The 72,089-nt window shown below is 46.0% G+C and overlaps 1 protein-coding gene across 1 annotated transcript; it reads right to left on the bottom strand.

Annotated features, from left to right (window-relative positions):
• Window positions 1–36,418: 36,418 nt before the first annotated feature.
• On the bottom strand, window positions 36,419–39,615 carry LOC123068778 (galactinol--sucrose galactosyltransferase). Its single transcript, XM_044491431.1, has 2 exons — window positions 38,304–39,615; window positions 36,419–37,723 (listed from the first exon to the last, which is right to left on the bottom strand). Exons 1-2 carry the CDS (start codon window positions 39,522–39,524, stop codon window positions 36,596–36,598), a joined length of 2,349 nt encoding a protein of 782 aa, XP_044347366.1. The 5' UTR covers window positions 39,525–39,615; the 3' UTR covers window positions 36,419–36,595.
• Window positions 39,616–72,089: the final 32,474 nt, after the last annotated feature.

Raw genomic sequence — 72,089 nt, 5'->3', positions numbered from 1 at the left:
GAATCGGGCGGCGGGCCAGAAAAATTGGGCAACCTCCTGGAGCTCGAGCTGCCAAGATCGGAGGTTTCTCTGCCCCCGGGTCTCAGATCGGGTCAGGGTTTGGACTTAAATCCACCAACCCACCAGATACAAGCAATCTTTCCCACATCAGACAAGAGCCCCAAGAGACAGTACATCACTTCTGGGCCAGATTCCTCCTTGTAATGAAAAAGGTTAAGGACTGTCGCGAGGAAGACGCAATCTCATTCTTTTGCAAAAATTGCACGGACAAGGGAATCCTCAACGCCATAAGTCGCCGTGACATAATACACTTTGCTGACTTGGCGGCCATCGTACAAAAGTATTGTGCGATGGAAAGCGCCTGGAAAACCCAAACAAAATTCTGGGATCCTCCGGCTCTTGTTAAACCCTTCATCCGAACTAAAAGGGTAAACTCTCGCAAGTCACCCAATTCAATTACCAAAAAACCAAGGCCCTCTACAGGGTGTGGAACCGTATTGGAGGAATGGCTCAATGAGCCATGCAAAATTTATAGCACACCAGATACCATACCAACACATAGCCTTAGAGCATGTTGGATACTCCGGCAGGTAGCGAAGAGCGGCGAGGATCTCCTCATCAACCATACCGTAGAGCAACATCCCGCCGAACATAACAATACGGTACCGATAGTCTTCGAGACTTTCGCCTCAAATAATAGGCGTAAGCGAGCACTCCGCAGCCTCGCCGAAGTCTGCCACGTTGCAGCAATAAATCCATGGAACGACACGGCTATAACTTTCAATGCCAGTGACGAACCTCAATTCCGAACAGTTCGGGCACCAGCCGCTTTGGTCCTTAGTCCAATCGTGGATGGCTTCCGGCTTACTAAAGTGCTCATGGACGGCGGCAGCGGATTAAACCTCGTCTACAAGGAGACCCTCAACAAGATGGAAATAGACAAGAGCCGCATTGAGTGAAGCAGCACGACCTTCAGGGGAATCATCCCTAGTCGGGAGGCACAATGTGCGGGAAAAATCACACTAGATGTGGTATTCGGCACGCCGGAGAATTATAGGTACGAAGAAATCACATTCCAAGTGGCACCGTTCAGTAGCGGATACCACGCCCTTTTAGGGCGAGACGCATTCACGAGCTTTCAAGCTATACCCCACTACGGGTACATGAAGCTCAAAATGCCTGGGCCCAATGGAATCATCACTCTAGCTAGTGATCTGGACGTCGCACTCCGCGCCGAAAATAAAACTGCCGCGCTGGCTCTTGAGGCATTATCTGAAGCCCTTGCGGCCGAAGAACTAACCACACTGCGCGCCACAGTGGACAGGGACGACGTGATACTCGACAAATGACCCAAGTCCACCTCTTTCAAACTAGCGGACGAGACAGTCAAAGTCCAGGTCCACCCAACGGACCCTAAAAAAACAGATTCCATTGGGACACAGCTGAACCCCATAATAGACGTCGCATTGCGAGAGTTCTTGCGTGAGAATTGGAACATCTTTGCCTGGCATCCTTCAGACTTGCCAGGCATCCCACGCAGGCTGGCCGAACATAACCTAAACATACTGAAGGGATACAAGCCGGTCAAGCAGACTCTTCGGCGCTTCTCAGAACCTAAAAGAAAAGCCATGGGAGAAGAGCTAGCCAAGTTACTCGAGGCCGGATTCATCAGAGATATAAAACATCCGGATTGGCTAGCAAACCTAGTGATGGTACTAAAGAAGGACAAATCATGGCGCCTATGTGTCGATTTCAAGGACCTTAACAAGGCCTGCCCCAAGGATCCCTTCCCCCTTCCCCGCATTGATCAAATCATTGACGCTACCGCAGGACACGACTCATTGTGTTTCCTCGACGCATACTCCGGATACCATCAAATAAAGATGGCGGAGTCCAACCAAGCCGCAACGGCATTCATCACACCATATGGCCCCTTTTGTTTCAAGACCATGCCTTTCGGGCTCAAAAATGCCGGCGCAACCTATCAACGCATGATTCAGACATGCCTGGAAAAACAAATCGGCAAAACAGTGGAGGCATACGTGGACGATGTGGTCATCAAAACAAGACACATTGAATCTTTAATAGATGACTTGAGGCTTACGTTCGACAACCTCCAAACATATGACATCAAGGTCAACCGGGGAAAATGTGTTTTCGGCGTACCCGTCGGAAAGTTGCTAGGCTTCATCGTTTCCAATAGAGGAATTGAAGCAAATCCGGCAAAAATCCGAGCTCTGTCACAGTTGGCTACCCCAACAGACCTCAAGCAAATCCAGAAATTAACTGGATGTGTGGCTGCCTTAAGCCGCTTTATCTCCCGATTGGGAGAAAAGACACTACCTCTTTATCGCCTTCTTCGATGCACCGAACACTTCGAGTGGACGGATGCAGCCATGGCCGGACTGGAAGAAATAAAGGCCCTCTTGGCCAGCAATCCAACCCTGACTGCGCCAAATACTGGCGAACCCATGCTATTATATATAGCCGCAACACACCAGGTTATAAGCGCAGTGCTCGTCGTCGAACAAGAAACGGATGGACACAAGTTCCCGCTTCAAAAGTCGGTATACTACGTATCCACTTCCTCACTCCATGCAAGTCTCGGTACCCACATTATCAAAAGAGAGCACACGCGGTCTTCATGGCATCCCGGAAACTACGACACTACTTTCAAGAGTGCTCAATCACGATGGCCTCCGAAGTACCACTCAACGATATAATAAATAACCACGATGCCACGAGCCGGATTGCTAAATGGGCTATCAAGCTCCTCCCGTTCGACATAACATCTAAACCACGGTGAGCCATTAAGTCACAAGTACTGGCTGACTTCGTCGCCAAATGGACAGAATCCGAACTCCCTAAAGAGTACGGCGCATACTCCAACTGGATCATGCACTTCGACGGCTCAAAAATGCTGGCCGGATTGGGAGCGGGTGTTGTCCTGACATCCCCCACCAGAGATACGGTTCAGTATGTACTCCAAATACTATACACAGACTCCAACAATGCAGCCGAATACGAGGCTCTGTTGCATGATCTTCGGATGGCAGTCTCCATGGGCATCCAACACTTAGAAGTGTGCAGGGATTCGAACCTCACAATATCTCAGATAAATGGAGACTTTGATGCCAAGGATCCGAAAATGGTGGCCTACTGTAATGCCGTGCTTAAAATGTCAGCTCGGTTCAAGGGGCTCGAATTCCACCATGTGGTCCGAGAAAACAATCAAGCGGCGGATATCCTCGCCCGCATCAGTGCTAAATGCGACCCCGTCCCACCTAATATCTTCTTGGAAAGGCTGTTCAAGCCATCCGTGGTATGGGAAGGGGAGACCGGCAATACCAGTCCGGAACCGAATATAACCCCAGATACCGAACCATCTGATGTAATCGGAGGCTCTGCCACCGAAATAACACCTTCTGCCCACGTGATTATGGCTGTCATTGCCCCGTGGACAGAACCCTTCTTAGCCTACCTAAATAGGCAAGAACTCCCTGAGGACCAAAATGAAGCACGTTGCATTGTGCGGCGCTCTAAAGCCTACAAAGTCCACAAGGGAGAGCTTTATAAGAAAAGTGCCACCGGAGTGCTCCAGAGATGCATCTCCAAAGAGGAAGGGCGACAGCTCTTGGCCGAAATCCATGCCGAACTCGGCGGCCATCGCGCCGCAGCTCAGGCACTTGTAATCAAGGCCTTCCATACAATTTTTTACTGGCCAACAGCCCGAGCAGATGCACAGGACCTTGTCCAACATTGCGTCGGTTGCCAACTTTTTGCCAATCAGAGCCATATGCCCCCTACCTCTCTCCAAACAATCCCCATAACTTGGTACTTTGTGGTGTGGGGGCTTGATATGGTCGAACCCCTTAAAGGGGGAAGCCATAAGAAAAAATACTTATTGGTCATGGTGGACAAGTTCACCAAATGGATAGAAGCCAAACCAGTTAAATCGGCCGAATCCAGACCAGTGATAGACTTCATATCAGGGGTTGTGCATCGTTACGGTGTCCCCCACAGCATCATCACTGATAATGACTCAAATTTCACAGCCGATGAGGTGAAAACTTGGTGCGGAAATATAGGCATTAAGCTCGATTACACCTCTGTCTATCACCCCCAAACAAATGGTCAAGTCGAACGTGCAAATGGTCTTATCATGAGCGGCATCAAACCCAGACTAGTGCGATCCTTGAAGGAATCGGATACGCACTGGGTCGAGGAGCTCGAATCCGTACTATGGGGGCTGCAGACCACGCCAAATCGCACTACCGGATACACACCATTCTTTATGGTGTATGGCGCAGAGGCGGTATTGCTATGCGATATTATTCATGACTCACCTCGGGTGCGCATGTATGAAGAGAGAGAGGCCGAGCTCGATCGGCAGGACAATCTAGATGCCCTGGAGGAGGAGCGCGATGTAGCAAAAGCCCGTTCCACATTCTATCAGCAGCAGGCTCGAAGGTATCAAAGCAGAGAAGTGCAGGCTAAAACTTACAATATTGGCGAACTCGTTCTATGCTTACCGGAGAAGAAAAAGGACAATCTCAAGCCCAAATGGGAGGGTCCCTTAATCATTGATAAAGTTCTCACTGGAGGAGCGTACCGCCTGCGTGATGCATCGGATAATCGATTAGAGCCGAACCCATGGAATGCGGCCAGACTCCGAAGATTCTACGCCTAAGCGCCGGACTCTGTGTTTGTATCCTTACCTCCGCCCCTTTTATATTATTTCCTCTCTCTTTTTTCTTCTTTCTTTTTTTATATAGCTCTAGAAGGCCTAAAGTGTGACACGTTTACACAATTTTGCCGCGCTATGCGTGCTACTTATACCTGGGGGCTTCTTATACAGAAGCTTAATATAACTATTTTTCGGGCTTCATGCCCAGTGCACATTTGCAACTTCTCCGTATGTGCCCTTTTTTCGCCATTATATGCATCGATATGACTTAAGTTTTGGCCAAGCTGGGTTGCTTGGCTCTTGTGTTTATGCCCTACGTTCCCGTTAATTCGGCTAGGGCATAAGGGGAGCACCTCTGCGATTGTTACTGCTGGGTCAGCCGGATGTGTACCTCAGACTGGGTGAAGCCGAAAGCTAGCATTCTTAAGAGAATATTCGGTTGGTGAACAAAAGATGTTTTTTATCTATTACAACATAAACTCCCAGATGTTTTGTATCCTGCGTCTCTGTTCGCAGTTCAGACATGCACATTAATGCATGCGTACCCATGGAAAGGAACTCTTAATGGAACTATTCTCTCTGGAAGATGTTTCTTACTATCCATGTAATATAACGTAACTAGTTGTGTACTTGTCTGTTCAAGCACTTATGACCCCTATGCCTGGTTTCCACGTGTACCCCGGTTTTACATAACTGAGTGGGTATTCGGATACACTTCGGACTGTCAGGTCCGGAGGCTGAAGCGAAAAGGTCCACCAAGACAAATGATTTACAATCCGGCTTGGGACTACATACGTCCACTGAAGTACATAGTCACTTGGACTGGCTAAATTCTTCTTCTATACCATCCAACAGGCTGTCTAGCCTACAGTCCTGTTGGGAATACTTTGCGGCTAATTCTACTTGGTCATATACCAGACTTACTGGGATCTCTTTCCCATCTGGCCCTACAGGTCCGACCTCGACCATGTGGTTCGGGTCAGCCTTGGCGTATCGCGTCTTCACCACGGCCCAAGCTTCCCTTGCACCTTGTCGGCAGGCTGATATCTTCCATAATCAGAAGCGCCGCCGTGCTCCCTTGAGCAGCTCCACAAGCTCCCCCATGCCTCCTGGCAGGGAAGCAGATGGCCACAAGGCCTCGGCAATACCCTACATCACCTGCTGAACTCGTTCGTGCAGTTGCACAAGCTCTTGTAGAAGATCGCCTGCAGATCCGGGCATTTCCTCTTCAGGACGGTCTGTCAGCATACCTACAGACATAACTTTGTTAACTCGTTTCTTCGCTGAACTGTACAACGGTTCTTTTAAGCACTTACCATAAATGCCGCGTCGAAGCCTCCTATTCTCCTTCACGGAGTCAGCAAGCTGGGCCGGAACATCTGCTAATTCGACGCCCAGCTGGATATTGGCATCTTGGAGATCGTTTTCTCCCGCCTAACCTGTGTAAGCACACGCTCGCCAGCCTTTAGCTGTCTTCGAGCTTGCGGCTCATCCTCTCGTACGATCTTCAGATTCTCTCCGGGATTGTCTGTGGAATCTATTGTTTGATTTGTAAAGCATGCCGAATATTAACTGGTGTACGCACTTACATTCTCTTTGATTGAGACAAGTATTACCAGATGAGGCCTTCTTGGATTCCTCTATTTTGGCAACTGCGGCCCTCAGCTGGGCCTTGCATTCCTCTAGCTCTTGAGATAAATGGGTATTCTTCTCTACAAGAACCTATACATACAATGATCCTTAAATCAGTTGTGCCAACTGTTTCAAGTCTCAAGGGCTACTGATATACATACTTATCAAATTTTCTTACCCATATATCCTTTACATAGTGGTCCGTGGCTCTAGCGAGCCCGTCTTGAGCAGCTCGGATGTAGGCGTCTCCTGAGTTGAAGGCATTAAATGCCTCTTTGAAGAAACTAGCGTCGAGGAGTACGGCCCGTCAGCGCCGGTGATTCATGGCGCTCTCCACTTCGGAATTCGTAGCGGAGATCCTATCTGCATCCTCTGCAGGAGGATAATTCAGCGTTGTCCCCATGTTAGCCTCCGCCCTTGAGGCCGGTTCTGGTATCCGGCTGGTAGAGGCATGGTTGGCAGGGTCTCCGGACATAGTCCGGCGACTACCCTTTCTGCCAGGACACAATGGACGCTATTACATTTCAAAGACGATAATCACGGATCAAGTTTTAAATTATACCTCTGTGACGACGTCTCAATCCTAACCACCTTCCTCTTAAGCCTGCCCGGCTTGGGTGCCCTTTGCTGATGAGCCCCCGTGGGCTCGCCACGGCCTCCGATAGCCGTTTCTATATAGTACAATATATGTGCATGGGGTAAGGCATAAGGAAGGGATCCTTTTCGGAAGCTAGGATTTCTGTTTTACTTACATTTGACACAGGGAGCAGTCCAGGATAGTCGGCGATGATGGCCACCAAGGTGCCGTCACGGCTTGCCTGGTAAAATGTCCCGTCGACAAGCTCCACAGATATGTATGGATTTTCTTCAAGTCCGGGGTCGAGGGCCCGGTCAGGGTCCTCTAGCTGTGGAGAGGGGATGTGAATCTCCCTTACGGCCTTTTTCAGTTCCTGCTAGGAATTGGCAGGGTAAGTATTTATGATAAAGAATGCAGGAGTGAATGGAGTTGAGTAAAGGATAGCAGCTCACCCAGCTTGGGGGGTTGTACATAAAAAATCCATCCCGTGGCTTAATACGGAGGAACTCCTCTTCTTCTCCCTGGTATAAGTCGGACAGTATTTTCGCCAGAGCGGCGGCGGAGTCCGGACCTTTACGACCATAGCGGGTAGCATCGTCTTCTCCGTTGAAGTGCCACATGGGTTTCCCCCGATATTGAAGTGGCTGCACCCCCCGCATTATGCATATTGACATAACTTTGATTATTGTGAATTCTGATTTGGCCAGTGTTTTTATCCTGCCCATCAGGTAAAGGACTTCTCTATTATCTTCCTCCTGGGGGCTCCGGGGGCGCCAGCTTTGGCGTTTTTTCAGCGGAGCATTACTGAACTTAGGAAGGCCCGTCCGAATTGGGTCCGGAAGGGGAACGTCCTCTACATAAAACCACTCCGAGGGCCAGTCTTCGGATGCCTTCTTTGGAGTGTCGGACAAGTATCCGGTCTCGACGACGCGCCATATTTCGGCTCCGCCCACTTGATATATTGATCCCTCTTGATTACGAGGGACGAGGCAGAATAGCCTCTTCCATAGCTCGAAATGAGCCTCGCAGCCCAGAAATAGCTCGCAAAAGGCAACATAACCTGCGATGTGCAGTACGGAGGCAGGGGTAAAATTATGCAACTGGAGGCCATAGAACTCCAGGAGCCCGCGGAGGAATGGGTGGATTGGAAACCCGAGTCCCCTCAGCAAATAAGGGACAAGGCATACCCGCTCCCCCTCGGATGGGTTGGGAAAGCTCTCTGCTTGCTCCTCGCCATTATAGGTGGCTAGTCTGACTCAGACGGGGACCATGTATGAAGGCGGGAGAAACCCCTAGGTCTGCAACTCTACTAATCGGCTATGGGGAACAGAACACTTCTCCCAATCACCTGGCTTAGTGCTATGGGAGCAAGAGGAGGAGCTGCGACGGCCGACCATGATTGGATGGTTTCTTCCGGGCGCACTCTGATGAGATGCTTGCTGAGAGGAGGATGGTGTGATTCGTATCTAAGGATCCCCGTCTCTTTAAATAGACGATTTACTTACATGGTCAAGGTGGCAAATGTAAAAATGCCCCGACTTCTCGTATTCACTCGACACGTGGAGATAACCATTATTGAAGCACAGAAGCCGAGGAGTACAACGTTAATGGGAAGCCAGACACTACTCGCTACAACAGGTACTCTAGATTTGGAGAAGAACCCGCCTTGCAATGCCGAAGACAATTTTTGCTCGCCGGACTCATCGTCATTGAAGCCTGGTTCGGGGGCTACTAAGGGAGTCCTGGATTAGGGGGTCCTCGGACAGCCAGACTATATACTTTGGCCGGACTATTGGACTATGAAAATACAAGATTGAAGACTTCGTCCCATGTCCGGATGGGACTCTCCTTTGCGTGGAAGGCAAGCTTGGCAATTCGGATATGTAGATCTTCTTCTCTGTAACCGACTCTGTGTAACCCTAGCCCTCTCCGGTGTCTATATAAACCGAAAGGTTTAGTCCATAGGACACCAACAATCATAATCATAGGCTAGCTTCTAGGGTTTAGCCTCTACGATCTCGTGGTACATCAACTCTTGTAATACTCATATCATCAAGATCAATCAAGCAGGAAGTAGGGTATTACCTCCATCGAGAGGGCCCGAACCTGGGTAAACATCGTGCCCCCAGCCTCCTGTTACCATTAGCCTTAGACGCACAGTTCGGGACCCCCTACCCGAGATCCGCCATTTTTGACACCGACAGAGCCCGCTCCGCTCGGCCGTCATGGAGTCATCGGGCCGGAATACTACGTCACCGACGTTGACGCCATTGCGGCCGCCGTCGCCGAGCGGAGCATGCGCGAGAAGGCGGAGCGCCAGCGCCACGCCGAGGAGCTTGAAGCTCTCCAGTTGCGGGAGGCGGTCGCCGCCAACCTTGCCGCCAAGGAGAAGGCCGAGGAGTGGCACCGCATCCGCGCGGAGCAGACAGCTGTGTACATCGACCTGTGCAGCTCCGGCGAGGAGGATTGAGCGTCTGGCTTCTCCACGTCGTCGTCCATTTGCCGCGACCTCGCCGCCGTCGGATCTGACCCCTCTAGTACTACTTTAACTTAGTATGTACTATAACTATGCTTGTAGTTTGTTGATCATGTGATGAACTATGTTTGTGCAATTTCTCCCGTGAAAGTGTTTTTTTAAATTATGCAGGTTTAGATATGGGTTTTGTTCGGCCGCACTAGTTTTCGACCCGCAAACGCGATCTTCGTGGAACCGCAAACGCGTTTTGCGGGTCAATGATACGTCTCCAACGTATGTATAATTTTTGATTGTTCCATGCTATTATATTACCTATTTTGGATGTTTATGGGCTTTATTTTATACATTATTATCATTTTTGGGACTAACCTACTAACCGGAGGCCCAGCCCATATTGCTGTTTTTTTGCCTATTTCAGTATTTCGAAGAAAAGGAATATCAAATGGAGTCCAAACGGAATGAAACCTTCGGGAACGTGATTTTTGGAACGAACAAGATCCGAAGAGCTTGGAGTGCAAGTCAATAAATAGCCGGAGCCTCCACGAGATAGGAGGGCGCCCCCCTGTAGAGCGCGCCCCCTGTCTCGTGGGACCCTCGGGTGTCCACCGACGTACCTCTTCCTCCTATACATACCTATAGACCCCGAAAACATCCGGGGGCACCACGAAACACAATTTCCACCACCGTAACCTTCTGTATGCGCGAGATCCCATCTTGGAGCCTTCGCCGGCACTCTGCCGGAGGGGGAATCGACCACGGAGGGCCTCTACATCAACATCCTTGCCCCTCCTATGAGTTGTGAGTAGTTTACCATAGACCTACGGGTCCATAGTTATTAGCTAGATGGCTTCTTCTCTCTTTTTGGATCTCAATACAATGTTCTCCCCCTCTCTTGTGGAGATCTATTCGATGTAATCTCTTTTTGCGGTGTGTTTGTCGAGATCCGATGAATTGTGAGTTTATGATCAGATTTATCTATGGATATTAATTGAATCTTCTCTGAATTCTTTTATGTATGATTGAGTTATCTTTGCAAGTCTCTTCGAATTATCGGTTTGGTTTGGCCTACTAGATTGATCTTTCTTGCCATGGGAGAAGTGCTTAGCTTTGGGTTCAATCTTGCGGTGTTCTTACCCAGTGACAGAAAGGGTTGCAAGACACATATTGTATTGTTTCCATCGAGGATAACAAGATGGGGTTTATATCATATTGCATGAGTTTATCCCTACATCATATCATCTTGCTTAATGCGTTGCTCTATTCTTATGAACTTAATACTCTAGATGCATGCTAGATAGCGGTCGTTGTGTGGAGTAATAGTAGTAGATGCAGGCAGGAGTTGGTCTACTTGTTATGGATGTGATGCCTATATACATGATCATGCCTAGATAACCTCATAATTATTCACTTTTCTATCAATTGCTCGACAGTAATTTGTTCACTCACTGTAATACTTATGCTCTCGAGAGAAGCCTCTAGTGAAACCTATGGCCCTCGGGTCTATATCTTATCATATTTGCTTTCAATCTACTTTTATTTGCATCTTTACTTTTTGCATCTATATTATAAAATAGCAAAAATTTATTTATCTTATCATACTATCTCTATCAGATCTCACTTTCGCAAGTGGTCGTGAAGGGATTGACGACCCCTTTATTGCGTTGGTTGCGAGTTCTCAGTTTGTTTGTGTAGGCGCGTGGGACTTTGTAGGAGCCTCCTACTGGATTGATACCTTGGTTCTCAAAAACTAAGGGAAATACTTATGCTACGCTTGCTGCATCACCCTCTCCTCTTCGGGGAAAACCAACGCTAGCTCAAGACGTAGCAAGAAGGATTTATGGCGCCGTTGCCGGGGAGGTCTTCGCTCAAGTCAAGACATACCAAGTACTTATCACAAACCTATCTCCCTCGCATTTACGTTATTTGCCATTTGCCTCTCGTTTTCCTCTCCCCCACTTCACCCTTGCCATTTTATTCGCCCTCTCTTTCCTAATCTCCTCCTCTCTTTTCCGCTTGCCTTTTTCTGTTTGCTTGTGTGTTGGATTACTTGTTGCCATGGCGCAAGATAATACCAAATTGTGTGATTTCTCGAGTACCAATAATAATGATTTCCTTAGTACTCCGATTGCTCCTCTTAATGATGTTGAGTCTTGTGAAATCAATGCTGCTTTGCTGAATCTTGTTATGAAAGATCAATTCACCGGCCTTCCTAGTGAAGATGCCGCTACTCATCTAAACAATTTTGTTGATTTGTGTGATATGCAAAAGAAGAAAGATACGGATAACAATATTGTCAAATTGAAGTTATTTCCGTTTTCACTTAGAGATCGTGCTAAAGTTTGGTTTTCGTCTTTGCCTAAAAATAGTATTGATTCTTGGAACAAGTGTAAAGATGCTTTTATCTCTAAGTATTTTCCTCCCGCTAAGATCATCACTCTTAGGAACGACATTATGAATTTTAAACAACTTGATCATGAGCATGTTGCCTAATCTTGGGAAAGAATGAAATTGATGCTTCGCAATTGCCCTACTCATGGTTTGAATTTATGAATGATCATACAAAAATTTTATGCCGATTTGAACTTTGCTTCTAGAAATCTCTTAGATTCGGCCGCGGGAGGCACCTTTATGGAAATCACGTTAGGAGATGCTGCAAAACTTCTTTATAATATTATGGCTAATTAGTCTCAATGGAACACCGAAAGATCTTCTAGTAAAAAAGTGCATGCTATAGAAGAAATCAATGTTTTGAGTGGAAAGATGGATGAACTTATGAAGATGTTTGCTACTAAAAATACTCCTCTTGATCCTAATGATATGCCTTTGTCTTCCTTGATTGAGAATAATAATGAATATACGGATGTGAATTTTGTTGGTAGGAATAGTTTTGGAAACAATGCTTATAGAGGGAATTTTAATGCTAGACCGTTCCCTAGTAATTCCTCTAATAATTATGGAAATTCCTACAATAATTCTTATGGTAATTTTAATAAGATGCCCTCTGATTTTGAGAATAATGTGAAAGAATTTATGATTTCTCAAAAGAATTTTAATGCTTTTCTTGAAGAAAAATTGCTCAAAGTTGATGATTTGGCTAGGAACGTTGATAGACTTTCGCTTGATGTTGATTCTCTTAAACTTAGACCTTCTCCTCCTAAGCATGATATCAATTAGTCTCTCAAAGTGATGAGAATTTTCATTGACGAGTGCAAGGAAAGAACCGCTAGATTGCGTGCTAAGAAAGATAGCTTTATAAAAGCGTGTTCTTCTAGTTTCCGTGAAAATAATGATGAGGATCTTAAATTTATTGATGCGTCTCCTATTAGATCTATGTTTTGCAATATGAGTTTTGATGATTATGGGACTAATAATAAATTAACTTTGCCTAGAAGGCGTCCCAAGAATTCGGAGTCTTTAGATCTTAATGCTAAATTTGGTAAAAGAGATATTGGAGAATCCTCAACTTCTAATAATGTTGAACCTACTATCTCGGATTTCAAGGAATTTGATTATGGTAATTGCTCTTTACAATGTTGTATTTGAAGGAAATATGCCCTAGAGGCAATAATAAAGTTATTATTTATTTCCTCATATCATGATAAATGTTTATTATTCATGCTAGAATTGTATTAACCGGAAACATGATACATGTGTGAATACATAGACAAACATATAGTCACTAGTATGCCTCTACTTGACTAGCTCATTAATCAAAGATGGTTATGTTTCCTAACCATTGACATGTGTTGTCATTTGATTAATGGGATCACATCATTAGGAGAATGAGGTGATTGACATGACCCATCCCGTTAGCTTAGCACTTGATCGTTTAGTATTCTGCTATTGCTTCCTTCATGACTTATACATGTTCCTGTAACTATGAGAATTGTGTAACTCCCGTTTACCGGAGGAACACTTTGGGTACTACCAAACGTCACAACGTAACTGGGTGATTATAAAGGAGTACTACAGGTGTCTCCGAAGGTACATGTTGAGTTAGCATAATTCGAGATTAGGTTTTGTCACTCCGATTGTCGGAGAGGTATCTCTGGGCCCTCTCGGCAATGCTCATCACCTAAGCCTTGCAAGCATGTAACTAATGAGTTAGTTATAAGATGAAGTATTACAGAACGAGTAAAGAGACTTGTCGATAACGAGATTGAACTAGGTATTGGATACCGACGATCGAATCTCGGACAAGTAACATACCGATGACAAAGGGAACAACGTATGTTGTTATGCGGTTTGACCGATAAAGATCTTCGTAGAATATGTAGGAACCAATATGGGCATCCAGGTCCCGCTATTGGTTATTGACCAGAGGTGTGTCTCAGTCATGTCTACATCGTTCTCAAACCGTAGGGTCCGCACGCTTAAGGTTTCGATGATAGTTATATTATGAGTTTATGTATTTTGATGTACCGAAGGTTGTTCGGAGTCCCGGATATGATTACGGACATTACGAGGAGTCTCGAAATGGTCGAGACATAAAGATTGATATATTGGACGGATATATTTGGACACCGGAAAGGTTCCGGAGAAGTTTGGAGCCCCGGGAGGTTACCGGAACCCCCCGGGAGGTATATGGGCCTTATTGGGCCCATGTAGGAGGAAGAGAGAAGGAGCAAGGGAAGGGGGCGCGCCCCCCCAAGCCCAATCCGAATTGGGGAGAGGGGCCGGCCCCCCTTTCCTTTCTCCTTCCCCCTCTTCCTATTACTACTACTAGTACTACTTCCTAATACTAGTACTCTTTCCTTCCCCCTCCAAATAAGATAAGGAAAAGAGAGGGAAACCTACTTGGAGTAGGTTTCCCCCTCCTCATGGCGCGCCCCCTAGGGCCGGCCACCTCCTCCCTCCCTCCTTTATATACGGGGGTAGGAGGCACCCTAGAACACACAAGTTGATCATTGATCGTTCCTTAGCCGTGTGCGGTGCCCCCCTCCACGATATTACACCTTGGTCATATTGTAGCGGTGCTTAGGCGAAGCCCTGCAACAGGAGAACATCAAGATCGTCACCACGCCGTCGTGCTGACGGAACTCCCCCTCGGCGCCTCTGCTGGATCGGAGATCGAGGGTGCGTCATCGAGCTGTACGCGTGTCAAGAACTCGGAGGTGCCGGAGTAACGGTACTTGGATCGGTTGAACCGGAGGACGTACGACTACTTCCTCTACGTTGCGTCAACGCTTCCGCTTCGGTCTACGAGGATACGTAGACAACACTCTCCCCTCGTTGCTATATCATCACCATGATCTTGCATGTGCGTAGGAAAATTTTGAAATTACTACGTTCCCCAACAGTGGCATCCGAGCCTAGGTTTTATGCGTTGATGTTATATGCACGAGTAGAACACAAGTGAGTTGTGGAGGATATAAGTCATACTGCCTACCAGCATGTCATACTTTGGTTCAGCGGTATTGTGAGATAAAGCGGCCCGGACCGACATTACGCGTACGCTTACGCGAGACTGGTTTCACCGTTACGAGCACTCGTGCTTAAAGGTGGCTGGCGGGTGTCTGTCTCTCTCACTTTAGTTGAACCGAGTGTGGCTACGCCCGATCCTTGTGAAGGTTAAAACGGAGTCTATTTGACAAACTATCGTTGTGGTTTTGATGCGTAGGTGAGATTGGTTCTTGCTTAAGCCCGTAGCAGCCACGTAAAATTTGCAACAACAAAGTAGAGGACGTCTAACTTGTTTTTGCAGGGCATGTTGTGATGTGATATGGCCAAGACATGATGCTATATTTTATTGTATGAGATGAGCATGTTTTGTAACCGAAGTTATCGACAACTGGCAGGAGCCATATGGTTGTCGCTTTATTGTATGAAATGCAAACGCCCTGTAATTGCTTTACTTTATCACTAAGCGGTAGCGATAGTCGTAGAAGCAATAGATGGCGTAACGACAACGATGCTACGATGGAGATCAAGGTGTCGCGCCGGTGACGATGGTGATCACGACGGTGCTTCGAAGATGGAGATCACAAGCACAAGATGATGATGGCCATATCATATCACTTATATTGATTGCATGTGATGTTTATCCTTTATGCATCTTATCTTGCTTTGATTGACGGTAGCATTTTAAGATGATCTCTCACTAATTATCAAGAAGTGTTCTCCCTGAGTATGCACCGTTGCGAAAGTTCTTCGTGCTGAGACACCACGTGATGATCGGGTGTGATAGGCTCTACGTTCAAATACAACGGGTGCAAAACAGTTGCACACGCGGAATACTCAGGTTATACTTGACGAGCCTAGCATATACAGATATGGCCTCGGAACACGGGGACCGAAAGGTCGAGCGTGAATCATATAGTAGATATGATCAACATAGAGATGTTCACCATTGAAACTACTCCATCTCACGTGATGATCGGACATGGTTTAGTTGATTTGGATCACGTAATCACTTAGATGACTAGAGAGATGTCTGTCTAAGTGGGAGTTCTTTAGTAATATGATTAATCGAACTTAAATTTATCATGAACTTAGTACCTGATAGTATTTTGCTTGTCTATGTTTGTTTGTAGATAGATGGCTCGTGCTGTTGTTCCGTTGAATTTTAATACGTTCCTTGAGAAAGCAAAGTTGAAAGATGATGGTAGCAATTACACGGACTGGGTCCGTAACCTGAGGATTATCCTCATTGCTGCACAGAAGAGTTACGTCCTGGAAGCACCGCTGGGTGCCAGGCCTGCTGCTGATGCAACTGACGACGTTAAGAACGTCTAGCAGAGCAAAGCTGATGACTACTCTATAGTTCAGTGTGCCATGCTTTACGGCTTAGAACCGGGTCTTCAACGACGTTTTGAACGTCATGGGGCATATGAGATGTTCCAGGAGTTGAAGTTAATATTTCAAGCAAATGCCCGGATTGAGAGATATGAAGTCTCCAATAAGTTCTACAGCTGCAAGATGGAGGAGAACAGTTCTGTCAGTGAGCATATACTCAAAATGTCTGGGTATAATAATCACTTGATTCAACTGGGAGTTAATCTTCTGGATGATAGCGTCATTGACAGAATTCTCCAATCACTGCCACCAAGCTACAAGAGCTTTGTGATGAACTATAATATGCAAGGGATGAACAAGACTATTCCCGAGCTCTTCGCGATGCTGAAAGCCGCGGAGGTAGAAATCAAAAAGGAGCATCAAGTGTTGATGGTCAACAAGACCACTGGTTTCAAGAAAAGGGGCAAAGGGAAGAAGAAAGGGAACTTCAAAAGGAACGGCAAACAAGTTGATGCTCAAGTGAAGAAACCCAAGTCTGGACCTAAGCCTGAAACTGAGTGCTTCTACTGCAAGCAGACTGGACACTGGAAGCGGAACTGCCCCAAGTATTTGGCGGATAAGAAGGATGGCAAAGTGAACAAAGGTATATGTGATATACATGTTATTGATGTATACCTTACTAATGCTCGCAGTAGCACCTGGGTATTTGATACTGGTTCTGTTGCTAACATTTGCAACTCGAACAGGGACTACAGATTAAGCGAAGATTGGCTAAGGACGAGGTGACGATGCGCGTGGGAAATGGTTCCAAAGTCGATGTGATCGCGGTCGGCACGCTACCTCTACATCTACCATCGGGATTAGTTTTAGACCTGAATAATTGTTATTTGGTGCCTGCGTTGAGCATGAACATTATATCTGGATCTTGTTTAATGCGAGACGGTTATTCATTTAAATCAGAGAATAATGGTTGTTCTATTTATATGAGTAATATCTTTTATGGTCATGCACCCTTGAAGAGTGGTCTATTTTTATTAAATCTCGATAGTAGTGATACACATATTCATAATGTTGAAGCCAAAAGATGCAGAGTTGATAATGATAGTGCAACATATTTGTGGCACTGCCGTTTAGGTCATATCGGTGTAAAACGCATGAAGAAACTCCATACTGATGGACTTCTGGAATCACTTGATTATGAATCACTTGGTACTTGCGAACCGTGCCTCATGGGCAAGATGACCAAAACACCGTTCTCCGGATCTATGGAGAGAGCAACAGATTTGTTGGAAATCATACATACAGATGTATGTGGTCCGATGAATGTTGAGGCTCGTGGCGGATATCGTTATTTCCTCACCTTCACAGATGATTTGAGCAGATATGGGTATATCTACTTGATGAAGCACAAGTCTGAAACATTTGAAATGTTCAAAGAATTTCAGAGTGAAGTAGAAAATCATCGTAACAAGAAAATAAAGTTTCTACGATCTGATCGTGGAGGAGAATATTTGAGTTACGAGTTTGGTTTACATTTGAAACAATGTGGAATAGTTTCGCAACTCACGCCACCTGGAACACCACAGCGAAATGGTGTGTCCGAACGTCGTAATCGTACTTTACTTGATATGGTGCGATCTATGATGTCTCTTACCGATTTACCGCTATCGTTTTGGGGTTATGCTTTAGAGACGGACGCATTCACGTTAAATAGGGCACCATCAAAATCCGTTGAGACGACACCTTATGAACTGTGGTTTGGCAAGAAACCAAAGTTGTCGTTTCTCAAAGTTTGGGGCTGCGATGCTTATGTGAAGAAACTTCAACCAGATAAGCTCGAACCCAAATCGGAGAAATGTGTCTTCATAGGATACCCAAAGGAGACAATTGGGTACACCTTCTATCACAGATCTGAAGGCAAGATTTTCGTTGCTAAAATCGGATCCTTTCTAGAGAAGGAGTTTCTCTCGAAAGAAGTGAGTGGGAGGAAAGTAGAACTTGATGAGATAACTGTATCTACTCCCTTATTGGAAAGTAGTTCATCACAAGAACCGGTTCCTGTGACAACTACACCAATTAGTGAGGAAGCTAATGATATTGATCATGAAACTTCAGATCAAGTTTCGACTGAACCTCGTAGGTCTACCAGAGTAAGATCCGCACCAGAGTGGTACGGAAATCCTATTCTGGAAGTCATGTTACTAGACCATGATGAACCTACGAACTATGAGGAAGCGATGATAAGCCCAGATTCCGCAAAATGGCTAGAGGCCATGAAATCTGAGATAGGATCCATGTATGAAAACAAAGTATGGACTTTGGTTGACTTGCCCGATGATCGGCAAGCCATTGAGAATAAATGGATCTTTAAGAAGAAGACTGACGCTGATGGTAATGTTACTGTCTACAAAGCTCGACTTGTTGCAAAAGGTTTTCGACAAGTTCAAGGGGTTGACTACGATGAGACTTTCTCACCCGTAGTGATGCTTAAGTCTGTCCGAATCATGTTGGCTATTGCTGCATTTCATGATTATGAAATTTGGCAAATGGATGTCAAAACTGCATTCTTGAATGGATTTCTAGAAGAAGAGTTGTATATGATGCAACCTGAAGGTTTTGTTGATCCAAAAGGTGCTGACAAAGTGTGCAAGCTCCAACGTTCCATTTATGGACTGGTGCAAGCATCTCGGAGTTGGAATAAACGTTTTGATAGTGTGATCAAAGCATATGGTTTTATACAGACTTTTGGAGAAGCCTGTATTTACAAGAAAGTGAGTGGGAGCTCTGTAGCATTTCTAGTTTTATATGTTGATGACATATTATTAATTGGAAATGATATAGAATTTCTGGATAGCATAAAGGGATACTTGAATAAAAGTTTTTCTATGAAAGACCTCGGTGAAGCTGCTTACATATTGGGCATCAAGATCTATAGAGATAGATCAAGACGCTTAATAGGACTTTCACAAAGTACATACCTTGACAAAATTTTGAAAAAGTTCAAAATGGATCAGGCAAAGAAAGGATTCTTGCCTGTGCTACAAGGTGTGAAGTTGAGTCAAACTCAATGCCCGACCACAGCAGAAGATAGAGAGAAAATGAAAGATGTTCCCTATGCTTCAGCCATAGGCTCTATCATGTATGCAATGCTGTGTACCAGACCTGACGTATGCTTAGCAATAAGCTTGGCAGGTAGGTACCAAAGTAATCCAGGAGTGGATCACTGGACAGCGGTCAAGAACATCCTGAAATACCTGAAAAGGACTAAGGATATGTTTCTCGTATATGGAGGTGACAAAGAGCTAGTCGTAAATGGTTACGTCGATGCAAGCTTTGACACTGATCCGGACGATTCTAAATCGCAGACCGGATACGTGTTTTTATTTAACGGTGGAGCTGTAAGTTGGTGCAATTCTAAACAAAGCGTCGTGGCGGGATCTACATGTGAAGCGGAGTACATAGCTGCTTCTGAAGCAGCAAATGAAGGAGTCTGGATGAAGGAGTTCATTTCCGATCTAGGTGTCATACCTAGTGCATCGGGACCAATGAAGATCTTCTGTGACAATACTCGTGCAATTGCCTTGGCAAAGGAATCCAGATTTCACAAGAGGACCAAGCACATCAAGAGACGCTTCAATTCCATTCGGGACCAAGTCCAAGTGGGAGACATAGAGATTTGCAAGATACATACGGATCTGAATGTTGCAGACCCGTTGACTAAGCCTCTCTCACGAGCAAAACATGATCAGCACCAAGACTCCATGGGTGTTAGAATCATTACTATGTAATCTAGATTATTGACTCTAGTGCAAGTGGGAGACTGAAGGAAATATGCCCTAGAGGCAGTAATAAAGTTATTATTTATTTCCTCATATCATGATAAATGTTTATTATTCATGCTAGAATTGTATTAACCGGAAACATGATACATGTGTGAATACATAGACAAACATATAGTCACTAGTATGCCTCTACTTGACTAGCTCATTAATCAAAGATGGTTATGTTTCCTAACCATTGACATGTGTTGTCATTTGATTAATGGGATCACATCATTAGGAGAATGAGGTGATTGACATGACCCATCCCGTTAGCTTAGCACTTGATCGTTTAGTATTCTGCTATTGCTTCCTTCATGACTTATACATGTTCCTGTAACTATGAGAATTGTGTAACTCCCGTTTACCGGAGGAACACTTTGGGTACTACCAAACGTCACAACGTAACTGGGTGATTATAAAGGAGTACTACAGGTGTCTCCGAAGGTACATGTTGAGTTAGCATAATTCGAGATTAGGTTTTGTCACTCCGATTGTCGGAGAGGTATCTCTGGGCCCTCTCGGCAATGCTCATCACCTAAGCCTTGCAAGCATGTAACTAATGAGTTAGTTATAAGATGAAGTATTACAGAACGAGTAAAGAGACTTGTCGATAACGAGATTGAACTAGGTATTGGATACCGACGATCGAATCTCGGACAAGTAACATACCGATGACAAAGGGAACAACGTATGTTGTTATGCGGTTTGACCGATAAAGATCTTCGTAGAATATGTAGGAACCAATATGGGCATCTAGGTCCCGCTATTGGTTATTGACCAGAGGTGTGTCTCAGTCATGTCTACATCGTTCTCGAACCGTAGGGTCCGCACGCTTAAGGTTTCGATGACAGTTATATTATGAGTTTATGTATTTTGATGTACCGAAGGTTGTTTGGAGTCCCGGATATGATTACGGACATTACGAGGAGTCTCGAAATGGTCGAGACATAAAGATTGATATATTGGACGGATATATTTGGACACCGGAAAGGTTCCGGAGAAGTTTGGAGCCCCGGGAGGTTACCGGAACCCCCCGGGAGGTATATGGGCCTTATTGGGCCTATGTAGGAGGAAGAGAGAAGGAGCAAGGGAAGGGGGCGCCCCCCCCCAAGCCCAATCCGAATTGGGGAGAGGGGCCGGCCCCCCCTTTCCTTTCTCCTTCCCCCTCTTCCTATTACCACTACTAGTACTACTTCCTAATACTAGTACTCTTCCCTTCCCCCTCCAAATAAGATAAGGAAAAGAGAGGGAAACCTACTTGGAGTAGGTTTCCCCCTCCTCATGGCGCGCCCCCCCTAGGGCCGGCCACCTCCTCCCTCCCTCCTTTATATACGGGGGTAGGGGGGCACCCTAGAACACACAAGTTGATCATTGATCGTTCCTTAGCCGTGTGCGGTGCCCCCCTCCATGATATTACACCTCGGTCATATTGTAGCGGTGCTTAGGTGAAGCCCTGCAATAGGAGAACATCAAGATCGTCACCACGCCGTCGTGCTGACGGAACTCCCCCTCGGCGCCTCTGCTGGATCGGAGATCGAGGGTGCGTCATCGAGCTGTACGCGTGTCAAGAACTCGGAGGTGCCGGAGTAACGGTACTTGGATCGGTTGAACCGGAGGACGTACGACTACTTCCTCTACGTTGCGTCAACGCTTCCACTTCGGTCTACGAGGATACGTAGACAACACTCTCCCCTCGTTGCTATATCATCACCATGATCTTGCGTGTGCGTAGGAAAATTTTGAAATTACTACGTTCCCCAACAGTATTTCCTTGTTACAATCCATTGTTAATTCTCCTCATGCTTATAGTCAAAACAAAGCTTTTACCAAACATATTGTTGATGCCTTGATGCAATCTTATGATGAAAAACTTAATTTGGAAGTTTCTATACCTAGAAAACTTAATGATGAGTGGGAACCTACTATAAAAATTAGAATCAAAGATTTTGAGTGTTTTGCTTTGTGTGATTTGGGTGCTAGTGTTTCCACTATTCCGAAAACTTTATGTGATATTCTAGATTTTCATGATCTTGATGATTTCTCGTTAAATTTGCACCTTGCGGATTCCACCATTAAAAAGCCTATGGGAAGGATCAATGATGTTCTTATTGTTGCAAATAGAAATTTGGTGCCCGTAGATTTTATCGTTCTTGATATAGATTGCAATCTTTCTTGCCCTATTATCCTTGGTAGACCTTTCCTTACAATGATTGGTGCGATTATCGATATGAAAGAAGGGAACATTAGATTCCAATTTACCTTAAAGAAAGGCATGGAGCACTTTCCAATAAAGAAAGTCAAATTACCTTATGAATCTATCATGCGTGCTACTTATGAATCAAGTGCCAAAGATGGCACTCGTTAGATCTATCTTCACTTTTATGCCTAGCTAGGGGCGTTAAACGATAGCGCTAGTTGGGAGGCAACCCAATTTTCTTTACGTTATTTGTTTTTTTCTGTTTAGTGTTAAATTTTATTTCTACTTTCTGTTTAGATGTGTTTTTATCTTTTGTTTAGTGTTTGTGCCAAGTAGAACCTATAGGATAAACTATGATGATGCTTGATTTGGTTCTTCTGAAAAACAGAAACTTTGCGCTCACGAGAAAAAATTCAATAAATCACAGAAACGAGATTTTGCATTGATTCTTTTTTCTGCTGACCAATAAGAAAATTGTCCAGTACGTCCTATTTTTGTAGGATTTTTAGAGTTCCAGAAGTTTGCGTTAATTACAGATTGCTACAGACTGTTCTGTTTTTGACAGATTCTGTTTTTCGTGTGTTGTTTGCTTATCTCAATGCATCTATGGCTAGTAATTCAGTCTATGAACCATAAAGAAGTTGGAATACAGTAGGTTTAACACCAAAATAAATAAAGAATGAGTTCATTGCAGTACCTTATGTGGTGGTTTTGTTTTTTTTCACTAACAGAGCTTATAAGATTTCCTGTTGAGTTTTGTGTTGTGAAGTTTTCAAGTTTTGGGTAAAGCTTTTATGGACTATGGAATAAAGAGCGGCAAGAGCCTAAGCTTGGAGATGCCCAAGGCACCCCAAGATATTCAAGAATAACCAAAAGCCTAAGCTTGTGGATGCCCCGGGAAGGCATCCCCTTTTTCGTCTTCATTCATTGGTAACTTTACTTGGAGCTATATTTTTATTCACCACATGATGTGCGTTTTGCTTGGAGCGTCATGCATTATATTGGTCTTTGCTTGTTAGTTTACCACAATCATCCTTGCTGGAACACACCTTTTGGGAGAAGCCTATTTGATTAGAATTTGCTAGAATACTCTATGTGCTTCACTTATATCTTTTGAGCTTGATAGTTTTTGCTAGTGCTTCACTTATATCTTTTAGAGCATGGTGGTGGATTAATTTTGAAGAAATTGCTAGTCTCTCATGCTTCACTTATATTATTTTGAGAGTCTTTCAGAACAGCATGGTATTTTCTATGGTTATAATTTGGTCCTAGAATGATGAGCATCCAAGTTGGGTATAATAAAAACTATCATAGGATGTGAATTGGATGCTATGATCAATTTGATGCTTGATAATTATTTTGAGATATGGAGGTAGTGATATTAAAGTCATGCTAGTTGGGTGATTATGAATTTAAATAATGCTTGTGTTGAAGTTAGCAAGTCCCATAGCATGCACGTATGGTTAAAGTTGTGTAACAAATTTGAAACATGAAGTGTACCTGGCTTGTGCATCCTTATGAGTGGCGGTCGGGGACGAGCGATGGTCTTTTCCTACCAATCTATCCCCCTAGGAGCATGCGCGTAGTACTTGGTTTTTGATGACTTCTAAATTTTTGCAATAAGTATATGAGTTCTTTTGACTAATTTTGAGTCCATGGATTATACGCACTTTTACCTTCCCGCCATTGCTAGCCTCTTCGGTACCGTGCATTGCCCTTTCTCACCTTGAGAATTGGTGCAAACTTCGCCGGTGCATCCAAACCCCGTGATATGATACGCTCTATCACACATGAACCTCCTTATATCTTCCTCAAAACAGCCACCATACCTACCTATTATGGCATTTCCATAGCCATTCCGAGATATATTGCCATGCAACTTTCCACCATTCCGTTTATCATCATCATGACATACATTACTTTTGTCATATTGCCATTGCATGATCATGTAGATGACATTGTATTTGTGGCAAAGCCACCATGCATTATTTTTCATACATGTCACTCTTGATTCATTGCACCATCCTGGTACACCGCCGGAGGCATTCACATAGAGTCATATCTTGTTCTAGTTTCGAGTTGTAATTCATATATTGTAATCAATAGAAGTGTGATGATCATCATTTTTGGAGCATTGCCCAAAGAAAAAAAAGGCCAAAAGAAAAAAAGAAAGGCCCAAAAAAAGGAAAAAAAGAAAAAGAAAAAAAGAAAAAGAAAAAAAGAAAATAAATAAAAAGGGCAATGCTACTATCTCTTTTTCCACACTTGTGCTTCAAAGTAGCACCTTGTTATTCATGTAGTGAGTCTCATATATTGTGCTTCAAAGTAGCACCATGTTTTTCATATAGTGAGTCTCATATATTGTGCTTCAAAGTAGCACCATGTTTTTCATATAGTGAGTCTCATAAGTTGTCATTTTCATACTAGTGGGAATTTTTCATTATAGAACTTGGCTTATATATTCCTACGATGGGCTTCCTCAAATGCCCTAGGTCTTCATGAGCAAGCAAGTTGGATGCACACTGACTAGTTTTCTTTTGTTGAGCATCCATTTATAGCTCTAGTGCATCCGTTGCATGGCAATCCCTACTCCTCATGTTGACATCAATTAATGGGCATCTCCATAGCCCATTGATTATGTTGGGGAACGTTGCAGAAAATTAAAATTTTTCCTACGGTTTCACCAAGATCCATCTATGAGTTCATCTAAGCAACGAGTCAAGGGAGAGAGTTTGCATCTACATACCACTTGTAGATCGCGTGCGGAAGCTTGCAAGGTGATGATGTAGTCGTACTCGACGTGATTCAAATCACCGATGACCAGCGCCGAACGGACGGCACCTCCGCGTTCAACACACGTACGGGACGGGAGACGTCTCCTCCTTATTGATCCAGCAAGGGGGAAGGAGAGGTTGATGAAGATCCAGCAGCACGACGACATGGTGGTGGATGCAGGGCGTCACAGCAGCAGGGCTTCGCCGAGACTACGAGGGAGAGACGTAACGGGGGGAGGTGGAGGCGCCAGGGGCTGGTGTATGAAGTCCCTCCTCTCCCCCACTATATATAGGGGTGCCAGGGGGGCGCCGGCCCTAGTAGATGAGATCTACTAGGGGGGGCGGCGGCCTAGGGGAGGTTTCCCTCCCCCCCAAGGCACCTAGGGGTGCCTTCCACCACTAGGACTCCTCCTAGGGGGAAACCCTAGGCGCATGGGCCTATAGGGGCTGGTGCCCTTGGCCCATGATGGCCAAGGCGCACCCCCTACAGCCCATGTGGCCCCCCGGGACAGGTGGCCCCACCCGGTGGACCCCCGGGACCCTTCCGGTGGTCCCGGTACAATACCGATAACCCCGAAACTTGTCCCGATGCCCGAAATAGCACTTCCTATATATAATTATTTACCTCCGGACCATTCCGGAACTCCTCGTGACGTCCGGGATCTCATCCGGGACTCCGAACAACATTCGGGTTTCTGCATATACATATCTTCATAACCCTAGCGTCACCGAACCTTAAGTGTGTAGACCCTACGGGTTCGGGAGACATCCAGACATGACCGAGACGCTCTCAGTCAATAACCATCAGCGGGATCTGGATACCCATGATGGCTCCCACATGCTCCTCGATGTTGTCATCGGATGAACCACGATGTCGAGGATTCGATCAAACCCTGTATGCAATTCCCTTTGTCAATCGGTACGTTACTTGCCCGAGACTCGATCGTCGGTATCCCAATACCTTGTTCAGTCTCGTTACCGGCAAGTCACTTTACTCGTACCGTAATGCATGATCCCGTGTCCAACACCTTGGTCAAATTGAGCTCAATATGATGATGCATTACGGAGTGGGCCCAGAGATACCTCTCCGTCATACGGAGTGACAAATCCCAGTCTCGATCCGTGTCAACCCAACAGCTACTTTCGGAGATACCTGTAATGCACCTTTATAGTCACCCAGTTACGTTGTGACGTTTGATACACCCAAGGCACTCTTACGGTATCCGGGAGTTACACGATCTCATGGTCGAAGGAAGAGATACTTGACACTTGCAAAGCTCTAGCAAAACGAACTACACGATCTTTTATGCTATGCTTAGGATTGGGTCTTGTCCATCACATCATTCTCCTAATGATGTGATCCCGTTATCAACGACATCCAATGTCCATAGTCAGGAAATCATGACTATCTGTTGATCACAACGAGCTGGTCAACTAGAGGCTTACCAGGGACATAGTGTGGTCTAAGTATTTACACGTGTATTACGATTTCCGGATAATACAGTTATAGCATGAATAAAAGACAATTATCATGAACAATGAAATATAATAATACTTTTATTATTGCCTCTAGGGCATATTTCCAACAGTCTCCCACTTGCACTAGAGTCACCAATCTAGTTACATTGTGATGAATCGAACACCCATAGAGTTCTGGTGTTGATCATGTTTTGCACGCGAGAGAGGTTTAGTCAGCGGATCTGCGACATTCAGATCCGTGTGCACTTTGCAAATCTCTATGTCTCCATCTTGAACATTTTCACGAATGGAGTTGAAACGACGCTTGATGTGCCTGGTCTTCTTGTGAAACCTGGGCTCCTTTGCGAGGGCAATAGCTCCAGTGTTGTCACAGAAGAGTTTGATCGGCCCCGACGCATTGGGTATGACTCCTAGGTCGGTGATGAACTCCTTCACCCAAATCGCTTCATGTGCTGCCTCCGAGGCTGCCATGTACTCCGCTTCACACGTAGATCCCGCCACGACGCTCTGCTTGCAGCTGCACCAACTTACTGCTCCACCATTCAACATATACACGTATCCGGTTTGTGACTTAGAGTCATCCAGATCTGAGTCGAAGCTAGCGTCGATGTAACCCTTTACGACGAGCTCTTTGTCTCCTCCATAAACGAGAAACATGTCCTTTGTCCTTTTCAGGTACTTCAGGATATTCTTGACCGCTGTCCAGTGTTCCTTGCCGGGATTACTTTGGTATCTTGCTACCAAACTTACGGCAAGGTTTACATCGGGTCTGGTACACAGCATGGCATACATAATAGATCCTATGGCTGAAGCATAGGGGATGACACTCATCTCTTCTTTATCTTTTGCCGTGGTCGGTGACTGAGCTGAGCTCAGTCTCATACCTTGTAACATAGGCAAGAACCCCTTCTTGGACTGATCCATTCTGAATCTCTTCAAAATCTTATCAAGGTATGTGCTTTGTGAAAGACCTATGAGGCGTCTCGATCTATCTCTATAGATCTTGATGCCTAATATATAAGCAGCTTCTCCAAGGTCCTTCATTGAAAAACACTTATTCAAGTAGGCCTTAATGCTGTCCAGAAATTCTATATTATTTCCCATCAGGAGTATGTCATCTACATATGATATGAGAAATGCTACAGAGCTCCCACTCACTTTCTTGTAAACGCAGGCTTCTCCATAAGTCTGCATAAACCCAAACGCTTTGGTCATCTCATCAAAGCGAATGTTCCAACTCCGAGATGCTTGCACCAGTCCATAAATGGATCGCTGGAGCTTGCATACTTTGTTAGCGTTCCGAGGATCGACAAAACCTTCCGGCTGCATCATATACAGTTCTTCGTTAAGATGCCCGTTAAGGAATGCTGTTTTGACGTCCATCTGCCATATCTCATAATCATAGTATGCGGCAATTGCTAACATGATTCGGACGGACTTTAGCTTCGCTACGGGAGAGAATGTCTCGTCGTAGTCAATCCCTTGAACCTGTCGATAACCCTTAGCGACAAGTCGAGCTTTATAGATGGTAACATTACCATCCGCGTCCGTCTTCTTCTTAAAGATCCATTTGTTTTCTATCGCTCGCCGATCATCGGGCAAGTCTGTCAAAGTCCATACTTTGTTTTCATACATGGATTCTATCTCGGATTTCATGGCTTCAAGCCATTTGTTGGAATCCGGGCCCGCCATTGCTTCTTCATAGTTCGAAGGTTCATTGTTGTCTAACAACATGATTTCCAGGACAGGGTTGCCGTACCACTCTGGTGCGGAACGTGTCCTTGTGGACCTACGAAGTTCAGCAGTAACTCGATCCGAAGTCCCTTGATCATTATCATGGTTTTCTTCTTCAGTTGGTGTGGGCATCACAGGAACGGTTTCCTGTGCTGCGTCACTATCCCGCTCAAGAGGTAGTACTTCATCGAGTTCTACTTTCCTCCCACTTACTTCTTTCGAGAGAAACTCTTTTTCCAGAAAGCATCCGTTCTTGGCAACAAAGATCTTGCCTTCGGATCTTAAGTAGAAGGTATACCCTACAGTTTCCTTAGGGTATCCTATGAATACGCATTTTTCCGACTTGGGTTCGAGCTTTTCAGGTTGAAGTTTCTTGACATAAGCTTCGCATCCCCAAACTTTTAGAAACGATAGCTTAGGTTTCTTTCCAAACCATAATTCATACGGTGTCGTCTCAACGGATTTAGACGGTGCCCTATTTAAAGTGAATGTAGCTGTCTCTAGAGCGTATCCCCAAAATGATAGCGGTAAATCGGTAAGAGACATCATAGACCGCACCATATCCAATAGAGTGCGATTACGACATTCGGACACACCGTTTCGCTGAGGTGTTCCAGGCGGCGTGAGCTGTGAAACGATTCCACATTTCTTTAAGTGTGTACCAAAATCGTGACTTAAGTATTCTCCTCCACGATCTGATCGTAAGAATTTTATCTTTCGGTCACGTTGATTCTCCACCTCATTCTGAAATTCCTTGAACTTTTCAAAGGTCTCAGACTTGTGTTTCATTAAGTAGACATACCCATATCTACTCAAGTCATCTGTGAGAGTGAGAACATAACGATATCCTCCGCGAGCCTCAACGCTCATTGGACCGCACACATCGGTATGTATGATTTCCAACAAGTTGGTTGCTCGCTCCATTGTTCCGGAGAACGGAGTCTTGGTCATTTTGCCCAAGAGGCATGGTTCGCACGTGTCAAACGATTCATAATCAAGAGACTCTAAAAGTCCATCGGCATGGAGCTTCTTCATGCGCTTGACACCAATGTGACCAAGGCAGCAGTGCCACAAGTATGCGTGACTATCGTTATCAATTTTAAATCTTTTGGCATCTACACTATGAACATGTGTAATATTACGCTCGAGATTCATTAAGAATAAACCATTGACCATCGGAGCATGACCATAAAACATATCTCTCATATAAATCGAACAACCATTATTCTCAGACTTAAATGAGTAGCCATCTCGTATTAAACGAGATCCAGATACAATGTTCATGCTCAAACTTGGCACTAAATAACAATTATTAAGGTTCAAAACTAATCCCGTAGGTAAATGTAGAGGCAGCGTGCCGACGGCGATCACATCGACTCTGGAACCATTCCCGATGCGCATCGTCACCTCGTCCTTCGCCAGTCTCTGTTTATTCCGCAGCTCCTGCTGTGAGTTACAAATATGAGCAACGGCACCGGTATCAAATACCCAGGAGTTACTACGAGTACTGGTGAGGTACACATCAATCACATGTATATCAAATATACCTTTGGTGTTGCCGGCCTTCTTATCCGCTAAGTATTTGGGGCAGTTCCGCTTCCAGTGACCCTTCCCCTTGCAATAAAAGCACCCAGTCTCAGGCTTGGGTCCATTCTTTGACTTCTTCCCGGTAACTGGCTTACCAGGCGCGGCAACATCTTTGCCGTCTTTCTTGAAGTTCTTCTTACCCTTGCCCTTCTTGAACTTAGTGGTCTTATTGACCATCAACACTTGATGTTCTTTCTTGATTTCAGCCTCTGCTGACTTCAGCATCGAGAACACTTCAGGAATGGTCTTTTCCATTCCCTTCATGTTGTAGTTCATCACAAAGCTCTTGTAGCTTGGTGGGAGCGACTGGAGGATTCTGTCAATGACCGCCTCATCTGGGAGGTTAATGTTCAGCTGGGTCATACGGTTGTGCAACCCAGACATCTTCAGGATGTGCTCACTGACAGAACTGTTTTCCTCCATCTTACAACTGTAGAACTTGTCGGAGACATCATATCTCTCGACCCGGGCATGAGCTTGGAAAACTAGTTTCAGCTCTTCGAACATCTCATATGCTCCGTGATGCTCAAAACGCTTTTGGAGCCCCGGTTCTAAGCTGTAAAGCATGCCGCACTGAACGAGGGAGTAATCATCAGCGCGAGACTGCCAAGCATTCATAATGTCTTGGTTCTCTGGGATGGGAGCGTCACCTAGCGGTCCTTCTAGGACATATTGTTTCCTGGCAGCTATGAGGATGATCCTCAGGTTCCGGACCCAATCCGTATAGTTGCTGCCATCATCTTTCAGCTTGGTTTTCTCTAGGAACGCGTTGAAGTTCATGTTGACATTAGCGTTGGCCATTGATCTACAAGACATATTTGCAAAGGTTTTAGACTAAGTTCATGATAATAAAGTTCTAATCAAATTATGAACTCCCACTTAGATTAGACATCCCTTTAGTCATCTAAGTGTTACACGATCCGAGTCGACTAGCCCGTGTCCGATCATCACGTGAGACGGACTAGTCATCGTCGGTGAACATTTTCATGTTGATCGTATCTTCCATACGACTCGTGTTCGACCTTTCGGTCTCCGTGTTCCGAGGCCATGTCTGCACATGCTAGGCTCGTCAAGTTAACCCTAAGTGTTTTCGCTGTGTAAAACTGTCTTACACCCGTTGTATGTGAACGTAAGAATCCATCACACCCGATCATCACGTGGTGCTTAGAAACGACGAACTGTAGCAACGGTGCACAGTTAGGGGAGAACACTTCTTGAAATTTTATAAGGGATCATCTTATTTACTACCGTCGTCCTAAGTAAACAAGATGCATAATACATAATAAACATCACATGCAATTATATAGTTGTGACATGATATGGCCAATATCATATAGCTCCATTGATCTTCATCTTCGGGGCTCCATGATCATCTTGTCACCGGCTTGACACCATGATCTCCATCATCATGATCTCCATCATCGTGTCTTCATGAAGTTGTCACGCCAACGACTACTTCTACTTCTATGACTAACGTTTAGCAATAAAGTAAAGTAGTTTACATGACGTTATTCAATGACACACAGGTCATACAAAAAATAATGACAACTCCTATGGCTCCTGCCGGTTGTCATACTCATCGACATGCAAGTCGTGAATCCTATTACAAAGAACATGATCTCATACATCACAATTCATCATTCATCACAACTTCTGGCCATATCACATCACATGATCAATCGCTGCAAAAACAAGTTAGACGTCCTCTAATTGTTGTTGCATCTTTTACGTGGCTGCAATTGGGTTCTAGCAAGAATGTTTTCTTACCTACGAATCACCACAACGTGATTTTGTCAACTTCTATTTACCCTTCATAAGGGCCCTGTTCATCGATTCCGCTCCAACTAAGGTGGGAGAGACAGACACCCGCCAGCCACCTTATGCAACTTGTGCATGTCAGTCGGTGGAACCGGTCTCACGTAAGTGTACGTGTAAGGTTGGTCCGGGCCACTTCATCCCACAATACCGTTGAGCAAGAAAAGACTAGTAGAGGCAAGTAAGATGACAAAATCCACGCCCACAACAAAGTTGTGTTCTACTCGTGCAAAGAGAACTACGCATGGACCTAGCTCTGATACCACTGTTGGGGAACGTTGCAGAAAATTAAAATTTTTCCTACGGTTTCACCAAGATCCATCTATGAGTTCATCTAAGCAACGAGTCAAGGGAGAGAGTTTGCATCTACATACCACTTGTAGATCGCGTGCGGAAGCTTGCAAGGTGATGATGTAGTCGTACTCGACGTGATTCAAATCACCAATGACCAGCGCCGAACGGACGGCACCTCCGCGTTCAACACACGTACGGGACGGGAGACGTCTCCTCCTTCTTGATCCAGCAAGGGGGAAGGAGAGGTTGATGAAGATCCAGCAGCACGACGGCGTGGTGGTGGATGCAGGGCGTCACAGCAGCAGGGCTTCGCCGAGACTACGAGGGAGAGACGTAACGGGGGGAGGTGGAGGCGCCAGGGGCTGGTGTATGAAGTCCCTCCTCTCCCCCACTATATATAGGGGTGCCAGGGGGGGCGCCGGCCCTAGTAGATGAGATCTACTAGGGGGGGCGGCGGCCTAGGGGAGGTTTCCCTCCCCCCCAAGGCACCTAGGGGTGCCTTCCACCACTAGGACTCCTCCTAGGGGGAAACCCTAGGCGCATGGGCCTATAGGGGCTGGTGCCCTTGGCCCATGATGGCCAAGGCGCACCCCCTACAGCCCATGTGGCCCCCCGGGACAGGTGGCCCCACCCGGTGGACCCCCGGGACCCTTCCGGTGGTCCCGGTACAATACCGATAACCCCGAAACTTGTCCCGATGCCCGAAATAGCACTTCCTATATATAATTCTTTACCTCCGGACCATTCCGGAACTCCTCGTGACGTCCGGGATCTCATCCGGGACTCCGAACAACATTCGGGTTTCTGCATATACATATCTTCATAACCCTAGCGTCACCGAACCTTAAGTGTGTAGACCCTACGGGTTCGGGAGACATGCAGACATGACCGAGACGCTCTCAGTCAATAACCATCAGCGGGATCTGGATACCCATGATGGCTCCCACATGCTCCTCGATGTTGTCATCGGATGAACCACGATGTCGAGGATTCGATCAAACCCTGTATGCAATTCCCTTTGTCAATCGGTACGTTACTTGCCCGAGACTCGATCGTCGGTATCCCAATACCTTGTTCAGTCTCGTTACCGGCAAGTCACTTTACTCGTACCGTAATGCATGATCCCGTGTCCAACACCTTGGTCAAATTGAGCTCAATATGATGATGCATTACGGAGTGGGCCCAGAGATACCTCTCCGTCATACGGAGTGACAAATCCCAGTCTCGATCCGTGTCAACCCAACAGCTACTTTCGGAGATACCTGTAATGCACCTTTATAGTCACCCAGTTACGTTGTGACGTTTGATACACCCAAGGCACTCTTACGGTATCCGGGAGTTACACGATCTCATGGTCGAAGGAAGAGATACTTGACACTTGCAAAGCTCTAGCAAAACGAACTACACGATCTTTTATGCTATGCTTAGGATTGGGTCTTGTCCATCACATCATTCTCCTAATGATGTGATCCCGTTATCAACGACATCCAATGTCCATAGTCAGGAAACCATGACTATCTGTTGATCACAACGAGCTGGTCAACTAGAGGCCTACCAGGGACATAGTGTGGTCTAAGTATTCACACGTGTATTACGATTTCCGGATAATACAGTTATAGCATGAATAAAAGACAATTATCATGAACAATGAAATATAATAATACTTTTATTATTGCCTCTATGGCATATTTCCAATAGATTATCCTCGTAAATGTGAGATTTTTTCTTTTTTATCTTCTCCACACAATCCCCATCATCATATTCTATTCCACCCATAGTGCTATATCCATGGCTCACGCTCATGTATTGCGTGAAGGTTGAAAAAGTTTGAGATTATTTAAGTATGAAACAATTGCTTGGATTGTCATTGGGGGTATAGAAGTTGGGAACATCTTTGTGTGACGAAAATGAAGCATAGCCTAACTATATGATTTTGTAGGGATGAACTTTCTTTTGTCATGATATTTTGAGAAGACATGATTACTTTGATTAGTATGCTTGAAGTATTACTATTTCTTTTATCAATATAAACTTTTATTTTGTATTATTTGGATCTGAACATTCATGCCACATTAAAGAAAATTACATTGAGAATTATGCTAGGTAGCATTCCACATCAAAAATTCTCTTTTTATCATTTACCTACTCGAGGATGAGCAGGAATTAAGCTTGGGGATGCTTGATACGTCTCCAACGTATCTATAATTTTTGATTGTTCCAAGCTATTATATTACCTGTTTTGGATGTTTATGAGCTTTATTTTATACATTATTATCATTTTTGGGACTAACCTACTAACCGGAGGCCCAGCCCATATTGCTGTTTTTTTGCCTATTTCAGTATTTCGAAGAAAAGGAATATCAAACGGAGTCCAAACGGAATGAAACCTTCGGGAACGTGATTTTTGGAACGAACAAGATCCGGAGAGCTTGGGAGTGCAAGTCAAGAAACAGCCGGAGCCTCCACGAGATAGGAGGGCGCGCCCCCCTATCTCGTGGGACCCTCGGGCGTCCACCGACGTACCTCTTCCTCCTATATATACCTACGGACCCCGAAAACATCTGGGGGCACCACGAAACACAATTTCCACCACCGTAACCTTTTGTATCCGCGAGATCCCATCTTGGAGCCTTCGCCGGCACTCTGCCGGAGGGGGAATCGACCACAGAGGGCCTCTACATCAACATCCTTGCCCCTCTTATGAGTTGTGAGTAGTTTACCACAGACCTACAGGTCCATAGTTATTAGCTAGATGGCTTCTTCTCTCTTTTTGGATCTCAATACAATGTTCTCCCCCTCTCTTGTGGAGATCTATTCGATGTAATCTCTTTTTGCGGTGTGTTTGTCGAGATCCGATGAATTGTGAGTTTATGATCAGATTTATCTATGGATATTAATTGAATCTTCTCTGAATTCTTTTATGTATGATTGAGTTATCTTTGCAAGTCTCTTCGAATTATCGGTTTGGTTTGGCCTACTAGATTAATCTTTCTTGCCATGGGAGAAGTGCTTAGCTTTGGGTTCAATCTTGCGGTGTTCTTACCCAGTGATAGAAAGGGTTGCAAGACTTGTATTGTATTGTTGCCATCGAGGATAACAAGATGGGGTTTATATCATATTGCATGAGTTTATCCCTCTACATCATATCATCTTACTTAATGCGTTGCTCTGTTCTTATGAGCTTAATACTCTAGATGCATGCTGGATAGCGGTCGATGTGTGGAGTAATAGTAGTAGATGCAGGAAGGAGTCGGTCTACTTGTTATGGATGTGATGCCTATATACATGATCATGCCTAGATAACCTCATAATTATTCGCTTTTCTATCAATTGCTCGACAGTAATTTGTTCACTCACTGTAATACTTATGCTCTCGAGAGAAGCCTCTAGTGAAACCTATGGCCCCCGGGTCTATCTCTTATCATATTTGCTTTCAATCTACTTTTATTTGCATCTTTACTTTTTGCATCTATATTATAAAATACCAAAAATATATTTATCTTATCATACTATCTCTATCAGATCTCACTTTCGCAAGTGACCGTGAAGGGATTGACAACCCCTTTATTGCATTGGTTGCGAGTTCTCAGTTTGTTTGTGTAGGCGCGTGAGACTTTGGAGGAGCCTCCTACTAGATTGATACCTTGGTTCTCAAAAACCGAGGAAAATACTTACGCTACACTTGCTGCATCACCCTCTCCTCTTCGGGGAAAACCAACGCTAGCTCAAGACGTAGCAAAGACCATGCAACAGAGCCCCGTATTCGGCTGCATTGTTGGAGTATGTGTATAGTATTTAGAGTACGTATTGAACCGTGTCTCCGGTGGGGGATGTAAGGACAACACCTGCTCTCAAATCAACACCACCAAGGGAAAACGTCACCCACGCCATATGCGCGCCTGTGCTCGCCACCAGGCTGGCCGGCAGCCACTGTTTACCGGTGAGGCAGGATCTGTCGCTGCCCTTTCCTTTCCTCCCTCGTTTTCTTCTCCTCCCATACCCCTCATCCCTTTCCATCGTCGTGGTCGCTACTTGTTGTCCGCTACAAAGAGTTTTGGCAACAAGGCCTCCGTTGCAAAAGAAAAATTATAACAAGACCTTTGTTGCAAAAATAAAGGTACAAGACCTCTATTGCAAAAAAAAAAATTGCAACAAGGCCTCTGTTGCAGAAAAAAACAATTGTAACAAGACGTTTGTTGCAAAAAAAATAATATAACAAAACCTCTATTAATAAAAACTGCAACTTGACCTACCTTGAAAAAAATTCGCAACATGACATGTTGCAAAAATTTTCCGCAAACACCGATGACGCTCGGTAGCTCAATCTGCTGCGGATCTTTTCTGGCCGACGTGGGCGTCCGTTGAAATTTCAATGTTCGGTATTACTAAATTTACTTAGGTTTATTTTTTTTTCCGTTGAAATTCATACTCAGCTGTTTAAAACCACCAATTTTGTTCCAGAACCTACACTAATATTTCCAATTTGCATACCTCCTATTTTGCATGGCGCTGTTAGAGTATCTAGCAAAAACAAAGCGTAAGTGCAAGTACGTGGATGCTGAATAAGCAAAATCATAATATTCTATCAATTCAGAATAGATACTCAGTCGTAACAAAAACCAGAAATTTTATTGATTCAGTTTAGATAGATGAAATCCTCACGAGTAAAAAGGGTAAATCAAACCAAAAAACTAAAGATAAGAGCTGTACAAATTAGAAGCTCCACCTAAATAAAATTATTTGGACGCAAAACGTGCTAAGCTCCCGGTTGACAAGAGGCCGAGACGTCAATAGACATACTCGACACGAGACAGCTTGGACGACGAGCCGGACCACGGCACGGCCACTGTGACCACGCCGTCCTTGTACGCGAACTCGGCGTCCTCGCCCTCAACCTTGCACAGCCTGGGCTTCGCCGACGAGTAGGCCGCCATCTCCCCCGCGCCCTTGACAGCCACCTCCACGGTCACCTCGCCGTTGCCGCCCTCGCTGGACTCGAAGGCCTGCACCGCGCCGCCGGTGTTGAGCATGTTGGCGAGCCCGATGGGCGCGAACCGGATGTCCTTGTCCGGCGAGACGACCCGGACGGGCGCCACCACGAGGAGCTCGTAGTTGAACGGCTCGAGCGTGATCTCCACCGTCTCCTCCGGGAGCAGCAGCTCCAGCTTCTTGGCCTCGACGAAGAAGACGGCGAACTGCGCGGCGCCCTCGACGGCGACGGGGTGGGCGGTGCCCTGCTTCCACTCGACGTCGGCCGGGCCGGCGCGCGCGGTGACGGGGACGGAGCACTGCGACCAGCACTTGTTCCGGCGCGCCTCGGGGCTCCACCCGCCGCCCTGGCAGTTGAACGCGCCCAGCACGCCGGAGAACCTGTTGAGGTTCCAGATCTTGAGCATGGTCTTGCCGTCGTGGAGCGGGTCGAGGAAGAGGAGGTCGCGGGTGGGGAGCGCGTGGTGCTCGCAGCGGAGGATGGTGCCGTCCGGGAGAGCGAGGCGGCGGAGGAGCGCGAAGTCGTGGCTGCCGACGGAGTCGCTGACGTAGACGGGGCCGCCGGAGACGGCGCGGGAGACGGCGTGGAAGGCGGCGCAGGGGTGCGTGGACTGGAACATGTCCCAGTCCGGGTGGATGAAGCTGCCCATCCAGAGGGAGTTGTAGGCGCAGTGCACCATGTGGCAGCCCTGCAGCCAGAAGGTGCCGTTGGGGTCGCCGGAGGGGTCGGTGCACCAGAAGTCGTCGCCGACGCGGCCCAGCGCCACCGCCTCCGTGCCCAGCAGCATGAAGTCGTTGCAGTGCTCCATGCTGGCGATCACGCCGTTGCCGCCGAAGTGCCGGCGCACGGACTCCGTGAGCCCGCGGAAGTAGGCCTTGGCAAGCTCCACCCGCCCGCCGTACTCCTCGCACAGCATCTCCAGCAGCTGCACACGCACGGTCAGACAAAAAGTCAGCACAGTCAAGTTTATCCGTTATTCTTAAAAAAAAGTCGAAGTTCATCTTTTTTATTTGTTTCTGTCGGTGACAAGTCACATCAACAAGTAATTAGCAGTTTCTTGGCTGTTCTAATTACACGTATCAACATGGTGTCAAATGTCAAATACTTCTCTATCCTACCGTCCAGGTCAGGTCACTGGGTGTGTCAGTTGAACAAGATTGGATTTTGGTACTAATAAAAGCAGAAAAGGATAGCCTTCGAAATCGTCTACCGTTGTGGACCATTTGTGGCAGAGCTAATTCGCAATTTCATATATTTTCTACACGTTTTAGTTATTTTAGTTACACCGGAAAGCTCGAGAACCTCATCGCTCATCACGTGCACGGTGCACTCCACCGCTTATCTTCTCTACACTTCTACTACGAGATTAATTCAAATGCATGGAAGCAAAACATTATTGGCTACTAAAATGAATCAAGTACGAGCTGCTGACAAAATTCGGTGGTAATTTGACACGCTAATGATGCAAATGAAGGATGAAGCTGAAGTTTCTGAAAAAGACTCACATGTATGACGTCGACCTTGACGCCGTCGATGCCGGAGGCCTCGAGGTGGGAGTGGAGGCCCTCGTAGAGCTCGCGCGCGTGCTCCGGGTCGACGAGCCCGACGCCGTTGTTGACGATCTTGTCGACGGCGAGGTCCTCCATGGTGCGCTTGAGCCCCGGGGAGAGCTTGGGCGCGACGACCTTGGTCGGCGGCAGCCCCGGCGTGCCGGGCCGGAGCCCGCCCCAGTAGCCGCAAAGCGCGTGCCACACGTACACCTGCTCCACCGTCGGGAACGCGGCCTTCATCTCGCGCACGAACCCGCCGAGGCCGAGGCCGCCCTTGTAGTCCCTGAACTTGTGGTTCTCCTGGAACTTGATGAGCCGGCACGGCATCTGCTCGCCGGCGGCCGTGCGGTTCATGCCCTCGGCGCCGTCGGCGGGGTCGTCTTCGTCGTGGCAGATGGACTGCCAGCCGTCGTCGATGAGCACGAGCCCCGGCGGGCACCCGCCCTCCGCCAGCCCGCGCACGCCCTCCCACACCCCCTCTGGGTGCACCTTGAGGTAGAAGGCGTCCCAGGTGCACCACCCGAACTTGTCCACGATCGGCGGCGGCGTCTTCTCCTCCAGCAGCCGGAAGGTGCCGAGGTGGGCGCGCACCACCCTGGCCGCCTCCCTCACCAGCTCGAACGGATCGTCGCCGGCGTGCAGGTACACGGCGCTCCTGAACACGGACCCCTTCACGACAGAGGAGCCGCTCTCGAGGCAGAGCGCCACGTGGTCGTCCTCCCCGGACTGGAGGCTGGCGCGGAAGGCGCCGTCGACGATGGGGAGGAGGAGCACGTACGGTCGGTCGGCGGTGCGGTCCAGCACCATCATCTGGGTCTCGTTCTCCACGTCGCGGCCGGCGGTGCCCACCCAGTGCGTCGTCCACCACACCTTGAAGCGGAAGATGCTCATGAACCTCGTGTCAACCAGCTTGCCGACCGGCATCACATGGCGGCTCTCCGGCGCCGGGGCGTCGAAGCCGAGGAAGCTGCCGTCGGTGGCGCCGGCTACCTCGGCAGCGGACACGAGGACGGAGGCCGGGGTGAGGCGGATGTTGGCGGGGACGTCGAGGAGGGCCGGGTGGCCGTCGACGGCGAGGTCCTTGCCCTTGAGCGTGAAGCGCGGCGATTGCTTGAGGCCGTCCACGGCCACGTCGCCGAGCAGGTCGTCCGTCGCCTTGCTGAGGTTGGGAGCCATGGCCGGTCGGCGGTGCTCGGCTCGCTTGCGGTGGATGCTTGGGGTTTTGCTCTGCTTTCGTATGCTTGGCTTTGCTGTAAGCTCGTGTTGTGTGCTTTGGCGAATTGATCGGCGGCCAATTGGCGCTGGATTTATAGGGGATTTGGGTGCGGCCCACAAGGAAAGCTCTGCTCCCCCGAATGGAAATGTTATTTTGGCGGTGCGAAATTTTCCTTTTCTCTTAGCATTTCTAAACTGTAGCTCTCACCGGCCTAATAAAATCGCGAAGCTTCGCACGCTAATTCATCCATTCCCTTCCTTTTGTTTTTTTTTCCTTTGGATTTGGATTTGGATATTCATTTCTATATAATGGATAAGCAGGATAATGTACTATCCGTAGAATTAGAATCACGCGGCGATCGAGTTTCTGCGTGGTAATCATCTCTCCACGCAGAATACCCCGGAGGCACGTACTACGTTAAGGTACGAAAGCACGCACCAAACTGGAGCAGCTAATTTGGCCGGTGCAAGTCGGCCGATCCAAGAGTCAATCTTGACGATGTTTCAACCAAATCCGTTATGTTAACCGTGTCGACGACGAGCCCTACTGCGTACTGCCGCTTGCGGTGCAAGCAAATGGGTGAACGCCACGTACGTACGTCGTGGTTCACCAAGAACGATGAGTAGCGTGAGTTAACTGCCATGCTCCCGTTCGGTTAACTTTTGCGCCGACCTCGTCGACAGCGACCGGTACTTGCTGTTGCTGTACCACGTACCAGTCGGAGTAGCTGAGACCATGCGTGTGCGGCTGATTAATTTAAATCAGTCATACTCTAATTTTTTTAAACCAGTCATGATCGCACTGCTTCCGTCTAAGATATAGCGGGGCCCGGGTGGAGCCTGGACACTTGTGGGCTGTGGCGCGCGCCGGGGTGGCCGGTGCTGCGCGTGGATCCTGGTCGTCGCAGGATTCAAGCTGCGTGTGTGTTGCGTACGCTGGCCGTGGCCGGTGTCCTTTTTTTCTTTCTTGTTGACGCGCCGTGCCCGGTGTCTGTCCGGGACATATGGAGCATGGCCAATGGCGCCTTCTCCTCGCCAGCTCTTCCAGGTGTTCATTTTACCCTCGATCCTGAGCGCTATGCGCCAGCGTCCCAGACACTTGTTCGCTCTTCTCACGTCGCCGGTCGAGTTGAACGGGCCGGTGAAACTACCCTATCCACTCCGTTTTCAGCGGGATTGCGTTGGCGCTCTGCCGCGAGCCCAGAACGACTCGGCCGACAGCGCGACGGGCCGGTTTTCATTGGTGCGAAGCCACCGACCGGTGCCATGTACTGTACTTTTCCAGGCGCGTGGTACGTGATACGTCCCCATTGGTCTAGTTGCCTAGTGCTAGACCATGAAAAAAAAACCGGTTACTGGACCACGCATGGCTTGTTTAACCGTTGGTATTCGTCTGGACGAAGGTACGGGTTATTTGTGCTCTGGATGGGGTTGTTGCACCACGTACTAACTATAAACAGAGAGATTGTGAACGGTTTTCATAATTTTAAGTCGATGCCCAGAGCCGTGCGATGTCGCCGCCTCCATGTTGTGGCATTTGCATCGATAGAAACTAGACTTGAAAGCAGGAATGAGGTTCAACACACTTTGCATTAGCCATCTGAGGGCGTATATATACAGTTACAGGACGCCAGGGGCGAAATTGGGCCTGGGGCAACTGGGGCTATAGCCCCAGGCGTGGCCCAGCTAGTAGCTATAAATCCAGTCACAAATTTTATGATTTTTAGACTTATAAAGGCCCAGCCCCAGGCGTAAACCCCAGGCCTCCCAGGCCTCCCAGGCCATATACGTACAGGTATCTCAGCCCATCTCCATGATTTTTTACAGTTAAAAAGAATCGCAAAGTGCCCAGATCATCGATCGTCTTGCTCTCGCTCGATCAAAGAAGAAAAACCTCGTTTACAAGCTGCGCCGCCATCATCAAATTCCCAGAACAGATCGGACTTGCGTCATGGCGCTCTCGTTTCCAGCAGCGCCCTTCGCCCTCCTCTGGTGCTCCAATCGTTCAACTCCTACTCATTGCAGATCTGCAGTGCGTGCACAATCAGCTGGAAGTAATTTCTAGTTTGTATCATCTAATTTATGCGTTCCTAGTTCCTTTGTATCTGCCAAAGTCAATTAGTTGATGATGCTAAACTGTACTCCCTCCTAAAGAAATATAAGATCACTACTTTATTAATCTAAACGCTTTTGTATTGCTTTACAGTGGTTGTATTACTTTAGTCAATTTTGTTTCATGCATTGTTAACAGGAAAAGAATAGAAATCCAAGATGAGGCCCATATAATTAAATCTTCATTTAAAATAGCATCCAACCAGAAAACATTCAACAATAGCAGCACCAAGGAATCAACTAGAGAATCAATACAAGTTGGAGTTACTAATGGACAAGAAAATTAACCATGTATCCACCTAGTGCACTTCATTATAATGGTATATTATGTTTTCATTTTCAAAATTTATGCAATTGACTTAGTCTATGACTCGTGTCTTGATTTTTAATACTGAATTTTGTCTTTCTACTATTGCTGATGAAGAAATGATGGGTTCACATGAAGCAAGTTTTCACTAATAAGGTACCAACTTTTGCAATGACGCACTATGTTAAATGGGTTATTACATTCTTTTCTTTTATTGAATTTCTGCTCGTGCTAAACGCAAAGTATATATTATGAATCTGACATGCATTGGTATGTGTGGTATATTAGTATTAGGCGCTATTTGTAGCCATTTAATCTTAGCCCTAGGCTTTGAGAAATCCTGGCTCCGCCTCTGCAGGACGCCCACGAGGCCATATCGTGTGCCACTACTGCACGAACACAAACCCACTCACGCACTACCTAGCCCACGTACAGGCGCGGTGACCATGCACACGCGCACGCACACTCTGTATGCTAACCACCCCCTCCCCCCCCCCCCCAGCTGGAGCGTCGGGTGTAGAGACGCACAAGCTGGAGCGAAATTCCCTGAAGACATCAGTGGGTAATCCTTTCGTCATCACGTCGGCGAACTGCTGACGCGTAGGGACATGAAGGACGCGGAACTCGCCGAGCGCCACGCGCTCCCGAACGAAGAGGATGTCCAACTCGATATGCTTGGTACGCCGGTGGTGCACAGGGTTGCTGGAGAGGTAGACGGCCGACACATTGTCGCAGAAGACCAGCGTGGCGGAGCGGAGGGGACAATGGAGTTCACCGAGCAGCTGCCGCAGCCACACGCACTCAGCAACGGCGTTGGCCACGCCACGGTACTCAGCTTCAGCAGAAGAGCGCGACACCGTGGCCTGGCGCTTAGACGACCAGCTGACGAGGGCGTCGCCAAGGAACACACAGAACCCGGAGGTGGAACGGCGTGTGTCAGGGAAGCCAGCCCAGTCGGCATCCGTGTAGACGGGAAGATCGAGCGCCGTCGATGCGTGAAGATGAAGACCGAGCTCGCTGGTGCCGCGGACGTAGCGCAGCGTGCCCTTGAGGAGCGCGCGGTGACACTCGCGAGGGTCATGCATGTGGAGGCATATTTGCTGCACGGCGTAGGCGAGCTCGGGCCGAGTGATCGTCAGGTACTGGAGGGCACCGACCAAGCTGCGGTACACGGTGGGATCAGTGACAGGAGGATCACCAGTTGGGGAGGGGGGCGGGGGTGACGCAGGAGTGCTGCACCCAACCACCAGCGCATGCGCCGTCTGCAGGCGCGCGGACTGCTCGGCGCGGTGCTCCTCGAGCATGAGGAAGGAGCGAGTCTCCAGAAAGGTGGGGAGCGGCACGCGAGCAGTGATGTGCGGGATGGCATGGTGGTACTGGCGACCAAGACCACGCAGGAGATGGAATACCTGGCGGGTCTCGGTGACGGGCTGCCCCAGATCGCGGAGATGATCTGCGAAGAGCTTCAGCTTCGTGCAGTACTGCATGATGGACAGCTCGCCCTGAACAACAGCGTGGTACTCGGCGTCGACGTAGACGGCGCGCGAGAGGTGATTGGCGGTGAAGAGCTCGCCGACGGCAGTCCAGACGGCGAGAGCGGAGTCCTCGGGCTGCATCACCGCATCGAGCAGCTCCGGGGCGATGATGGAGTAGAGCCAATGGACCACGGCGTGATCCGCCATGAGCCACTCGGGGTCGTCAGGGCGTGGAGGGGCTGTCGCAGAAACGTGGTCGCGAAGCCCGAACATGCCAAGGACGGCGTCAAAGTGACGACGCCACTGAGCATGGTTGCCAGCGTGGAGGTCGAGGATGATCGGGACATGGCGTCGGATATCCACGGTGGGAAGAATAAAGGCAGCCGGAAGGGGAGCAACACCGACGGGAGTAGCTAGCGCAAGATGGAGTGCAGCCGGAGCCGCGACCGGAGGTGGAGGAATGGCGGTAGGGTGGCCATCGTCATCAGGGAGATCGTCGTCGTGGGAGGGAGGAGGGGAGTGGTTGTCGAACCCATCCATGGCATCGGAAGGTGGTTGGTTGCGCGAGAGGATGAGGCTCCTAGGCGTCTGATCACATGAAAGCAGGAATGAGGTTCAACACACTTTGCATTAGCCATCTGAGGGCATATATATACAGTTACAGGACGCCCACGAGGCCAGATCATGTGCCACTACTGCGGGTTAGGATCCTCTGCAGTACTGTACGGTGCTGTACAGTCACAGCCACGTGGGACCTGGCCCCACATGTCTTCGACACTACAGCACCATACGGTACTACTGAAGGAAATATGCCCTAGAGGCAATAATAAAGTTATTATTTATTTCCTCATATCATAATAAATGTTTATTATTCATGCTAGAATTGTATTAACCGGAAACATGATACATGTGTGAATACATAGACAAACATATAGTCACTAGTATGCCTCTACTTGACTAGCTCGTTAATCAAAGATGGTTATGTTTCCTAACCATAGACATGTGTTGTCATTTGATTAATGGGATCACATCATTAGAAGAATGATGTGATTGACATGACCCATTCCGTTAGCATAGCACTTGATCGTTTAGTATATTGCTATTGCTTTCTTCATGACTTATACATGTTCCTGTAACTATGAGAAATATGCAACTCCCGTTTACCGGAAGAACACTTTGGGTACTACCAAACGTCACAATGTAACTGGGTGATTATAAAGGAGTACTATAGGTGTCTCCGAAGGTACATGTTGAGTTGGCGTATTTTGAGATTAGGTTTTGTCACTCCGATTGTCGGAGAGGTATCTCTGGGCCCTCTCGGTAATGCACATCTTTATAAGCCTTGCAAGCAATGTGACCAAATGAGTTGGTTACGGAATGATGCATTACGGAACGAGTAAAGAGACTTGCCGGTAACGAGATTGAACTAGGTATTGGATACCGACGATCAGATCTCGGGCAAGTAACATACCGATGACAAAGGGAACAACGTATGTTGTTATGCGGTTTGACCGATAAAGATCTTCGTAGAATATGTAGGAACCAATATGGGCATCCAGGTTCCGCTATTGGTTATTGACCGAGAATAGTTCTAGGTCATGTCTACATAGTTCTCGAACCCGTAGGGTCCGCACGCTTAACGTTACGATGGCAGTTTTATTATGAGTTTATAAGTTTTGATGTACCGAAGTTTGTTCGGAGTCCCGGATGTGATCACGGACGTAACAAGGAGTCTCGAAATGGTCGAGACATAAAGATTGATATATTGGACGACTATATTCGGACACCGGAAGTGTTCCGGGTGATTTCGGAGAAAACCGGAGTGCCGGAGGGTTACCGGAACCCCCCCGGAGAGTTAATGGGCCACATGGGCCTTGGTGGGAAGAGAGAGGGGCGGCCAGGGTGGGCCGCGCGCCCCCTCTCCCTCTGGTCCGAATTGGACTAGGAGGGAGGGGGGGGGGCGGCGCCCCCCTCTTTCCTCCCCCCCTCTCCCCCTTCCTTTCCCCTCCTAGTAGGAGTAGGAAAGGGGGAGTCCTGCTCCTACTAGGAGGAGGACTCCTCCTCCTTGGCGCGCCCACAAGGGCCAGCCGGCCTCCCCCCTCCCTCCTTTATATACGGGGGCGGGGGGCACCCCATATACACACAAGTTGATCTACGGATCGTTCCTTAGCCGTGTGCGGTGCCCCCTCCACCATATTCCACCTCGGTCATATCGTCGCAGAGTTTAGGCGAAGCCCTGCGCCGCTAGAACATCATCATCGTCACCACGCCGTCGTGCTGACGGAACTCATCCCCGAAGCTTTGCTGGTTCGGAGCCCGGGGATCGTCATCGAGCTGAACGTGTGCTGAACTCGGAGGTGCCGTACGTTCGGTGCTTGGATCGGTCGAATCGTGAAGACGTACGACTACATCAACCGCGTTGTGCTAACGCTTCCGCTTACGGTCTACGAGGGTACGTGGACAACACTCTCCCCTCTCGTTGATATGCCATCACCATGATCTTGCGTGTGCGTGGGAAATTTTTTGAAATTACTACGTTCCCCAACAGTGGCATCTGAGCCTAGGTTTTATGCGTTGATGTTATATGCACGAGTAGAACACAAGTGAGTTGTGGACGATACAAGTCATACTGCTTACTAGCATGTCATACTTTGGTTCGGCGGTATTGTGAGATAAAGCGGCCCGGACCGACATTACGCGTACGCTTACGCGAGACTGGTTTCACCGTTACGAGCACTCGTGCTTAAAGGTGGCTGGCGGGTGTCTGTCTCTCTCACTTTAGCTGAATCGAGTGTGGCTACGCCCGGTCCTTGCGAAGGTTAAAACAGCACCAACTTGACGAACTATCGTTGTGGTTTTTATGCATAGGTAAGAACGGTTCTTGCTAAAAGCCCATAGCAGCCACGTAAAATTTGCAACAACAAAGTAGAGGACGTCTAACTTGTTTTTGCAGGGCATGTGGTGATGTGATATGACCAAGATGTGATGCTATATTTTATTGTATGAGATGATCATGTTTTGTAACTGAAGTTATCGGCAACTGGCAGGAGCCATATGGTTGTCACTTTATTGTATGAAATGCAAACGCCCTGTAATTGCTTTATTTTATCACTAAGCGGTAGCGATAGTCGTAGAAGCAATAGATGGCGTAACAACAACGATACTACGATGGAGATCAAGGTGTCGCGCCGGTGACGATGGTGATCACGATGGTGCTTCGAAGATGGAGATCACAAGCACAAGATGATGATGTCCATATCATATCACTTATATTGATTGCATGTGATGTTTATCCTTTATGCATCTTATCTTGCTTTGATTGACGGTAACATTTTAAGATGATCTCTCACTAATAATCAAGAAGTGTTCTCCCTGAGTATGCACCGTTGCGAAAGTTCTTCGTGCTGAGACACCACGTGATGATAGGGTGTGATAGGATCTACGTTCAAATACAACGGGTGCAAAACAGTTGCACACGCGGAATACTCAGGTCATACTTGACGAGCCTAGCATATACAAATATGGCCTCGGAACACGGAGACCGAAAGGTCGAGCGTGAATCATATAGTAGATATGATCAACATAGTGATGTTCACCATTGAAACTACTCCATCTCACGTGATGATCGGACATGGTTTAGTTGATTTGGATCACGTGATCACTTAGATGACTAGAGAGATGTCTGTCTAAGTGGGAGTTCTTAAGTAATATGATTAATTGAACTTAAATTTATCATGAACTTAGTACCTGATAGTATTTTGCTTGTCTATGTTTGTTTGTAGATAGATGGCTAGTGTTGTTGTTCCGTTAAATTTTAATGCGTTCCTTGAGAAAGCAAAGTTAAAAGATGATGGTAGCAATTACACGGACTAGGTCTGTAACCTGAGGATTATCCTCATTGCTGCACAGAAAAGTTACGTCCTGGAAGCACCACTGGGTGCCAGACCTGCTGCTGATGCAACTGACGATGTTAAGAACGTCTGGCAGAGCAAAGCTGATGACTACTCGATAGTTCAGTGTGCCATGCTTTACGGCTTAGAACCGGGTCTTCAACGACGTTTTGAACGTCATGGAGCATATGAGATGTTCCAGGAGTTGAAATTAATGTTTCAAGCAAATGCCCGGATTGAGAGATATGAAGTCTCCAATAAGTTCTATAGCTGCAAGATGGAAGAGAATAGTTCTGTCAGTGAACATATACTCAAAATGTCTGGATATAATAACCACTTGATTCAACTGGGAGTTAATCTTCCTGATGATAGTGTCATTGACAGAATTCTTCAATCACTGCCACCAAGCTACAAGAGCTTCATGGTGAACTATAATATGCAAGGGATGAACAAGACTATTCCCGAGCTCTTCGCGATGCTAAAATCCGCGAAGGTAGAAATCAAGAAGGAGCATCAAGTGTTGATGGTTAACAAGACCACCGGTTTCAAGAAAAAGGGCAAAGGGAAGAAGAAGGGGAACTTCAAAAGGAACAGCAAGCAAGTTGCTGCTCAAGAGAAGAAACCCAGGTCTGGACCTAAGCCTGAAACTGAGTGCTTCTACTGCAAGCAGACTGGACACTGGAAGCGGAACTGCCCCAAGTATTTGGCGGATAAGAAGGATGGCAAAGTGAACAAAGGTATATGTGATATACATGTTATTTATGTGTACCTTACTAATGCTCGCAGTAGCACCTGGGTATTTGATACTGGTTCTGTTGCTAATATTTGCAACTCGAAACAGGGAATATGGATTAAGCAAAGATTGGCTAAGGACGAGGTGACGATGCGCGTGGGAAATGGTTCCAAAGTCGATGTGATCGTGGTCGGCACGCTACCTCTACATCTACCATCGGGATTAGTTTTAGACCTAAATAATTGTTATTTGGTGCCAGCGTTAAGCATGAACATTATATCTGGATCTTGTTTGATGCGAGACGGTTATTCATTTAAATCAAAGAATAATGGTTGTTCTATTTATATGAGTAATATCTTTTATGGTCATGCACCCTTGAAGAGTGGTCTATTTTTATTAAATCTCGATAGTAGTGATACACATATTCATAATGTTGAAGCCAAAAGATGCAGAGTTGATAATGATAGTGCAACATATTTGTGGCACTGCCGTTTAGGTCATATCGGTGTAAAACGCATGAAGAAACTCCATACTGATGGACTTCTGGAATCACTTGATTATGAATCACTTGGTACTTGCGAACCGTGCCTCATGGGCAAGATGACCAAAACACCGTTCTCCGGATCTATGGAGAGAGCAACAGATTTGTTGGAAATCATACATACAGATGTATGTGGTCCGATGAATGTTGAGGCTCGTGGCGGATATCGTTATTTCCTCACCTTCACAGATGATTTGAGCAGATATGGGTATATGTACTTGATGAAACACAAGTCTGAAACATTTGAAAAGTTCAAAGAATTTCAGAGTGAAGTAGAAAATCATCGTAACAGGAAAATAAAATTTCTACGATCTGATCATGGAGGAGAATATTTGAGTTACGAGTTTGGTCTACACTTGAAACAATACGGAATAGTTTCGCAACTCAGGCCACCCGGAACACCACAACGAAATGGTGTGTCCGAACGTCGTAATCGTACTTTACTAGATATGGTGCGATCTATGATGTCTCTTACTGATTTACCGCTATCGTTTTGGGGTTATGCTTTAGAGACGGCCGCATTCACGTTAAATAGGGCACCATCAAAATCCGTTAAGATGATGCCTTATGAACTGTGGTTTGGCAAGAAACCAAAGTTGTCGTTTCTTAAAGTTTGGGGCTGCGATGCTTATGTGAAGAAACTTCAACCAGATAAGCTCGAACCCAAATCGGAGAAATGTGTCTTCATAGGATACCCAAAAGAGACTATTGGGTACACCTTCTATCACAGATCTGAGGGCAAGATTTTCGTTGCTAAAATCGGATCCTTTCTAGAGAAGGAGTTTCTCTCGAAAGAAGTGAGTGGGAGGAAAGTAGAACTTGATGAGATAACTGTATCTACTCCCTTATTGGAAAGTAGTTCATCACAAGAACCGGTTCCTGTGACAACTACACCAATTAGTGAGGAAGCTAATGATATTGATCATGAAACTTTAGATCAAGTTTCTATTGAACCTCGTAGGTCTATCGGAGTAAGATCCGCACCAGAGTGGTACGGTAATCCAATTCTGGAAGTCATGTTGCTTGACCATGATGAACCTACGAACTATGAGGAAGCGATGATGAGCCCAGATTCCGCAAAATGGCTAGAGGCCATGAAATCTGAGATGGGATCCATGTATGAAAACAAAGTATGGACTTTGGTTGACTTGCCCGATGATCGGCAAGCCATTGAGAATAAATGGATCTTTAAGAAGAAGACTGACGCTGATGGTAATATAACTGTCTATAAAGCTCGACTTGTTGCGAAAGGTTTTCGACAAGTTCAAGGGGTTGACTACGATGAGACTTTCTCACCCGTAGCGATGCTTAAGTCTGTCCAAATCATGTTGGCTATTGCTGCATTTCATAATTATGAAATTTGGCAAATGGATGTCAAAACTGCATTCTTGAATGGATTTCTGGAAGAAGAGTTGTATATGATGCATCCAGAAGGTTTTGTAGATCCAAAAGGTGCTAACAAAGTGTGCAAGCTCCAGCGTTCCATTTATGGACTGGCGCAAGCATCTCGGAGTTGGAATAAACGCTTTGATAGTGTGATCAAAGCATATGGTTTTATACAGACTTTTGGAGAAGCCTGTATTTACAAGAAAGTGAGTGGGAGCTCTGTAGCATTTCTGATATTATATGTAGATGACATATTATTAATTGGAAATGATATAGAATTTCTGGATAGCATAAAGGGATACTTGAATAAAAGTTTTTCAATGAAAGACCTCGGTGAAGCTGCTTACATATTGGGCATCAAGATCTATAGAGATAGATCAAGACGCTTAATAGGACTTTCACAAAGCACATACCTTGATAAAATTTTGAAAAAGTTCAAGATGGATCAGGCAAAGAAAGGGTTCTTGCCCATACTACAAGGTGTGAAGTTGAGTCAAACTCAATGCCCGACCACAGCAGAAAATAGAGAGAAAATGAAGATGTTCCCTATGCTTCAGCCATAGGCTCTATCATGTATGCAATGCTATGTACCAGACCTGACGTATGCTTAGCAATAAGCTTGGCAGGAAGCTACCAAAGTAATCCAGGAATGGATCACTGGACAGCGGTCAAGAACATCCTGAAATACCTGAAAAGGACTAAGGATATGTTTCTCGTATATGGGGGTGACAAAGAGCTAGTCGTAAATGGTTACGTCGATTCAAGCTTTGACACTGATCCGGACGATTCTAAATCGCAAACCGGATACGTGTTTTTATTAAACGGTGGAGCTGTAAGTTGGTGCAGTTCTAAACAAAGCGTCGTGGCGGGATCTACATGTGAAGCAGAGTACATAGCTGCTTCGGAAGCAGCAAATGAAGGAGTCTCGATGAAGGAGTTCATTTCCAATCTAGGTGTCATACCTAGTGCATCGGGACCAATGAAAATCTTCCGTGACAATACTGGTGCAATTGCCTTGGCAAAGGAATCCAGATTTCACAAGAGGACCAAGCACATCAAGAGACGCTTCAATTCCATTCGGGACCAAGTCCAAGTGGGAGGCATAGAGATTTGCAAGATACATACGGATCTGAATGTTGCAGACCCGTTGACTAAGCCACTCTCACGAGCAAAACATGATCAACACCAAGACTCCATGGGTGTTAGAATCATTACTATGTAATCTAGATTATTGACTCTAGTGCAAGTGGGAGACTGAAGGAAATATGCCCTAGAGGCAATAATAAAGTTATTATTTATTTCCTCATATCATGATAAATGTTTATTATTCATGCTAGAATTGTATTAACCGGAAACATGATACATGTGTGAATACATAGACAAACATATAGTCACTAGTATGCCTCTACTTGACTAGCTCGTTAATAAAAGATGGTTATGTTTCCTAACCATAGACATGTGTTGTCATTTGATTAATGGGATCACATCATTAGAAGAATGATGTGATTGACATGACCCATTCCGTTAGCATAGCACTTGATCGTTTAGTATATTGCTATTGCTTTCTTCATGACTTATACATGTTCCTGTAACTATGAGAAATATGCAACTCCCGTTTAACGGAAGAACACTTTGGGTACTACCAAACGTCACAACGTAACTGGGTGATTATAAAGGTGTACTACAGGTGTCTCCGAAGGTACATGTTGAGTTGGCGTATTTCGAGATTAGGTTTTGTCACTCCGGTTGTCGGAGAGGTATCTTTGGGCCCTCTCGGTAATGCACATCTTTATAAGCCTTGCAAGCAATGTGACCAAATGAGTTGGTTACGGAATGATGCATTACGGAACGAGTAAAGAGACTTGCCGGTAACAAGATTGAACTAGGTATTGGATACCGATGATCAGATCTCGGGCAAGTAACATACCGATGACAAAGGGAACAACGTATGTTGTTATGCGGTTTGACCGATAAAGATCTTCGTAGAATATGTAGGAACCAATATGGGCATCCAGGTTCCGCTATTGGTTATTGACCGAGAATAGTTCTAGGTCATGTCTACATAGTTCTCGAACCCGTAGGGTCCGCACGCTTGACGTTACGATGACAGTTTTATTATGAGTTTATAAGTTTTGATGTACCAAAGTTTGTTCGGAGTCCCGGATGTGATCACGGACGTAACGAGGAGTCTCGAAATGGTTGAGACATAAAGATTGATATATTGGACGACTATATTCGGACACCGGAAGTGTTCCGAGTGATTTCGGAGAAAACCGGAGTGCCGGAGGGTTACCAGAACCCCCCCCCCGGAGAGTTAATGGGCCACATGGGCCTTGGTGGGAAGAGAGAGGGGCGGCCAGGGTGGGCCGCGCGCCCCCTCTCCCTCTGGTCCGAATTGGACTAGGAGGGGGGCGGCGCCCCCCTCTTTCCTTCCCCCCTCTCCCCCTTCCTTTCCCCTCCTAGTAGGAGTAAGAAAGGGGGAGTCCTACTCCTACTAGGAGGAGGACTCCTCCTCCTTGGCGCGCCCACAAGGGCCGGCCGGCCTCCCCCCTCCCTCCTTTATATACGGGGGCGGGGGGCACCCCATATACACACAAGTTGATCTACGGATCGTTCCTTAGCCGTGTGCGGTGCCCCCCTCCACCATATTCCACCTCGGTCATATTGTCGCAGAGTTTAGGCGAAGCCCTGCGCCGGTAGAACATCATCATCATCACCACGCCGTCGTGCTGACAGAACTCATCCCCGAAGCTTTGCTGGATTGGAGCCCGGGGATCGTCATCGAGCTGAACGTGTGCTGAACTCGGAGGTGCCGTACGTTCGGTGCTTGGATCGGTCGGATCGTGAAGACGTACGACTACATCAACCGCGTTGTGCTAACGCTTCCGCTTACGGTCTACGAGGGTACGTGGACAACACTCTCCCCTCTCGTTGCTATGCCATCACCATGATCTTGCGTGTGCGTAGGAAATTTTTTGAAATTACTACGTTCCCCAACAACTACAGAGGATCTCAACCCCACTACTGCACGAACACAAACCCACTCACGCACTACCTAGCCCACGTACAGGCGCGGTGACCATGCACATGCGCACGCACACTCTGTATGCTAACAGATACCGCACGCACTGGCGGGATTGGTTGCAATGTTTTTTGATGAAATAAAAATGAATCCAATATATTGTATTTGATTATTATATAGTTGTAAACATATATAGAATATAAGTAGTATTTTCAATGCATGTTGAGAGAAATATAATTGTGATTGATGAGGTTACATGTGTGGTAAGTTGAGATGTGTGCATGTTGAGAGAAAATATTGTCCATAGTGGGAGTAACTTCAATATTAATATAGGGTCCAACTCAACAAATTTGCTTATATGGCAATGATTTAATGAGGACATAGATGAATTGAGTAACATACTTACCTCCATCCTGGTTTACTGGTCTCATCGTATTTTGTGCCAATTTCTGATCATAGATTTAGCTCACAAGATCTAAATGCTTGTCATAAATGTTCAAATACGAACCCAACGATATAATTTTTGGTGACATGTATTAACATTTTGTTAGTGAAATCTTTGATCAAAATTTGTCACAAAATTCAAAGGGGACCAATAAACCATGTCGGAGGTAGTAGCTAGTTACTCATACTTCCTCCTTTTTTATTTAGTCCGCGTATTAGTTTTGGTAAAAGTCAAGCTTTATAAAATTTGATCAAGTTTATAAAAAATATATTAACATAAGCAATAACAAATCAATACAATTAGATTTATTATGAATATACTTTCACATCATATAGATTTGTTATGATAAATATTTATATTATTTTTTATAAATTTGGTCAAACTTCATAAAATTTGACTTCAGTCAACTCTAACATGTCGAGTAAATAAAAACGAAGGGAGTAATGAAGTGTTGTATGAGAACACACATATGTTACTCCCCACATATGTGTGATGTTACTTATACTAGAAGAATGCCCGTGTGTTGCAACGGGGCCACATTAACTTTAAGAGTTCAATATTACGACACTGACGACCTTTTTTACATCAAATCCTCACACACACTCTCTCTTCCTCCCTCTTCCTCACTCTCTCTCCCTCTCTCCCTCTCTCTAACACACACACATATCCATCTTATTGGGTACGGGACCATAATTCATCTATTTCACGCGCACACGCTAGTGCATAACAATATAAATTATGTGTATTATATTTGCCACCAGAACTGAGGGAATTAACTTTAAGAGTTCAATATTCTAACCATGGGATATTTAGGCTGGCCTATATGGGAAATCAAAGCTAAAAATGACTCGATGAGTTAGGGATACATCAATAAATATTGTAAAAAGTGATAAAAACAAATCTGCAGCAACTCGCGACCCCACAAACTCGTATTCACAATGAGCAAGTTAGTGAGGTAGCCACGGTAGGCTAGCACCAAGGGACAAGGGCAACAACCGCCTTCCCATCCAACCTACTGATTCTGCTGGCGCTACTTTCATCCTAAGCCCATGAGTACTTCTAGTGTGTTGCCACGTACGGAGAAACTACGAACTGAAATTTTCATCCAAATCATGAAATTTTTTAATGTTCCTCTCCTCTCCCATCCCTCGTGTGAACATACCCAATTCGTGGTTGGCTCGCTACATTCAGCGTAGCTCTGATGTGCACTGCCCTCTCTCTTGATTAGTTGCCGCAGTGCCACGCATCTACGCCAAGAAGTTGGGGAAACAAATGCAAATGTTACATCGAGTCAAAATCAACCATCCCACAATCGTAACAATAGAAAAGATAATAACCAAAATTAAACAGAAGAACTACTGCTTGGCTCCCAGATCCATCTCGATAGCCCTTGATCTGGCTGCTGAGCTTCTCCTAGCCGCCTCAACATCACGTCATTACCAAACATGTAGTGGATGCCTACTGGGACAAGGATTAAGAAATAACATGAGGTGAAAAATACGATGGCTGTCAATTCCATAAGACGATCCAAGTAATTTGACAAAACAGATTGGGAGCATCTTGTATAATCTCAAAAAAGCAACTAAAAATATGAGAAATGAATTGATGAAAATCAGCCCCTGCTCTCATTCATGCTTGCTTTTGTAATGGGAGGCAAGGAATGGGGATGCCGGGAGAAGAAAGGAGCACATGGACTGCAAGCCTTCACCATCGGCAAGTGGGGTTGCTTCACATCCAATCTCCACGGCCGCCGCCTCCATGGGGATGAACTCCCATGTTCACAATCGGGCTCCCAATTAGCCGCTGCCTCGCCGACCTTGACGACGAAGTAGTCCCTCCCTCGATCACATTCGCAACGGAGGCAACACCCATCCCAGCGGACGGGTCCGCGGTGAGATCCCTACTGGATTGTGGTCGCGCCTCCCCAAACCTCACCGCGGGACACATGAGAGGGCGACGTTGCCATGGTCAGGCTTCGGTGGGGAAAGGAGGCGACATAGCAGCAACGGCGCCTTCGCCGGGATTGGTGGCGACAGCGGTGGCGAGCGAGCGGGAGGGCGGCGGCGGCGAGAGAGTAGGAGGGTGGTGGCGGCAGTCCATCGGCCGCTGTGACGTGAGAGGAGGATGGGGATGGGGCTGCGATCTGGACGTATGGAGCGGTCAAGAGGAGGGGAAGTAGGCGGTTGAGTTTTTCATTGTGCGGGGTTTGGGGGAGGTCAAACGAGAGGGTTTTTTTCGTGCGGGAGGCAGAGCAACGAGGGAGGACGTAGGGAGACGGGACGCGGTCGGTTGGCAGGAAAAGGAAAACTACGCATTTTTTTAGGCAGTAGAGATGATTGATGATAAGAAAGGGAAAATCACATCAATATAAGGAAATATCCCATCAATACTTGATTGATTGTGATTTATTTTTTATATGGTAACTAATTTGATGGGTTTATGTGGGTGGTCCATCAATACTTGATTGATTGTGATTTATTTTTTATATGGTAACTAATCTGATGGGTTTATGTGGGTGGTGAAGCGAAAAGGCAGGTGGGAGGGAGACGAAATAAAACCAGGGAAATAAACCAACGAAAATGGCGAGACGAAAAAAACCCAGCGAAAAATAACCGGCGGACTATTCATCAACTGCTCCATTAGGAGTGAGACTATGAGTAACTAGCTATGTTACCACATGTCACATGTCTCTCTTTCTTCATTAATTACTTGCCACATCATCTATTTTGCCTGGATATGTGTGATGTTACCATCTATGTTACTCCCACTGTGGTAGTCTTAATCCCTGACTAAGGTATTAGTAACATAGACCAGTAACATATGCATGTTACTAGTCTAAGTTACTCCCCATTATGAGTAGTCAAATATCATTTCCATGCATGTTGAGAGAATTAATTAGTGGATGATGATGTGACATATGTGCATGTTGAGAGAATTGAGATGGCGAGGATGAACTATTTAGGTATACTAGGACAATGCCCGTGTGTTGCTACGGGCAGAAGGCGGAAAATGCCTCAAGTACATTATAGCAAGCAATAAAATTTCTCCTCCCTCATCCCACCTTTTTAATGACCACTGTGATTCCCAAGCAAAGCAGGATTAAATTCCCAATGTCATATTTAAGTACCTAATGAAGAGAAGCTAATGATATGTTGCAACAAGGCCTAAATTTTCTCATGGTTCCACATAAATTATGTTGCAACATGACCTCAATATTCTCCTTGCGAAAAGATAAAGCGGCATATCTCTTATCGTTCCTCCTCCCTATTCACAACTATTCACTTCATTCGTCCTTACTCTAGTATTATTGTCGCTTTGAAACATCTTCATCTTGCTTTACCATCGTTTGAGACCTTTTTAACTTCAGCAAATCGATGAAATGGCCCTCATGTACCATGAGAGATGTCGGCATGTCGTATGTTTTAAAAAGAAATGGTCCTCACTTACCCAAAGAGATGATCGTATATTGATTTCTTATCTACGAATAATGAAGATGCATGCAGTGCAATGTCAATGTTTGTCTCTCCATCTTTGATCGCAACAAATACAATTTTTTGTTGCTGAATGCCCGTGCAACTGTGACATACTTGGGAAATTTTCATGATCTCTATAATGGGGAGATGTCCAATGGATCTGTTATGATGCCTCCCCTTCCTAGCTTTTTTTATGCCACGGAATTGATGAAAATATATATATGCACATACCGATAAGTTTTCTATTGTAATTTAAGTATCTATGTGGTGTGATCCCTCTAGCTTAATTTATCCTCGATAGTTAGCATCTCTTCATCCGCACAATTGAACGTGTTCAACTGCGACACTCACATGCAATGTCTACATGAGACGACACAAGCAAGTTGGGCGTGGTGTCGTCTCCCATCCACCCATTGGACCACATTTACTCTTGTAATTGGTTTGTGGTCGTAAGAGGGAGAACCTACTCCAAACCGAACATGCGACAAAAAATCGATCATACAAAATTTTGTCACACCTCTACTGCAACATAGGTCTACATTGAGCAACCACCCGCAACCTACGTCACTAATCTTACTATCTCCACTCCCCAGTCTCTCCCCCGCATATCGGACGACGCTTGGACCTTAGCATCAATCTCAATCACTACACTAATACTTCCTCTGTTCCAAATTATAAGATGTTTTGGCAGGATAAAAATTTTTAGCCTACCAAAACATCTTATAATTTGGAATGGAGGCACTACTATATTTTGCATGTGTCTTGAACAATTAGTGTACTTGTAGCAGACGAGCAGGTCAAAAAGGAAATCAACATCAAGATGGTGGAACCTACATCACCTCTGAAATTTAACATGAACAATATTCTTGATCTCTATAAAAAAAATAAGAACCCTCCAGCCTGCCAAACACCTTATTCAACTAACTGTATTCGCCCACAGACACTTGCTCTCCTACAAACATATATATATATATATATATATATATATATATATATATATATATATATATATATATATATATATATAGATTCACCAAATGACCACTGGGTGATGCCAAAAGGATGGGACATCAAGCACAGAATTTAAGTTGATCGACAAAACCCACCGAAAAGCTGAACACCATAACCCAGACCAAGCTTCCAAGTTCAAAACAGCCTCAGAATCAATGGAGAAACGGGATTAAAAAAACAAATTCCTTGAAAAATATACTTCTTCTCTAATTAGTTCTCCTTCTCATACATCTTTAGCTCCACTTCCATTCATGACAAGCTTATTGTCATCTATGGAGTTGCATAATGTCTCTTAAAACATGGTGTGAATAAACAATCAGAAGGCGAGAACAGTATTAGCTGCAAATAATCTATAATTAGGTGCCACACAAATGTAACTTCAAAAGAAGATGCATTGTGGGAGACTCTACCATAAAAAAAGTACAAATTGTAGAAAAACATATATTCTGAATCATGCAGATGAAAGTTGTAAAGGGGCATACAATTCGAATGCAAACCTGTATATAGTACAACCTAATTTTCTATATAGCATACACGATGAAACCATCCCATAGAGTCACGCATCGCCTCACACGATCAGAGGCTCAAGCCCGAGCCCAAAGTAGAAAGGCATGCAGTTATATGCATCTCCAACCACTATGCATGTCTCAAAAATCATTCCCTGGTGTTGTGCAAGCACAATTGGTCATAGTCAGGTGCATCCTGTTGGATACACTCTTCCAAAACCAAGCATAATAGTGATGATATTGCAACATCCACATCTGTATCAAAGAGCAACACTTTTAGTCCACATCTTACATACCCAAAACAGAAGAAACGATTATTCAGATTTTTTAAGTCGTCATTATGACTTTATGAGTAGAATATGGTAGTTAAAAAGCCATTTCATGTAAAATTGTACTAAATCTGTACAATTCAATGCTCTGGAGTTTAGAGACTATATTACTCTTACATACCGTTATATATAGGAACAGGTTAGTGAGTTGTAAAAATTAATGGACTACAAAAGTTACAAAGGGTAAAATTGTCAGCTACAGTACTGCTCCACTTACAACATAATATACTATGCCTTCATTAAAAGATTTTCTATACTATACCCAATTATTAGTTTATTACCTCTACGAGTATCGCATGTTGCATGAAGCACGGGAAACTACATGGTAAGAATGACTCCAAAAATAGTGCAGCGTTGTTGTAAGTTTGAAAATCTTGGTGATGCAGCTGCAAGGAAGACTTCTGTAAAATGACTTGCACCAAAATAATCCATGTCACAAACTACGCTTACCTGATAATAATTGTAAATGGATTTAACAAAGAGCATTTCAAAATCTAAAAAACTATCAAAATAACATACAGATATTTATTTAGCAGATCACATTGTGAAGCTGCTAATTTAACGGAATCAATTCTCCATTCAATTGAATAATCTAGTCAAACTTATCCCAGCATTGTCTCCGGTACCTTAAAATGAAGCAACAATTGATTTGTCGAAATCTTCAGCAAGGGATTAAATCGCTCAAAAAGATTGCGACCTGCATATAGATTGTATGAATCTATAATGGAAGTACACAATTATATGTTTATATAAAATGGTCAATAAAAAATCTGAACTTCCTACCGAGCCTCCAAAGAGGAAGAAGAAGAAAATCAATGCTCTTATATAGCTGCTGTCAGCGATGTGCACCGTTTCCTGATACAGAGGGAGGACATTTTGCATGACATCCTTCAAGACATGAGCACATCTTCATATCACTTCATACTTGATTCCAGCATCCACAATCCCCATGCACACATCCTATATGTCAAATCTGAGACAACAAAACATAATGAGATTAGCCCAAAAAGTGGATCATATACCATGATGCTAGCAAAAAGCTTATTTACCTTTTGATCATTTCGGACTTGGGAGAGCCAAATGCTCGTTCATATAAGAGAACGTGACGTGTGAATCACAACATGACAGGAAGACAGAACAGCGCAACTGCCGGCAAGCCAATGTTCTCTGCAGCAATCCCATCAAGGACCCTGCTTGCTCGCCGTGAAACCTGGTCATGTAGTCTCTGTAAGCATTTAGCAAAAATCCCAGCCCAATTATCATTGGAAAGCGTTGTCAACTACCTTGCTCGGGATGATCATGGAGCCTCTCCTGGAGTAGTTTGACACCTATAGAATCATACAGAAGCCATCGATTGTCAGATCACATATGTGTTCTCATGGCCGTCGGCGAAGAGGTGCACCAGGAAGTGGAGCGCGTTGGCATCGAGCCCTAGCCCCCAGCCCGGCGAGGTCGTGGCCCTTGAGTCGGCGTTCATGTGTTCGCGAGATCTCGTCATCGCAGCAGCCCCCCACCAGCTTTATTTCCATGAGGATGTGCATGCTCTTCCCTCCCAAGACGAGCGGTGTTCGCCCGTTCCCGAGATCCAGAATATCAATCCTGCTGCCTGCCGCGTATTCTGCAGCCCCAGATCATGGCCAAGAAAAAAAAGAGCAAAATAATGTGCGAAAGAAGAAATAGGTCGCAGATATTGTGGAGGAGATCGTCCATGTCGAGGATGACTTGTGAGACGGCAGCCATGGGCGCCGGCGCTACCTGACCGTCGCCGGTGTCCACCGATACCATTGGCAGGTGGAAGAGAGATCTAGGGGATTTCATTGCAGGACGCCACCACCTCCGATCCCTATGGACATGAAGCCGTCACCAGTCACCACCACCACAACGTAGGACGTGCCATCACCAAGTGTCGAACTGAGGTAGTTAACGGGAGGGGGGAAGGAAGAGCAGAGGTGTGGCAGAAGGAAATATAATCCGAGGGAGTTACGGGATGGAGTAGGGGAGAAGGGACCACATCTCAAGGAAGAAAACGAGAAATTAAGGGGACGAAATTAAGGAAGGAAATTGTGCGTCGTAATTGTTACGAGGATCGTTGAGGATTTTACTGGGCTGTACAGAGCCATGTACGTGCGCGCGGGAGACTCGTAATAATTAGAAACAAAAGGCAAAGATCAATGCATTAGGAAAGTTAGGATTTATAATTGATTGTCATGAAACTGAATTTTATTGATTGGTATGTGCTATTGTTTCTTGCCCGTTTGTAACATGTCTAGTTAGGAAATTTTGAAAAGTTAGGAAAGTTTTAATTGTGAAGTTTTTTTCGCTGGTTAATTTTCTTAGGTTTTTTTTCGTTGGTTAATTTTCGTAGATTTTATTTTCTTCGCTTGTCTTGGGTGCGATCGGAGGTTAGGCCCTGGAGTGCGTGGGGGTGGGTGGGGGCCTCAGTACGAGGGTTTTTCGGTTCGTGGCGGCTCAGTGTGAGGTGGGGGGAGGTACCAAAAAAAAGCCATAGGAGGTGGGACGAAAAAGAACCTGAAAGCGAGACTACCAACTGCTCCATTAGGAGTAGAGATATAGGATGGCTAGTTATCGACTTACCCATAAGAAAATCTCATCCTAGAATGGACTAAATTTTAAATTGAAACTCCCAAATCGAAGGTCTCCATGTTTATTGAGTTACATGTATGTTGCCTAAAATGTGGGCGAACTTTCAGTGCTAGGCGGGAACAGTTTAGTCAGATTACTGGATCATGCATGGCTGGTTTAACACTTTGACCTTGAGCATTCGTCTGGGCGAAGCTAGGATTATTTGTGCTCTGGATGGCGGAGTTGTTGCGCCACGTACCACTAATCTTTTAACGCCAAACATAGAGATTATAAACGGTTTCCATAAATTTAAAAGTCAAATGCCCAGAGCCACATGACGTTATCTGCACATCGATAGAAACGGCTAGTACTATCGACTTATCAATAAGAAAATCTCATCCTAGAATGGACTAAAATTTAAACACAAACTTTCAAATCAATGATCCCAACATTTATCGAGTTACAAGTATATACGTTGACTAAAATGCTGCTGAAGTCATCTCAAAACAAAAAGTTGCAGCTAAACTTCAAATCGAAACCAAGAAATATATTTCAGATTGTCTGACTATGGCTTCAGGTGAACCTCCAGTGATCGAACAAGTTGAGGCGGACAATAGGCCTACAGGCCCATAGTGCAAACACATATTACATTGAATGGAGATTAAAAACCAACAAATGATTGGATGGTTACACGGGTGGTTGTATTTCCAGTCCACTATGGATGACTTGTTCAAAAATGAACAAAAGTTAAGTTAATTAACAAGGAAATATACAAATGCATAGCTTGCATTCTTTTTTGTCAATCAGGATGCTGAATTAAGTATGGTCATTAGTTAAGAGAGTATCGGCGTCACTTCACTCCGAAACAATCGTATGTGTAGTTTGCCTATGTTGATAATTTGTTAGCACAACTTTCATGCTTTGACTCTCTTCACTTACAATAAACACATCGTGTCACAATGGCGTGGTGAGCGTTGCACGCCCCCTCCCCCGGCCCCGCTCTGTCCCCGCGCCCTAGTAATATGAGACTAAATATTACTCCTTCCGTTTTTATTTACTCTGCATATTAGAGTTGACTGAAGTCAAACTTCATAAAGTTTAACCAAGTTTATAGAAAACAATATAAATATTTAGCATAACAAATCTATATGATATGAAAATACATTCAATAATAAATCTAATGATATTGATTTGTTATTGTATATATTAATATTTTTTGGTTATAAACTTTGTCAAAGTTTACAAAGTTTGATTTTGAGCAAACCTAATATGCGGACTAAATAAAAACGGAGCGAGTACACACATAATACGCAGTCAAAGATGAGTTATCGGGACTTTTCAGTAAAATAATTATTGAATCAGACCCCATATTTGAGCACCGTGTGTCTAATTAAAACTTTTTTCTCTGTGAGAGGTGATGTCTTCATAGATAACGAGGTGCCATTCGGTCGTACAACTTTGTGACTTGTGTATCTAGGTAAAACATCCTGTAACCGCGTGTGCATAAGGCTGGTCATAGTGGGAGTAATATAGATGCCACATAAGCAAAAGTGGTGAGATGGCAAGTAGTTAATAAGGAGAGGGAGGCAAATAGAGCAACACAATATGTTACCATCATGTAGCGCTTTTCAATATAAAATGAGTCTACAAAGTACTCCCTTCATCCCCAAAGTTTAGACACTTATTTTGGGACGGAGGGAGTAATAAATAAAGACATCTATGTTGCCTCACATATGACACAACCCACTATGAAGATAATAATATAGACTAATAACATATGTGTTGAACATATGGTTTTGCATGTATATTTTGTATCTTGGCCCACCTCCTAGTCTTTGTATAGTAGAAGTTGAGGCCCACATTGTACATCACATATACGTGCATCCGCACCTGATCAATACTATCGTGAGTTGCATTGCCAAACAGATCTCTCTACATGGTATCATACCTTCCGATCCTACCCTAACCCTTAGCAGCCACCGTGATCATCATCTTCGCCGCCGCTCCCAGCCACCACTGCCACACCATGCCGCCGCTGCATCTTCCCTAGGTCGCCGCCGCCCCTAGCTTCCGTCCCCTAACCCCAAAACCCTAACTTCGTCGGCGCTATTTTGCACCCATCGCCACCTCTTCCCTTTGCCTTCCCGCAGCGCAACCATCACCCTTACACTACATACGCCATCCCGCCCCGCAGCCGTTGCCCTCCCTCGCAGCTGCTGCCATCCCTCCCGCCGCCGCTATTGTTCTCCACAGCCACCGCACCTCCCTCCCTCTCGCTGCATCATGTCGTCCATCTCCAACCGCACCAACCCGTTCGCTAGTCCCGATCCCGTCCTCATTCGCGACCTCAACATCCTTGATCGTGTTCCTGTCATCCTCAATCACCACACCTCCACCTACTATGCCTGGAAAGCATATTTTTCTCTCGTCTTCCGTTAGTACAATCTCCGGGATCACGTCGATGGCTCCGTGGACTCCAACCTCATGGTGAAAGATGATGAGTGGATGACCATCGACGTCACTCTCATCCGCTGGTTCTACACCACCATCACGAAGGATCATTTCCACACAGTGGTCTCTGATGAGGATGACGCTCACGCCATTTGGACTAAGCTCAATGACTTATTCTTCACCGACAACAAGCTTCAACGCAAGGTTCTCTTGCACAACGAGTTTTTTGGGTGTCAGCAGCACGACTCGTCTATTGACGACTTTTGCATGTGCCTCAAGAAGCTCTTCGATGAGATCCATGATCTCGGCGAGAAGGTCTCCGATGAGCTTCTTCTCAGTACTCTCACCGCTGGCCTGAACGAGGAGTTCAGGAATGCCGCCTCCAACCTCACCCTCATCCCCAACCCGACCTTCCCCAAGGTTGTGGCGTATTTGAAATTGGAGGAATGACAGATGAAGATGGCGCGTACTCGGGCTACCCATACTGCCTTCACTGTTGGGACATCCGCGCCCCGCCAGCAGCAGCAGCAGTACCAGCCGGCGCCATGGCACGCTGGGCAGAACCATGGACGGGTGTCTTCCATGCCTATTCTATGCCGGTCCCCGCGCTCCCGTCCCCGGCCACTTCGGCGCCCGTCCGACGACTCACTAGGCGCTGCATGCTGCCCCGCAGCAGTACGCGCCCCCACTGCCCTACGGATATCTGGCGCCCTATGGGACGCTGCCTCAGGTCGGCGGATTCCCTCCACTGCTCTCGGCGCCCCCACCGCAACCGCATCCATCGACACCGGCGCTCCCTCCAGCGCCCTGGGATCCTGCCTTACTAGCAGCACTGCACTCTGCTCCTACGCCACTAAACTACACCGAAGGCGGTGACTAGTACATGCACACTGGAGCTACGGCTCACATGGCTTCCAATCCCGGTAACCTTCTCACCTCCCATCCCGTCCATACCTCCACTCGTATCACCGTGGGTGATGATTCATCTCTTCCCATTACACATATTGGTCATGCTACTTTTCCATCCAATTCCATGCCATTATCATTATCTAACATACTTGTCTCTACCGACTTTATTAAAAATCTTGTTTCCATTCGTTCTTTTACACGTGAAAATCCCGTCACCGTTGAATTTGACATGTTTGACTTTTCTGTTAAGGATTCCCATACCCGAATGGTGCTCCACCGATGTGACAGCCCTGACAAGCTCTACCTGGTCCACTCGTCCGCCTCCATCGACGCCGCACCCATGGCGCTCTCCACCGGAGTGGATCTCTGGCATGCTCGCTTAGGACATCCCAACCCTGCCACCCTTCGTCATATTCTTCGGAGTTTTACTTTCACGTGTAATAAGATCGACAATTACACTTGTCATGCTTGTCGTCTTGGCAAACATGTTGGTCTTCCATTTAGTACTTCATCGCATGTCGCATCATACCCGTTTGAGTTAATTCATAGTGATGTTTGGACTTCTCCAGTTGCAAGTAATACGGGCTATCTTTACTATCTTGTTATCCTTAATGATTTTTCACACTACATGTGGACCTTCCCGTTGTGGCGAAAGTCGGATGTTATCTCCACTCTCATCGCATTTTACTCTTATGTCTTCTTGCAGTTTGGACGTCCCATCCATGCATTGCAAATAGACAACGGGAAGGAGTTTCATAACCTTGCTATCCGCAACATTCTTACCACACACGACACGATATTTCATCTCACTTGCCCGTATACTTCGCAACAAAATGGGCGCACCGAGCGCGTCCTTCGCACTCTTAATGATTGCGTTCGCACGCTTCTCTTTCACGCCAATGTGCCACCACATTTTTGGTCGGACGCGCTCGCCACCGCATCACTTCTTCTCATTCGTCCTTGTCGCACTCACGGGAATTTTGCTCCTCATCATCTTCTATTTTGCACGCCACCGACTTACACGAGCTACGCATCTTCGGCTGCCTTTGATACCTTAGCATTGCTTCCACTACTCCTCATAAGCTGGCTCCTCGCTTATTGGCATGCATCTTCATCGGCAACCCACCCAACACCAAAGGTTGTCACTGCTATGGTCCTATCTCACATCATGTGATCACATCGCGACACGTTTACTTTGATGAGAAGGTCTTTCCATTTCAGCAGGTACCTTCGGATGTTGCGTTGTCGCCGGTTCCTAGCGGTCCTTCGGCGAGCCCCTCTCGTGATGGCCGCTCGAGAGCATCTCTCGGGCCGCCTCCTGGCTTTGAGGCTCCATTGCGCGCCGCGGGTCGAGTCCCTTCTCGCCCGACTGCCTCAGTGGATTCGCCCCTCCTTGGGTCGGTCATATAGATCTCGACGCCCGTGGCATCACCAGCGTCCTCGGCGCCCCTCGCGTCACCCTATGTGTCGGTGCATGGCACCCACCTCCGCCGGTGCAGCCTCGCACGACATCTTGGGGGCGACGGGTTCTTCATCAGCATCACCCGTTGCCGCCCCGGACCCGTTGCCCCGGCCCATGACTCGGTCTTGGGTTGGCATCCACCGCCCGAGCATGCGGTATAACAGCGATGAGTATCTTCTCGCTACCTCCACCTCCGAGTCGTCCCATCTCCCATCGTCATCTCGAGCCGCCATCCGGGATCCTCATTGGCCCGCTACGATGCAGGAAGAGTTCGATGCTCTCCAGCGGAACCGCACTTGACAGCTCGTCCCTCGGTCGCCACATGCCAATATCACCACTGGCAAATGGGTCTTCCGCCACAAGACTCATCCAGACGGCACTCTCGAGAGCTATAAGGTTCGTTGGGTAGTTCGTGGTTTCCGCCAGCATGCCGGCGTTGACTTCATTGAGACATTTGCGCCCGTGGTTAAGCCAGGCACGATTTGCGCAGTTCTTTATCTTGCGGTTTCTCGCGCTTGGCATGCGCATCAGATGGATGTCTCCAACGCATTCTTCCACGGTCATCTCGGCGAACGGGTGTATTGTCAGCAGCCCACTGGTTTTGTCAACGCCACTCATCCTGACTATGTGTGCTTGATTTCGCGGTCTCTCTATGGCCTCAAGCAAGCACCTCATGCCAGGTACCAGCGCATCGCCGGTTTTCTTCAACAGCTTAGGTTCTACGTCACCTGATCGGATGCCTCGCTATTTGTTTATCATCATGGCACTGTGAGTGCTTACCCACTCCTCTACATTGATGATATTATCCTGACAACCTCATCCGCCGATCACTACTCCAGCAGATCACTACTCGGTTGCGTGATGAATTTGCTATCAAGGACTTGGGCGCCTTACACTATTTTCTTGGCATTGAGGTGACTTGGCGAACAGATGTGTTTTTCCATCATCAGCAGAAATATGCACACGAGTTGCTTGAGCGCGCCGGCATGCTCAACTGCAAACCCGTCGCTACTCCTGTTGACACGAAGGCAAAGCTCTCTGCACTTGATGGCTCTCCTGCGTCGGATGCTTTGTTTTACCTCTCTATATTGTTGGTGCTCTCCAGTATCTGACTCTCACCACACCAGACTTGCAGTATGCAGTTCAGCAGGTGTGCCTTCACATGCACTCCCCGCGGACTCTCATTGGAACCTGATGAAGCAGATCTTACAGTACATTAGAGGCACATGGGATTGACATTGACGGCATCCTCATCCCTGGACATGGTGGCTTATTCTGATGCTGGCTGGGCTGGCTGTCCTGACACGCACCGCTCCACCTCGGGTTATTGCGTCTACCTTGGCTCCTCCCTCATCTCGTGGTCATCTAAACGAACAGTGTCGCGCTCCATCGCGGAGGCTGAGTATCGAGCGGTAGCCAACGCGGTCATTGAGTGCTCCTAGCTTCGTCAGCTCTTACAGGAGCTGCGCCATGATGTCTCCCAGGCTACGGTGGTCTATTGTGATAATGTCTCCGCCATCTATTTGTCCGTCAACCCCGTTCATCATCGCCGGACCAAACACATCGAGCTTGATATTCACTTTGTGCGCGAACAGGTGGCCCTTGGACGCATTCGGGTCCTCCACATCCCGGCAGCACAACATTTCGCTGATGTGATGAATAAGGAATTGCCTACTCCCGTCTTTGAGGAGTTCAGGTCCAGTCTCCGCGTCTCTGCCGTCGCTTCGACTGCGCGGGGAGGGGGGAGGGGGGGGGGGGTTATATCTCGGCCCACCCCCTAGTCTTTGTATATTAGAGGTTGAGGCCCACATTGTACATCATATATACGTGCATCTGCATCCGATCAATACTATGGTGAGTTGCATTGCCAAACCTATCTCTCTACAATATGTATGTTACTCTAAGTTACTCTCCATTATAACCAGCCTAAGGTACTTGGTGGCGGTGCTACATACAAAGCTCGGTAGCATAGCTTTGCCAAAAACCGGAGTATTCAATTTCTAGATGTAAACGCTTTGGGATGCATTAACATCACAAATCCTTGGGTGCTTGCACTGACACTACCGTGGCGATGGTGTGTGAATATGCCAACGTTATCGTCAGTCTTTCTAGAGAAAATCACACTAATGAAGCTACGCTGAGTGGAATTTGTACCGCCTCTCATTCTTCCCATTTGTGATCGCCAGCAACTTTCAGACCAATCGAGCGCCTTCCTAGCCAGCTTCAACCATTGCCTTTTGTCTCGTGGCAGGTTATGGCTGTTGCACCAGAACGATCGAGAGAGCTACGTAGCGCACAAGGGCAAAAGGCCAGCCGCTCCTCGCTAGCCGGTTCCACGCAACAATCCAGAAGCCGGTGCATGCGTAGTCCCAGTCCCAGGCCGACAGGCAAAAAAGACTGAACTTTTCGGGGCTCCTCTGTGTCATTCCCGTTGCGATTCGTGGGCTCCTGGAGGTTTGCCATGCACGAGGGCTGAAGCCTGAAGGTCAACACGTACCTGCGCGAGTAGAGTATTCCGGACGGAGACGAACGCTATCGACGGATCGACACCTCGTCAACCTCCGGCTGCACGTACGTGAGGGCAGAGCAGGGCCAGCTCTCGTTCTGCTTTTGACCGGATCTGATCCTGCAGAACCATGATCCAGGTGGCCTGCAGCTTGCACATCTTCCGAATTGTTCTGGTGCCTCCCATGCGCGTGTGCATGGTCGATCGGCGACAAGGAAATTTTCGGCGCTTTTGCAACTGTCTCGGTGCGGGCTCAAGGAAGCGGCAGCCACGTTACTTGACCGGAGGCCAACGGCAACTGCCAACCAAACGATGGTGTGGTGGGAAATCCCTATTTGAGTACTCAAAAAATATATATTATTTGACGCATTTTGCGTCGAACAGTCTTTTTCTTTTAGAAAACTGGCCGTCTTTGTTGATTCAAGGTAATGTCCATAGGTACACTGGCTGGGTCATGAGGAATAGCAGGCCACATATGTCTGCCTAAACCTAAACTACAAGCAAACTTGATAAGATTATGAGCCTCACGGTTAAAGTTTCTGCATTTATAAATCAAACTAGAAGACTGAAAATTACTTCTACGAACTATGATTTCATGTATGATTGCCGCATGGTGGCCTCTTGATCCATGGTTGATGTCATTCACTACTCCTTGACAATCTGAAGCAACTATCAGGTTCTGAATATCCAGGTCCTCGGCCAAAGCTATGGATTTCCTACACGCATATGCTTCAAGCAACACCGGATCTGTAATGTAGAACACCATCGCTGATCAACCAAGGTAGACACCATTATGATCACAGCAAACCGCCGTTGCCATACCTCCATGTTTGTGACGGGCTATCGCAACATCCACATTAAGCTTCATAATATTGGCCGGCGGGGGAAGCCAGCGCTGCTGGTTATCAACTTGAGTCGTCATCCTTGGATGCTCGTCTCCTCTTGGTAGCTGCTCGATCTCATTAATGCATGAATTCACAAAGGATATTGTTTGATGAGGGCTCTGGAAAATAGCTTCATGAATTGCCTTGCGCCGAGCATACCATATAGACCACAATGTCACCGCTAGCTTGGTGAACTTGTCATGGCTCAGTGATTCATTAATTTCGAACAGCCAATTTTTTGCCCTAGGATCCACATTCTCCGTAATCTGGACTACAAGGTCCTCATCTCAAAGTGCCCAAGTGCACCTTCCCATTGTGGAAGACAAGAGTGCGTGTCGCCAAGTGTCTTCTGATCCGCACAAACGACAAGAATTTACCTGTGCCATGTTTCTCCTATGCAAGACATCAGTAGTAGGTATCGAGTAACGTGCCAGCCTCCACAAAAAGACCCTAACTTTTGAAGGGACCGCCACATTCCAAAGGGAGGGCCAATCTTTCTCTTGTGAATTATCTGAACTTCCACTTCTCCCGTCGAGCCAGCTCTCCTGTTGTATCTTTGTTCTAACCATGAACTTGTGAGCGGAGCTTACTATGAAGTGCCCTTTTTTGTTCGGATGCCATGCCAAGAAATCCTTCGTATTTCTCGTACATACGGGTATCTTTAGTATCTCGTCTGCGTAGGAGGCAACCGAACGAGCCATTGGCCTGGTTCATCTATAGTAGGTACAACTTTCCGTTTTGGGGAATCTTCCGAGGGTTCTCAATGGGTTCTACTCCCTCCGTTTCAAAATATAGCGCGTCCTCGGTTTCCGTGCTTCAACTTTGACCATTAATTTAATCAACAAGACCGACTGTGGCGGACGAAAAAATTATACCAATGAATTCGTATTCAAAAAAAGTTTTTAATTATATAATTTTTGATCCCGCCGCAGTCGGTCTCGTGGGTTAAATTTATGGTCAAAGTTGAACCTCGAAAAGCGTGGGCGCGCTATATTTTGGAACGGAGGGAGTATTGGTTTTGGGAACCTACTAGAAGGTTCCTGAACCGGTTTTCTATTTTTCTCATTTCCTTTTACTTTTTTCTGTTTCTTTTTCTTTTTCCTTCTTCTAATTCTTTTTATTTTTCATTGTTTTCTTTTTGCATTTTTGTTTCTTTTTTCTTTCCTTTTTACTTTTTTTCTTTTCCATGTTTCTTTCTGTCGAAGTTTCAAATATTTATTTGGAACTTAAAAATATGTTCACAATTTCAAAAAATGTGCTCATTTTCAAAAAAAAAACTATTTGTGTTTGAAAAAAAGTGTTCATGAAATTCAATTTTTTTAAAAGAAAAATCACAATTCGAAATTTGTTTAGGAAATTCAAAAAAATTATCGGTTTTAAATTTTTTTATGTTCGTGTTTTCAAAAATGTTAAGAAATTAATAGTTCTCATTTTTAAAAATTTGTTCACAATTTTTAAAAATGTCCGTGTTTCAAAACATGTTCCCAATTTCATAAAATGTTCGTGTTCCAAAAAATATTCTGGAATTTCAAAAAATGTTCTCGCTTTTAATATTTGTTTGCAATTTCATAAAATATTTATGTTTCGAAATATGTTCAGGAGTTTCAAGAAATGTTTTCGTTTGTTAAAATTTGTGCACAATTTCTAAAAAATCTGTGTTTCAAACAATGTTCATGAATTTTAATAAAAAATTATAGTTTTCAAAATCTGTTCAGAATTAAAACAAATTACGTTTTTTTTCCAAAAAAATGGAATATCAAAATAAAATTGCTGCATTTCAAAATTGTTCGTAATTTTGAAGAAATGTTTCTAATTTTTTTTTTCAAATCTCAACCCGGTTGTGTGTTCTAGTATGTTTTCGCGCCTTCATGTTGAGCTTCTAATGTATGGTGGAGTGGCTAACGGCTCGCAGTCAGGAGTCAGATGCGAGTCAGATGCGATCAAGGTCGTGGGATTGAATCCTTGCTTGCTCTATTGTTTTTGGGGTTTTATAGGTCACATGCACCTTCGTGTCGGTGCGAGCTCCTATATGACTAAAAATGTGTCGTATAGGAGGTCCTGGTGTGCTATCCATGCGGGCCAACCTTGGCAGCTTTCGCGCGAAATCATCCACATACCCATGGGCCATGGCCCTTCTCCTCTCCCTCTTTTCCCCGAGGAGAAGAGAAAATCAAGGAAAGTTCGTGAGGAATTGAGGATGCATGTCCATGCATTTCTTTTAGGACCTTCATAAGAGCCGAACATCATGTACGAGCATATAGCAACTCTAAACGTTTCTATGGCAATTTTAGTTACATGAGAATTATAATTTTAGTTGGCAAGCATGGCAACTTCGTGCTTCACTTAATTTTCGACAGAAAACTTGTTGTGTGTCACCGAAATTTGTCATCCTTACATGACTGAAATTGCCATAAAAATGTTAGAGCCGGAGTGCCATGCACCTGACGTGCGGCACTTATCATTTGATTTCTTTCATCTCTCTCCAGGGCCCTTTATTCAAA

This window comes from Triticum aestivum, chromosome 3B (genome assembly GCF_018294505.1).
Source record: "Triticum aestivum cultivar Chinese Spring chromosome 3B, IWGSC CS RefSeq v2.1, whole genome shotgun sequence".
Lineage (NCBI taxonomy): Eukaryota > Viridiplantae > Streptophyta > Magnoliopsida > Poales > Poaceae > Triticum > Triticum aestivum.
Note: the sequence above shows the minus strand (reverse complement) of the source record. Positions and strands in the feature narration are given on the sequence as shown.

Bases quoted from the DNA above. Each gene is read 5' to 3' on its own strand.
- LOC123068778 (XM_044491431.1), bottom strand. From the start codon at position 39,524: ATGGCTCCCAACCTCAGCAAGGCGACGGACGACCTGCTCGGCGACGTG. The intron at 37,724-38,303 runs GTGAGTCTTTTT...GTGCGTGTGCAG, and splicing joins TCAAGGTCGACGTCATACAT to CTGCTGGAGATGCTGTGCGA.